The sequence below is a fragment of the Cetorhinus maximus genome, unplaced genomic scaffold (assembly GCF_964194155.1).
Source record: "Cetorhinus maximus unplaced genomic scaffold, sCetMax3.hap1.1 HAP1_SCAFFOLD_1569, whole genome shotgun sequence".
Lineage (NCBI taxonomy): Eukaryota > Metazoa > Chordata > Chondrichthyes > Lamniformes > Cetorhinidae > Cetorhinus > Cetorhinus maximus.
Window position 1 is genome coordinate 5,092 of NW_027597509.1, and position 68,889 is coordinate 73,980.

Genomic DNA, 68,889 nt, shown 5'->3' on the forward strand with positions numbered 1-68,889 from the left:
GAGGTGGCGGTTGAGGGATGAGGTGGTGTTGAGATATGGGGCGGGTGTTGAGGGATGAAGCGGTGTTGAGATATGGGGTGGGGTTTGAGGGGTGAGGTTGTGTTGAGATATGGGGCAAGGATTGAGCGATGAGGTGCTGTTGAGATATGGGGTGGGGGTTAAGGGATGAGACAGTGTTGAGATATGGGGTGGGGGTTGAGGGTGAGGTGGGGTTGAGATATGGGGTGGGGCTGAGGGATGAGACGCTGTTGAGATATGAGGTGGGTTTTGAGGGATTAGGCAGTGTTGTGATATGGGGTGGGGTTTGAGGCAGTGTTGAGATATGTCGTGGGAGTTGAGGGATGAGGTGGTGTTGAGATATGGGGTGGGGGGTTGAGTACTGAGGTTGTGTTGAGATATGGGGCGGGGGATGAGGTATTCTAGAGATATGGGGTGGGGGGTTGAGGGATGAGGTAGTGTTGAGATATGGGATGGGCGTTGAGGGATGAAGTGCTGTTGAGATATGGGGTGGCGTCTGAGGGATGAGGTGGGTTCGAGATATGGGTGGTAGGGGTTGAGGGATGAGGCGGTTTTGAGATATGTGGTGGGGTTTGAGGGATGTGTTGGGGTTGAGGTATGGGTGGGGATTGTGGGATGAGGTGGTGTTGACATACGGGGCAGGGATTGAGGGATGAGGTGCTGTTAAGATGTGGGGTGGGTGTTCAGGGATGAGGTGCTGTTGAGATATGGGATGGGTGGTTCAGGGATGAGGTGGAGTTGAGATACGGTGCGGGGGTTGAGGGATGAGGTTGTGTTGAGATATGGGGTGGGGGTTGAGTGATGAGATGGTTTTGAGATATGAGGTGGGGTTGAGTGATGAGATGGTTTTGAGATTTGGGGTGGGGGTTCAGGGATGAGGTAGTGTTGAGATATGGTGCGGGGGTTGAGGGATGAGGTTGTGTTGAGATATGGTGCGGGGGTTGAGGGATGAGCTGGTGTTGAGATATGGGGTGGGGGTTGAGGGATGAGATGGTGTTGAGTTATGGGATGGGTGTTTAGGCATGAGGTGGTGAGACATTGGGTGGGAGCTCAGGATTGAGGTGGTGTTGAGATATGAGGTAGGGTTGAGGGATGAGATGGTTTTGAGATTTGGGGTGGGGGTTCAGGGATGAGGTGGTGTTGAGATATGGGGTGGGGTTGAGGGATGAGGTGAAGTTGAGATATGGGATTGGTTTTCTTGGATGAGGTGGGGTTGAGTGATGAGCCAGTGCCGAGATATGGTGTGGGGTTTGAGGGAAGAGGTGCTGTTGAGATGTGGTTTGGGGTTTGAGATATGGCGTGTGGGATGAGAGATGAGGTAGTTTTGAGACATGGGGTGAGGGTTGATGGATGCGGTGGTGTTGGGATATGGGTTGGGGGTTGTGGGATGAGGTGTTGAGATATGGGGTGGGGGTTGTGGGATGAGGTGTTGAGATTTGGGGAGGGAGTTGACGGATGAGGTTGTGTTGAGATATGGGGTGGGGGGTTGAGGGATGAGGTTGTGTTGAGATATGGGGTGGGGGGTTGAGGGATGAGGTGGTGTTGAGATATAGGTATGGATTAAGGGGTGAGGCAGTGTTGAGTTATGGGGTCGGGGTTGAGCGATGAGATGGTGCTGAGATATTAGGTTTTGATGAAACGGGGTGGGGGTTGAGGGATGAGGTGGTTTTGAGATATGGGGCGGGGGTTGAGGAATGAGGCCATGTTGAAATATGGTGTGGGGGTTGAGGGATGAGGTGTTGAAATATGGGTTGGGGGTTGAGGAATGAGGCGGTGTTGAGATGTGGGGTGGAGGTTCAGGGATGAGGTGGTGTTGAGATATGGGCTGGGGATGAGGTGAGGTTGAGATATGGGGTGGGGGGTTGAGGGATGAGGTTGTTTTGAGATATAGGGTGTGGGTTAAGGGGTGAGGCGGTGTTGAGTTATGGGGTGGTGGTTGAGCGATGAGGTGGATCTGAGATATGGGGTGTTGCGAAATGGGGTGGGGGTTGAGGAATGAGATTGTGTTGAGATATGGGGCGGGGGTTGAGGGATGAGGTTGTGTTGAGATATGGGGCAGGGGTTGAGGGATGAGGTTGTGTTGAGATATGGGGCAGGGGTTGAGGAATGAGGCGGTGTTGAGATATGTGGCGGGGGTTGAGGGATGAGGTTGTGTTGAGATATGGGGTGGGATTTGAGGGATGAGGTGTTGTTGCGATATGGGTTGGCGGTTGAGGGATGAGACAGCATTGAGATGTGGGGTGGGGTTTGAGGGATGAGCCGGTGTTGAAATGTGGGGATTGAGGGACGAGGTGGTGTTGAGACATGTGATGGGGGTTGAGGAATGAGGCGGTGTTGAGATGTGGGGTGGAGGTTCAGGGATGAGGTGGTGTTGAGATATGGGCTGGGGATGAGGTGAGGTTGAGATATGGGGTGGGGGTTCAGGGATGAGGTGTTGAGATATGAGGTGGGGTTAAGGGATGAGGCGGTGTGGAGATATGGTCGGGTTTGAGGGATGAAATGGTGTTGAGATATGAGGCGGGGGTTGAGTGATGAAGCGGTGTTGAGATATGGGGTGGAGGGTTGAGGGATCAGGTTGTGTTGAGATATGGAGTGGGGGGTTGAGGAATGAGGTGGTGTTGAGATATTGGGTGTTGTGAAATGGGGTTGTGCTTGAGCGATGAGGTGGTGTTGAGATATGGGTAGGGGGTTGAGGAATGAGGCGGTGTTGAGATATGGGGCGGAGGTTGAGGGATGAGGAGGTGTTGAGATGTGGGGTGGGGGGTTGAGGGATGTGGTTGTGTTGAGATATGGAGCGGGGGTTGAGGGATGAGGTGGTGTTGAGATATGGGTTGGGGGTTAAGGGTGAGACGGTTTTAGAGATATGGGGCGGGGTTTGAGGGATGCGGCGGTGTTGAGATATGGGGAGGGGTTGAGGTATGAGGTGGGGTTAAGACCTGGGGTGGGGGTTGAGGGATGAGGCGGTGTTGACATATGGGGAGGGGTTTAATAGATGAGGTGGTATTGAGATATAGGTTGGAGGTGTGATATGGGACGGGGTTGAGGAATGAGACTGTGTTGAGATATGGGGTGGGGGTTGAGGTGGTGTTGAGATATGGGGTGGGTGTTGAGGGATGAGGTGCTGTTGTGATATGTGGCGGGAGTTGAGGGATGAAGTGTTGAGATATGGGGCGGGAATTGAGGGATGAGGTGGTGTTGAGATATATGGTGTGGGTTAAGGGGTGAGGCGGTGTTGAGTTATGGGTAGGGGGTTGAGTGATGAGGCGGTGTTGAGATATGGGGTGGGTGTTGTGGGTTGACACTGCATTGAGATATGGAGTAGGGGTTGAGGGATGAGCCGGTGTTGAAATAGGTGGGGGGGTTGAGGGATGAGGTGTTGTTGAGATGTGGGGGTTGAGGATTGAGGTGGTGTTGAGATATGGGGTGGGGGTTGAGGGATGATGTGGTGTTTAGTGATTAGGTGGGGTTGAGGAATGAGACAGGGCTGAGATATGGGATGGGGTTGAGGGATGGGGTGGGGTTGAGGGATGAGGTGGTTTTGAGACATGGGGTGGGCTTGAGGGATGAGGTGGGGTTGAGATATGGGGTATGGGTTGGGGGATGAGGTGGTGTTGCGGGATGAGACAGTGTTGAGATATGGGGTGGGTTTGAGGGTTGAGGAGATGTTGAGATATGGAGTGTGTGTTGAGGGATGAGGTGGTGTTGAGATATGGGGCGGGGGGGTTGAGGGATGAGGTGGCATTGGGGAATGAAGCGATATTGAGATATGGTGCAGGGTTTGAGGGATGAGGTGGTGTTTAAATATGGGGTGGGTATTTGAGTGTTGAGATATGTGGTGGGGGTTAAGGGATGTGTCAGTGTTGAGTTATGGGGTGGGGTTGAGGGATGAGGTGGTGTTGAGATATGGGGTGGGGGGGTTGAGGGATGAGGTGGCGTTGAGATATGGGGTGGGGTTTGAGGGATGAGGTGGGGTTGAGATATGGGGTGGTGTTGAGGGATGAGGTGGTGTTGAGGGACGAGGTGATGAGATATGTGGTGAGGGTTGAGGGATGAGGTTGCGTTGAGGGATGAGGAGGTGTTGAGATATGGGATGGGGGTTGAGGGATGAGGTGGGGTTGAGGGATGAGGCGATGTTGAGATATGGGGTGGGGTTTGAGGGATGAGGTGGTGTTGAGATATGAGGTGTGGGTTTGAGTGATGAGGCAGTGTTGAGATATGGGGTGGGGGGGTTGAGATATGGGGTGGGGGTGTTGAAATATGGGGTGGGGGTGTTGAGATATGGGGTGGGGGTGTTGAGATATGGGGTGGGGGGGTTGAGATATGGGGTGGGGGTGTTGAGATATGGGGTGTGGGTTTGAGTGATGAGGTGGTGTTGAGATATGGGTTGAGGGATGAAGGAAGCAGACAGGGTGGCCGGGTGAAGCAGGGTAGCCGGGTGAAGAGAGCTTCTTGTGAATGTGCCAAGTGAAATGGGGATCTTTCAACGATACAGCAGCAGACACGTCCCCTTCCACCCCAGTGCAGCCGTCGGAACAAGCTTTCTCCCCCTCTCTCTCTCTCTCTCCCCTCAAATCCTCGCCTGACCGCGCAGGCCGATTGCAGGAGGGCGGCCGAAGAGACACCGGCACGGCACTCAACACCAAGGAGGCCATTTGATTCCTGTGGACGTTGACACGTACCCCAACCCTGCCCTGGCGCCACGATTCCAGCAACTGCTCCCTCTTACAAGTCCTCACCCTTGTTTTCAGATCCCTCCGTGGCTTCACACGCCTGCCCCCTGCCCTTCCCTTCCCCTCCCTACCCCACCCTCCCTACCCCTGCAATCTCCCCACAGCCTTCCCGAGATCTCCGCGCTCCTCCGATCCCGGCGGTTTGAGCGTCCCTGCTCCCTCACTCCCCGGGCTCTGGAATTCTCTCCCTGAACCCCCTCCGCCACCCCCTCCCCTCCTATAAGACGCTCCTCAAAGCCACCGAGATTTTGGGTGCCTGCCCAAAGTTCAAGGCTACACATTGTTGATGTTTCAGCACTGGGAGGAGGCCATTCACCCATCGGTTCCCATGCCAGCTCTCTACCACAGCTACTGAACTAGTCCCGCTCACCCCTCGCCCCTTCATACAAACATGCGAGTTGGGAGCTGGGGTGAGGCCACTCAGCCCCTCTGGTCTGCTGTGCCGTTCAACAAAATGGCTGCCGATCTGATTTGTAACCTCGACCCCACGTTCCCGCTGACTGCCCCACTCCCGATAACCTTCCACCACCCCCCCATCGCTCATCAAGAAGCTCTGCCTTAAAAATATTCCAAGGCTCCGCTCCCAACGCCTTTCCAAGAAGAGATTTCCAAAGACTCGCCGCCCTCTGAGTGAAAAAATTTCTCCTCGTCTCCGTCCTAAATGGGCGACCCCCTTATTTTTAAACACTGACCCCCCCCGCTTCGTTTTAGATTCTCCCACAAGAGGAAACATCCTCTCCACATCCGCCCTGTCAAGATCCCTCAGGATCTTAAAGGTTTCAATTGAGTCGCCTCTCACTCTTCTAAACTCCAGTGGATACAAGCCCGGCCTGTCCAACCTTCCCTCATAAGACAGGCCGCCCATCCCTGGTGAGAGTCTGGTAAACCTTCTCTGTAGCCCTGCAACTACTTTACCCTTTGAAAGGCACGACTCAATCTGCCTCACCCGCCTGAATCTGCCTCGCCTGCCCCACACTCTGAGGCAGCGCGTTCCAGATCCTCACCACTCGCTGGGCGAATCAGGTTCCCCAAATTGATTTTTGGCCATTATTCGTTCACGGGGATGTGGGCGTCGCTGGCCAGGCCCAGCATTTGTTGCCCATCCCACGATTGCCCCTTAAGAAGGTGGCGGTGAGCCGCCTTCTTGAATCGCTGCAGTCCCTGCGGTGCAGGTACACCCACCGTGCTGTCAGGGAGGGAGTTGACCCGGCGACGGTGAAGGAACGGCTGATATATTCCCAAGTCGGGATGGCGAGTGTGGCTCGGAGGGGGAGCTCCCGGGCGGCCGTGTTCCCCGTGCCCTCGTCCTTCCAGATGGTAGCGGTCGTTGTTGGGGCTGGGACTGCTTTCTTCAGAGGAGGCGGGGAGGAGGTTCGATGGAGGTGTTCAAAGCCGCAAGGTAGCTGGACGGAGCAGAGAGGGAGAAACCTTCCCCGCTCGTGAAAGGGTTGAGAGCGGGGAGAGCAATTATGGGCGACAGGGACATGAGGAGAAACTCATCCCGGTGAATCTTTTCCGCAACCCTCCCCTTGCTGAAGTGCGGCGTCCGCTCCTTGGATCCTCGTGAGTGAGTGCAGCCGGCCCTCCTGAGACCCTTTGTGGTGGGGTCCCCCTCTTGAAACAGCAAAGGTGGCCCCTGAGGAATTCTCTTTTTTTAGGGTCAACCAAATAAACTAAATTGACAAAACGAGGGATAAAATAAACACAGCCCCTAAGTTAGGGTCACTCCAAAACCAAAGAGCTCCTGAGGAATTCAGCACACAAAGCGGAGAGGATGAATTAATTGGCTTTTATTCTTCAGAAAGCTTTACATGCAGTGCCTTGGCGTCTCGCTCGCTAAAGGCTAATGGTACCAGCCGGAGTGTAGAGCATCCCCGGTGACTGGGTGGACCCCTGGAGCTTCTCCTGACCCGGATGGCAAAAGTCCAAATCCACAGCCCGACCCACGAGAGAGAGCAAGAGGGGACGACCCTCCATCCCCTCCCTCTGGGGTGGACCCCAGAGGATAGAAGGACAGTTTCCGACCTCCTGCCCCACCCAGTCCTTCGTCTGAGAGAGGGAGCCTTCACCGCCTTCAATCTTCAGCCGCCTCTTCCCCTTGCCAGTTGGTTTGCATCCTCTGTCTTCTCCACGTCTGGGGTGACCCCTAGCCCAATGGCTGGTCAGAGGCTGGGGTGGGGGTTGGGGCAGTGTGGTGGGGGGGGGGGGGGGGGGGGTGGGGTGGGGGGAGGGGTTGGTATTTGGGGCATTTTCACCTTTGATTTGTCTTTGCCCCTTTCCATAACCACTTTCAGCCACAGGACGTTATGATCACTCTTACCTAAATGCTAGCCTATTACACCCCCCCCACCCCCCGCACAATATTACGCTCATTGAAGTATACCAATCGTCGGCCGGAGCGGAAGAGCAGGTACTCTTCGATTGAGGTCTCTACCGGTGGAGGGGGTGGTGCGAAGAAGATTTAGGGGGGTCTCGTCATCCAGGTGGCCCCGAAGTAGCAGCGAGGAACGACGCACCCCTCGGCGCCACCCATCACATTCACCTGCCCCACGCAGCGTGCTCTTGGTCCGGCACTGCTCACCTCCGGCTCCAGGCCCAGAGTCACCCTGTAACCCTGGCCGTGCACCTTTGCCAAGTATCGCAGAGGGTGCTGCACGCCGTCGAAGGCACATTGAACTTTAAGGCACGTCCCGCCATTCTGGAGAGGTAGAACTGAAAGGCCGAGCTAGAACCGAGACATGATGTTAGGCGTCCGCAGCACCGAGGGTTCGAACCACTGACTCCAGCCCCGCGGTTCCCAAACTTCTTTCCCGGTGTGACCCCATTGTAATGCCTCAGAATTTCTCTTACCCCCGCAGGGTGAAAATTTGGGTGGAGTTTGGGTTGAGCGAGGAGGAGGGGGAGGCTTCAGCTGTTGAGCGGGGTGAGGGGGGGGGGGGGGAGAGGAGAAAAGGAGTTGAGTGTCTGTCATTTTCGCCCCCCCCTCACCCCCTCCGCCCCCATCTCCCCCTCCTCTGCCCCCATCTCCCCCTCCTCCAGCCTCATCACACCCTCCTTCACCCCCATCTACCCCTCCCCCAACCCCCATCTCCCCCTCCTCCGCCCCATCTCCACTTCCTTCGCTCCATCTCACCGTCCTTCACCCCATCTCCTCCTTCCCCATCTCCCCCCTCCCCCAACCCCCATCTCCCCCTCCTCCACCCTCCATCTCCCCCTCCTCCACCCTCCATTTCCCCCTCCCCCACCCTCCATCTCCCCCTCCTCAACCCTCCATCTCTCCACCCTCCACCTCCCCCCCTCATTCACCCCCATCTACCCCTCCTTTGCCCCATCTCCCCCCACCCCACCGACCAGAGCCTAGCCCCCTTCTTCCAACGAAAAAGGGTGCGGGGAAACCCGCGAGAAAGGTGTGCGAGGAAGATCCCAGGACCGAGACGGCACAGGTACCGGGGGACGTGGCTCTCCCCTCTGGAGGAGAAGAGGAGGTGAAGGGTCTTTAGAACGGAGGGTCTCAATTGACCAGACACCACCACAGGCCACCCTCAGCGTAAGGCAAGCCGGGCCGGGACCCCAGGAGCAACCGCTTTACCCAGAGAACAGCGGGACTGTGGAACTTCACCGGTGGCGGGTTAAGGCCCAGGGGGTAGGTCCCTGGGGGTGGGGGGTGCGAAAGGGTTAAGGTGATGGGGGGGTGGCAGGAGAGGCCGGCGCATGGAAAACACACGCACGCACGGACCAGATGGGCCGAACTGCCTGCCCAATGGACATGGCCCCCCTCCCCCCCCCCACCAAGATCAGGGGGAGGGGTATTTCGGACGGACCGGCCTACCCCGTCAAGATGGAGGTGGCGGTGGGGTTCCGGGTCCCTCCTGCCTCGCGACCGGAAATCCCCGTGATTCCCGACCACGGGACAGGACCGGAAGATCCCGGCCGGAGTGTCGGCAGGGTCTGCCTTGCAGCCTCAGTTATCATTCTTGCACCCCGGGGGGGTGGGGTGTGGGCATCGCCGGACCGGGCCCAGCATTTATTGCCCCATCCCTCTAATTGCCCCCTCGAGGAGGTGGTGGTGGGTGAGCAACCATCTTGAGCTGCTGCAGTCCCTGTGGTGTAGGTACACCCACTATGCTGTTAGGGAGGGAGTTCCCCAGGATTTTGACCCGGCGACAGTGAAGGAACAGCCGATATGTTCCCAAGGCGGGATGGTGAGTGTGGCTCGGAGGGGAACTTCCAGGTGGTGGTGCCCTCGTCCTTCTAGACGGTAGCGGCCGTGGGTTTGGAAGGTGCTGTCGAAGGAGCCTCAGTGAGTTGCTGCAGTGCATCTTGTAGATGGTACACACACTGCTGCCGCTGTGCGTCGGTGGTGGAGGGAGTGAATGTTGGAAGGTTAATTCCTTGGACACACTGCTACAAGGAGGGCAGAAAAAAATCCTAGTAAATCGAACCTGAGAAAGAGTTACGGGCTGTCTTTCCCCCCACTCTCTCCCAACGTCTTTATTTATCTTTGATTTAGAAAAATAAAAGCATTGTTGTGAGACAGGGCCGGTTGACTGGGTGGGATTTCTGGAAGAGAGAGTAGGATTGCCAGCTCGGGCTGGAGGTCAACTCACGGAGGTTCCCTCACCTGGCCCCCTCCTGCCTCTGAGCAGCCAGAAGTCACCACGACCCCACCCCATCCCCCACCCCCACCCCACTGTCGGATGGCCCAACACATCCATCAAGGTGGCGGACTTCCTTCATGATGCTGGGGGCAAAGTGAATAGACTCCACATTACACCACCAGATGGCCTGTCAGCCATCTTCCCGCTGCCACCATGTGAGATCTTTGTTAGCCCTGAATTAAAAGCATGCCCCAATTTTGGGGGTGTTCTTTTTAAAAAAGAGTGGCGACTTTTCCTCCTGGGTTTCTGGGTACCCCGGTGATTAACCTGTAACTCTTCCAAAGGCATTGGCGGACCCCAGGTGGGCGACCGGGTGATTAAATCTCCAGGAATTAGGCCAATGAGAGTGGGTAACCTGAAGCATTCGGTGACTCAGATGTGTGCAGGAACAGTTCTGTTTGTTGGTTTCAAGCACCCGGCTTTGGACTTAAAAGGAGAAGGCTACTGTGCCCCGCGCCCGACATTCCATCACCGCTTCCTCCCTCCCAAACCAACCCACTCCCTACCCCATTATGTCTTAATTTGCAAGGCAGGAAATTCCCAAAAGTCCACCAAAAGGACAATGATATTTTCCAAGCAATAGAAATGGCACGGGTCAAAATGTCCTTGTCAGCAGTGTAGCAACGGATACAGCATGGGGTTAGATACAGAGTAAAGCTCCCTCTACACCGTCCCCATCAAACACTCCCAGGACAGGTACAGCACGGGGTTAGATACAGAGTAAAGCTCCCTCTACACCGTCCCCATCAAACACTCCCAGGGCAGGTACAGCACGGGGTTAGATACAGGGTAAAGCTCCCTCTACACTGTCCCCATCAAACACTCCCAGGACAGGTACAGCACGGGGTTAGATACAGAGTAAATCTCCCTCTACACTGTCCCCATCAAACACTCCCAGGACAGGTACAGCACGGGGTTAGATACAGAGTAAAGCTCCCTCTACAGAGTCCCCATCAAACACTCCCAGGACAGGTACAGCACGGGGTTAGATACAGAGTAAAGCTCCCTCTACACCATCCCCATCAAACACTCCCAGGGCAGGTACAGCACGGGGTTAGATACAGGGTAAAGCTCCCTCTACACTGTCCCCATCAAACACTCCCAGGACAGGTACAGCACGGGGTTAGATACAGAGTAAATCTCCCTCTACACTGTCCCCATCAAACACTCCCAGGACAGGTACAGCACGGGGTTAGATACAGAGTAAATCTCCCTCTACACCGTCCCCATCAAACACTCCCAGGACAGGTACAGCACGGGGTTAGATACAGAGTAAAGCTCCCTCTACACTGTCCCCATCAAACACTCCCAGGACAGGTACAGCACGGGGTTAGATACAGAGTAAAGCTCCCTCTACACTGTCCCCATCAAACACTCCCAGGACAGGTACAGCACGGGGTTAGATACAGAGTAAAGCTCCCTCTCCACTACCCCCGGATGGACATTTCTATTCCGCTCAACAACCGAGTGACCTGTCGGAGTGAGGGGACCGACCTCGGACACGGCTGAGTCCGGCAGGCGCTCGCCGAGCAAGAACCGACTGGACGCAGCTTGACCTCTTGTGCCGGGGTGGGGGAGGGGGGAGGGGGGGAGGGGGGGTGCGTGAGGGGATGGTGGGGGAAGGTGAGGTGCTGTCCCATCTCAGGTAAGTGCGACATACGGGGGCCTTGCTTAGTCAGGATGAAGACGGAGCGAGACGGAGGGGGTGGGGGGTGGTGGAGGGAGGGGTGAAGGGGCAGGGTTCTGGAACTGAGGAGGGGGGGGGCGACAGAGGGAGATGCTGGTGGGGGGGAGAAGGAGGGGGGGTGTGAAGCGGAGAAGGACGGCTGACGCGCCATCGGGTTTAATGCCGGGAAGCGGCTTCTGGCCCTTCAGAGCCGTAGCTAAGCCCGCAGCCCAGGAGGAGGGGACGCTCGGCCCGTCTCGCCCACGCCAGCCCGAGGAACGGCGAACGCGGTCGGACCAGAGACTTGACGTCAGCCCCGACTTCCCCGTCGCCTTGTTGACCGAGGAGCGTCGGCCGGTCTCTCAAGCGGACCCGGCGTTTACGGAGAGCGGACGGCGGACGCTTTGAGCGGTTAGTCTGGCGTCAGTGGCGGCAGGAGGGTGGGGCGGTGGTGGTGCCAGGAGGGTGGGGAGGTGGTGGTGCCAGGAGGGTGGGGAGGTGGTGGTGCCAGGAAGGTGGGGAGGTGGTGGTGCCAGGAAGGCGTTGGTGGGGGGTGGGGCGGTGGTGGTGCCAGGAAGATGGGGAGGTGGTGGTGCCAGGAGGGTGGGGAGGTGGTGGTGCCAGGAAGGTTGGGAGGTGGTGGTGCCAGGAAGGCGTTGGTGGGGGGTGGGGGGCGGTGGGGGGGGAGGTGGGGCGGTAGTGGTGCCGGGGAGGTGGGGCGGTGGTGGTGCCAGGAAGGTGGGGAGGTGGTGGTGCCAGGAAGGCGTTGGGGTTGGAGGGAGGGGTGGGGGTGAAGGGGAAGGCCCCGCCCGATCACTTGGAGCCTTTGACCTTCTGATCGTAGGTCCCCTTGCCCTTGTAGGCCGCCACGAAGCCCGTGTGCTCCACCAGGTTCTCCCGGCCCGCCTTGCCTCGGCCACGGCCGGTCTCGTCGAACCGCTCCTTGTGCGACCCGGTGAACTTGGAGGTGTCCGTCAGCCGGTCCACGGCCCCGGCCTTGGCCGCCTTCTGGAAGGTGGGGTTGGGGTGGGGGGGAGAAAAACACACGTTAGCCTCGGCCGAGCTGTCAGGGAGAGGGAGGGGTGAGGACCGGCTTCCTCGCCCCCCCCCGCCTTTGCCTGTCGAGCGAAGCAAACCCAGCCCATGAGCTAGGGGGCACCCTCCTCCTCCCCCTCCCTACTCCTGCAACCAACCCCCTACCCGCCCACCCCCACCCCACCCCACCCCACCCCGGGGAGGCGGTGGTGAGTTTGGGAGGGGGGCGGCAGGGGGGAATGGCCGAGAGGGTTGCTCCCACGCCAAGAACCCACCAGGGCTGAAGAATCAGGAGCTCCCTCTACCCTGCCCCCATCAAACGTGGCCATTCAGCCCATCGAGCCTGTTACACAGGAACAGGCGGAGGCCATTCAGCCCCCTCGAGCCTGTTACACTGGAACAGGAGGAGGCCATTCAGCCCCCTCGAGTCTGTTACACGAATAGGAAGAGGCCATTCAGCCCCCTCGGACCTGTTACACAGGAACAGGAGGAGGCCATTCAGCCCCCTCGAGCCTGTTACACAGGAAAAGGAGGAGGCCATTCAGCCCCTCTCGAGCCTGTTACACAGGAACAGGAGGAGGCCATTTAGCCCCTTGGGCCTGTTACACGAACAGGAAGAGGCCATTCAGCCCCTTGAACCTGTTACACAGGGACAGGAGGAGGCCATTTAGCCCCCTTGGGCCGTTACACGAACAGGAGGAGGCCATTCAGCCCCTCGGTCCTGTTACACAGGGAACAGGAGGAGGCCATTCAGCCTCTCGAGCCTTTCACCGTGATCATGGTCGATCTGTAGCTTAACTCCATCTACCTTCCTTCTATATCCCTTAATACCCTCACCCAGCAAAATTGTCTCAGTGTCTGCTTCGAAATCTGCAATTCACACACCCCTCACCCCGCCCCCTCGTCTCAACAACATGTTGAGGGAGAGAGTTCCAGATTTCCACAACCCTTTGTTTCCAGAGTTGCTTCCTCGTTCAAATTTTAATGTTCAGCTGTCTTCACCTGCACTTTCACAGACCAGAGGAAATAGTTCCTCTCTCTCTCTCCACCTTATCGAGTCCTTCAATCACCTTAAACCCCTAAGTTAGGTCACCCCTCAGCTCTCCAGTTTTGAGGAAATGGAAGTTCAAACTATGCACCTTGTCCACATCCAGGGTCACCATTGGCCAGAAACTGAACTGGACCAGCCCTATAAATACTGTGGCTACAAGAACAGGTCAGAAGCTGCGGAGAGCAACTCACCTCCTGACTACCCCCCCAAAGCCTGTCCACCATCTACAAGGCACAAGTCAGGAGTGTGATGGGATACTCCCCGCCACTTGCCTGGATGAGTGCGGCTCCCACAACACTCGAGACGCTCGACACCGTCCAGGACAAAGCAGCCCCCCGCTCGATCAGCGCCCCATCCACCAACATTCACTCCCTCCACCACCGACGCACAGCGGCAGCAGTGTGTGTACCATCTACAAGATGCACTGCAGCAACTCACCGAGGCTCCTTCGACAGCACCTTCCAAACCCACGACCGCTACCGTCTAGAAGGACGAGGGCAGCAGACACACGGGGAACACCACCACCTGGAAGTTCCCCTCCGAGCCACACTCGCCATCCCGACTTGGAAACATATCGGCCGTTCCTTCACTGTCGCCAGGTCAAAATCCTGGGTACTCTCTCCCTAACAGCACGGTGGGTGTACCTACACCACAGGGGACTGCAGCGGCTCAAGATGGCAGCTCACCCACCACCAGGGGGCAATTAGGGATGGGCAATAAATGTTGGGCCTTGACAGAGAGGCCCACTTCCTCTCAACCCAAGAACAAATAAAAAAATATGTATGTTTTTATTTTAACCCTCTCAGCCTGGTATATTCCAGCCAGTCCGGGGCCTGAGGCCCTCAGCGGGCGGGCGATGGGCTGCCCGGGGCTGGAGGGAGAAGGTGGCCATCTACAGGGCATTCTCTCTCTCTCTCTCTCTCTCTCCCGTTCCCACAATCTGGGGGCACTTGGCAGGTGGTCCCTTTGGCCCAAGGAAAGGATGGCGAGTAAGGCGGGGCAGGGTTTGGGGGGGTGGGTGGGGCATAATCCCAGGGCCATCCTCCCCATTCCACCCCACCCCCGGCCTTTGACTTCCTGCCGTCGTTCATACCCGCCTGGCGGGGTAAAGCAGCACTCCCAGGGCTGGCCGCCGGGAGGCCGAACCAGCGTTGAATCTCCCGCTCATTCGGGGGCTTGAGCATCGCGGAGGAACAAAAGGAGAGGCAGGCTGGCGAAGCCTTTCGTCTTGCACTCATCGGGACAGCTGCAAGAATGCCCAATTTCAAAGGGAGTGCATGTACCTACGTGGGGACCTATCCTCTGCAGGCAGCAGGAGCGCGGCCAGGCGTGGCGCCATTTTTTGTTTTGTTTTGTTTTAAGAGATCAAACAAAGAGCAAAAGTGGGGTGGGGGGCAACAGTTCCCTGGTGCGTTCTCCCACGGCAACACCTCGGCCAATCAGGTTCGACTTGCCAACCGATCGGCGCCTCTTTTCTCACGCGGGACAGAGCGTCGCTCCCTCTGAAATTAGACGTTCCTGCGTCCGTCCCGCCGCGCGCGGGACTCGGAAGAGCAAGGGGCGACTTGATCGAAGCCTTTAAGATCCCCGAGGGGCCGTGACCGGGTGGGTGCGGAGAGGACCTTTACCTCTTGTTGGAACTAAATGGAGAGGGGGGGTGGGGGTGCGGGGTCGCCCATTTTTGGGACGGAGACGAGGGGGAAAATCTTTTCGCTCGGAGGGTCGGGTGAGCCTTTTGGGGCTCTCTCTCCTCCTCGAAAGGCAGCGGAGGCGGAGCCTTTGAATATTTTCCAGGCGGAGCGAGATAAGCGAGGGGGTGGGGTGGGGGGTGAAAGGTCATCGGGGTTCGGCGGGAACGTGGAGCCGAGGTCACGTTCAGCTCGGCCGCCATCTTTTTGAAGGGCGGAGCGGGCCAGAGGGGCCGAGTGGCCTCTACTCCTGCCCTCCTGAGTCGTATGTACTTTCCACAGCTTGCCTCTCTTTTCAGCGAGGCTGCAGCTCTGCCCCGCCAGGCATCTAACACTTCATTCAGGTCCGTTCGCGACGGAGCATCCGAGGGCTTTGCGACCCCTGTCGCCTCTCGCCGGGCTGGACTTGGGCCACTCTTCGGCAGGCGAAAGGAGGTTTCGAAAGCCCCCTAATTCTCGCCCCCCCCACCACCCCGGGCACCCAGCCCTCGGACGTGGCGGCGCACTGGCTGACCTGCGACGACCCCCCCCTCCCTCGGCCGACACCCAAGATGGGTCAACCAAGGCAGCAGCCTTGCCTCGGAGTTGGAAGGCCAAGGGGGTGGGGGGTGGGGGGATTCGAGTCCCCCTCCCCCAAAGCCTTGAGCTCCCGGGCGCCAGTGCCGAGGGAGTGCCGGCGCGGCAGGAGAGACTGTCTTTCGGCGGGACGAGGCGCGGCAAATGGGGCCCTCTCGGGTTGAGGTAAAAGGTCACCCGGGGCGGTCCTTTGGAAAGGGAGCAAGGTGGTGGGGCCGACGGGGTGGGGCGGGGGCTGGCGGCCAGTGGTGGTTGGGGGGGGTGCCCTGTCCCCCAGCCCCTGTCCTTGGCACCAACGCTGAAGCCCCCGACCCGATTCCCCGAAAGAAAGCGATGACCTGGGCAGTTCTGTAGCTGCTTTGCGGGGAACTCGCTGCCCACAAATTTGGTTTGGCGGTGATGCCGCTGGACTAGTAACCCAGAGGCCCCCCCGGTTGATGCTCTTGAAAAGGGGTGGGGTGGTGGGGGTCATGGGTTCAAATCCCACCAGCAGTGGGGCAGCCGGTGGGAGTTAAATTCGATCGGCAATGTCCGGAATTGTGAAGCGAATCTCGGCCGCGGTGACTAAATTCGTCGTGTAAGAGAAAAAAGAAACCCTATCAGGTGCACTAACTCCCCTCCTTTTAGGGAAGGGGAAAATCTGCCGCCCTTACCCCAGGTCTGGGTTTGGTCCAGGTCTGGCCTACACATGACTCCAGACACCCACCTCCCCGCACCACCCTTCCCCCCCCCCGCTCCCTTCCCCACACCCCCCCCCACTCCCAACGAACTGCGACACGGTTGGCTCTGAACTGCACGCCCCACCCCTCCAAAATTAACCGAGAGAGACGCTTCAGTTCAAGGGGCAATTAGGGATGGGTTGGGGGGGTGGGGGTGGGGGCAACAAAGGTAGGCCTTTGCCAGCCACGTCCCATGAAAGGATGAGCAGAAACGCAGCCCTCGGCAGGGCTGAGCAGGGGGTTTGGGGGATGGTCCGGGAGGCACTGAATGGGGGGCACGGGGAGAGGCAGGGCCTCCTCTCCTTCCGGGAAACGCCCCACCCCGTGCCCTTCCCTCTGGAGAAGGTGCCGCCCCCTCCCCCTCCCTCCCCTCACCACCACCACCGCCCCCCCCCCCCCAACGCCGCCGGACGGCCCTCCATACCCACCGTGATTCCCACCAGCGTCGGTTCCTTCCCAGCCACGAGCGCGTAGACAGCCTCCTGGGCCTCGCCCTCCGGCAGCTCCTTGAACCTCTTCTTAGACAGTTCCTTCAGCGCCTGCTGGAACTCCTCGAAGGTGATGACCCGAGCTGCCTTGGCCCTGCGGAGAAAGAGAGGAGATGCCCGCTGAATTTTGTGTCCAGGGGGGCGAAGAAGGGGCCTCTGCTCCCAGTCAGTGTACAGATATCTCCCTGAGAGAGAGGGGGACTGAGAGACACCAGTCAGTGTACAGATATCTCCCTGAGGGAGAGGGGACTGAGAGACACCAGTCAGTGTACAGATATCTCCTGAGGGAGAGGGGACTGAGAGACACCAGTCAGTGTACAGATATCTCCCTGAGAGAGAGGGAGGACTGAGAGACACCAGTCAGTGTACAGATATCTCCCTGAGGGAGAGGGGACTGAGAGACACCAGTCAGTGTACAGATATCTCCCTGAGGGAGAGAGGGGCTGAGAGACACCAGTCAGTGTACAGATATCTCCCTGAGAGAGAGGGGACTGAGAGACACCAGTCAGTGTACAGATATCTCCCTGAGGGAGGGGACTGAGAGACACCAGTCAGTGTACAGATATCTCCCTGAGGGAGAGAGGGGACTGAGGGACACCAGTCAGTGTACAGATATCTCCCTGAGAGAGAGGGGGGACTGAGAGACACCAGTCAGTGTACAGATATCTCCCTGAGGGAGAGGGGAGGACAGGAGCCCATTCAACATAGTGGTATCTTCCTCGTTCGCTGATGTCCTTTTGGGGTGTGAACCTGCCCTCCTTCCTTGGCCCGGGTTGATGTGACGCCAGGCTTAGTTCTACACTGTTGCTTCTGAACTGCCCCCTGAAGGGCCCTGGCCGGAGATTGACTTGTATCAAACCCACCATCGTTGAGTAACAAGGGCTTACCACTCAACCGTGGGTGGGGCGTAACTAGGCCTCACGGCTGGCTTCCTGGGAAGGCAGCACACCCCCCAACCCCCAACCCTGCTGTTTTCTCCAAGGGTCCCAGTATTGGAAGGCCAGCAGTGTGGCGTGGGAAATGGGGTGGCGTGGGTGGGTGGGTGGGTACGTCGGGGGAGGTGGAGGTTGGCGAGCGGTGCGGGTGGTGGTATTCTTCCCCTCCCCCCGACCCCACACCCCCACCGGGTGTCCTGGGCCAGCTAAGCAACCCTCAGCCAATGTCGCCAAGGAACAGAAGGGGCGACGCGGCCGTCAGCGGGCTGTGGGATCTTGCTGTGCACGCCTACCCGCGCGGCGACGGTGGCGCCGCTTCTGAAGCTCGCCTCGGCGGATGCCTCCCAAGCCGCGACAAGCTTGCCAAAGAGACGCGCCAGGGCTTTCACGCCCAAAGGCAGTTTGATCGTAAGTTCTCCAGGCGTGTTCGCGAGGTGCGGATTGGGGAGGCTATGGGGGGTGGTGGGCAGTGCCCACAGTCACCGATGAAGGATAGTCTTGTACCCCTGTGAGGGGGGTGGAATTTAAAAGTCGGGAAGTCTTGCTACAACTGGACAGGGCGTTGGCGAGTCTGCAGCCGAAGTACTGCGCAGAGTTCTGGTCTCCTTACTTAAGGAGGGACGTAATCACGCTGAGCCATTCAGAGAAGGTTCACTCGGCCGATTCCCGGGATGAAGGGGGGGGTTTGTCTCATGGGGAAAGGTTGAGCAGGTTGGGGCCGGTACCCATTGGAGTTTAGAAGAACGAGAGGGGATCTTATTGAGACAGATAAGATCCTGAGGGTGGGCGAGAGGGAGTTTGACAGGGTGGATGCTGAGAGGATGTTTCCCCCCTCGTGGGGAGGGGGGGAATCTAGAACGAGGGGGGGGCACAGTTTAAAAATAAGGTGTGGGGGGGGGTCTCCCATTGAAGAGGGAGACGAGGAGGAATTTCTTCTCTCAGAGGGGGGGGGGTCAGTCTGTGGGATTCTCTCCCCCCCCTCAAGAGAGCGGCGGAGGCCGGGTCACTGAATATATCCGAGACCGAGTTAGACAGAGTTTCGATCGACGAGGGGAGTCGAGGGTTACGGGGGAGGGGAGGGGGGGAGGGAAGGGGAGGGAGGGGATGGTGGGGAGAGGGAGGGGAGGGGAGGGAGAGGGAGGGGAGGGGGGGAGGGCAGGGGAGGGAGGTGGAGGGGAGGGGAGTGGTGTGGGGCAGGGAGAGGGGAGGGGACGGGTAGGAAAGTGGAGTCGAGGCCACAATCGGATCAGCCTCGGTCCTATCGAATGGGGGTGGGGGGGGGTGGGGAGGAACAGCACGCTCGAGAGGCCAAATGGCCTCCTCATGCCCCTATTTCTGAGGCCCTGATGTGATTTTGAGCTCGAGCGACCTTGCGCCGTGGTGGCGGTGGGGGTGGTGGAGGTTGGGGGGAGGGGAGGAGGACACTCACTTGACTTTGGTGAAGACGATGTCCACGTCGGTGCCCGTCACGGCCTTGCCGTCGATCACCTTGCAGTCCTTGCAGAGCTTGGCGAAGTTCTTGCCCGTCATGTCCTGGCCGGTGGCCTTGGTGTCTCCGTGGATGGCGAACTTGCGGAAGGAATCTTCCAGCTCCGACAGGCTGCCCGCTCCCTCCGCCATCTTTCGCTTCCCCTCCTCCTCCTCCTCCTCCTCCTTCGTAGGACCCTGGGCGGGCTGGATATCGAGGTCGCAGGCGCGTCGCGGGCAGGGCGTGGTGGGGAACCGCCGGTGTTGCTCCTCGGCACACACGGCCCTGCTAGCCCGCTCGAGCTCTCCGGCGCTCTGGAACAGCAGGCGAGAAAAGATCAAATTAACACGTCGCCCGGCCTCCACGCCGTCCGTCAGTCTCCCCACTCCCCTCGCTGAGTCAGAACGGGCTGTGTCACAGGCTCCAGGGTGGAGCTGGATGGGCCTCCTCCTGTTCCCATGTGTCACAGGCTCGAGAGGGGCTGAATGGCCTCCTCCTGTTCCCTGTGTCACAGGTTCGAGAGGGGCTGAATGGCCTCCTCCTGTTCCCATGTGTCACAGGCTCGAGAGGGGCTGAATGGCCTCCTCCTGTTCCCATGTGTCACAGGCTCGAGAGGGGCTGAATGGCCTGTTGTTATGGTAACAGGCCAAAGGTCTCGAATGGCCTCTTCCTGAGCCGCAGCCCCTATCGCCCTCCTGGTGCCCGCTGCTCAGACTGGCCCTGAACGCCGACCCCTGACCAGGCACCCCCCCCCCCCCCACCCCCCCACCCCTCCACCCCCTCTCCCCCTGGGATTGTCATGACCAAAATGGCCTTAAAATGGCTGGAGTCTTAAAGGAAGATGGGAGATGAGGGGCCTACCCCTGTTTCGACGCCACACAGGCCCCACCTCCTACTCCAGCTGAACTGTAACGTGGGCGGCTTCGAGGCTGTTGGGCCGGGAGCCGAAATGAAGGCCTTGACAGGAGGGGCATTCAAGACTCGGAGGGCTCTTGAGAGAGTCCTTAAGAGGGAAACTCTGTTGACTTGCCCAGCAACGAGTTGATAACAAGGCGCAGATTGAAGAGAGTCACAGGGTGAGCTGCAAAGCCTCTATTGTTACGACGAGGAGAGAGAGAGAGAGAGAGAGAGACGTCTGAAAGGGTCGGGGGAGAGCTGATTCAATGGCTGCATTCAAAAGGCTAACGGGAGAAGGATTGCAGGGGCTGTGGGGAAGGAGCGGGGATGGTTTGGGACCATCTGGACATTTCTTTGAAAGAGCCGGCGCTGGGGAGATGGGCCGAATGGCCTTCTCCGACCTTTGTCCAGGCAAACCCGGGCTCTCGACATCCATTGCCCTCAGCGACCCCCTGCGCCCAACGACCCCCGGGACCGACCTCATCATCTCTGCTCGTCTCCTGAAGCTATTCGATGTCCTACACAGCGTGACTCGGAGAATAGTCCCGGCCATGCCACGGGCTTACATGGGAAAAAAACATAGGAACGTGGCCCCCTCGGCCCCTCCATCCTGCTCCGCTATTCAATAAGATCGTGGCTGATCCGATTGTGACCCGGACCCCACACTCCCACCGACCCCACCCCTCCGATAACCTTTCACCTCCACCTCGCTTATCAAGAACCTATCTCGCCCCACCTGAAAATTATTCCAAGACTCCGCTCCCACCGCCTTTCGAGGAAGAGATTTCCAAAGACTCGCCGCCCTCTGAGAGAAAAAATTTCTCCTCGTCTCCGTCCTAAATGGGCAACCCCCTTATTTTTAAACAGTGACCCCCACCCCCTAGTTCTAGATTCTCCCACAAGAGGAAACATCCTCTCCACATCCACCCTATCAAGACCCCCCTCAGGATCTGAAAGGTTTCAATCGAGTCGTCTCTCACTCTTCTAAACTCCAGCGGATACAAGCCTGGCCTGTCCAACCTTCCCACATAAGACAGGCTGCCCATCCCTGGTATTAGTCTGGTCAACCTTCCCTGAACTGTTTCCAACACATTTACATCCTTCCTTACATAAAGAGACCAGTAATGTACTCAGTGCTCCAGATGTGCTCTCACCAATGCCCTGTATAACTGAAGCATAACCTCCCCACTTTTGTATTCAATTCCCCCTCACAATAAATTATTCTGTTCGCTTTGCTAATTACCTGCTGTCCCTGCATACTAACCTTTTGTGATTCATGCACTAGGACACCCAGATCCCTCTGCACCTCAGAGCACTGCAATCTCTCACCATTTGGATCATAGGCTTCTTTTTTATTCTTCCTGCCAAAATGGACAATTTCACATTTTACCACATTCTACTCCATTTGCCAGATCTTTGCTCACTCACCTAACCTATCTATATCCCTTTGCAGTCTCGTTATGTCCTCTTCACAACTTACTTTCCTACCTATCTTTGTGTCATCATCAAATTTAGCAACCATACCTTACAGTCCCTTCATCCAAGCCATTTATACGAATTGTAAAAAAATGAGGTCCTAGAACTGATCCCTGTGGCACACCACTCATCACATCCTGCCAACCAGAAAATGACCCATTTATGCCTACTCCCTGTTTCCTGTTAGCGAGCCAACCTTCTATCCTTCGCCAATAAGGTTACCACCGACACCATGAGCTTTTATTTTCCACAATAACCTTTTTTTATGGCAACTTATCAAATGCCTTCTGGAAATCTAAGTACAGTACATCAACTGGTTCCCCTTTATCCACATGTGACTGCTTCAAAGAACCCCAAAAAATTGGTTAAACATGATTTCCCTTTCACAAAACCATGGTGACTCTGCCTGATTGCCTTGATTTTTTTCTAAGTGCCCTGCTATAACATCCTCAATAATAGCTTCTAACATTTTCCCTATGACAGATGTTAAGCCAACTGGCCTATAATTTCCTGCTTTCTGTCTCCCTCCCTTTTTGAATAAAGGAGTTACATTGACTATTTTCCAATCTAATGGAGCCTTCTCCAAACCTAGGGAATTTTGGAAAATTAAAACCAATGTGTCAGCTATCTCACTAGCCACTTCTTTTAAGACCCTAGGATGAAGTCCATCAGGACCTGGGCACTTGTCAGCCCTCAGCTCCAACAATTTGCTCAGTACCACTTCCCTGGTGATTTGTAATTTTCCTGAGTTCCTCCCTCCCTTCCATTTCCTGATTTACAGTTATTTCTGGGATGTTACTTGCTCAATTCACCTCCCATCCACTTAATTTTCCTCATTAACTTCCCAGACTCACTTTCTATAGGACCAACGCTCACTTTGTTAATTTATCTTTCTTTAAGTATCTATAGAAACTCTTACTATCCGTTTTTATAATTCTAGCTAGTTTTCTCTTGTACTCTGATTTTTCCCTCATCAACCTTTCAGTCACTCTTTGCTCATTTTTATATCCTATTCAATCTTCTGACCAGCCACCTGTCTTTTTGCACAATTATATGCTTTTTCTTGAAGTTTGATACTGTCCTTAACCTTTTTAGTTAACCACGGATGGTGGGCCCTCCCCTTGGAATATTTCTTTCTTGTTGGAATCTATCTATCCTGTGAATTCTGAAAGATCCCCTTAAAATGTCCGCCACTGCGTCTCAATTGACCGATCCCTTAACCTCAGTTCACTTTAGCTAGCTCTGCTTTCATGCCCTCATAATTGCCCATAATTTAAGTTTGAAATACTAGTCTTGGACCCACTCTTCTCTGCCTCAAACTCAATGTAAAGTTCAACCATATTATAATGACTGTTACCTAGGGGCGCATTCACTAGGAGGTCATCAATTAATCCTATCTCATTGCACAATACCAGGTCTTGTATAGCCTGCTCTCTGGGTCCAAAAACTATCCCGAAAACATTCTATGAACTCCGCAGCTACCTTTGCCCATCAGATTTTCCCGGTCGATATATAGATTAAATTCCCCCATGATTATCACTGTACCCTTCTGACAAGATCCTATTATTTCTTCCTTTATGCACTGCCCTGCCACGTGGTTACTGTTAGGGGAGCTGTACACCACCCCCACAAGTGATTTCTTCCCTTTATCATTTCTCATCTCTACCCTGGAGGGGATGCAGAGGAGACTCACCAGGACGTTGCCTGGGATGAAACATTTAAGTTATGAAGAGAGGGTTGGATAGACTTGGGTTGTTTTCGTTGGAGCAGGGAAGACTGAGGGGCGACCTGATCGAGGTGGACAAGATTATGAGGGGCATAGACAGGGCGGATAGGGAGCAGCTGTTCCCCTTAGTTGAAGGGTCAGTCACAAGGGGGCATAAGTTGAAGGTGAGGGGCAGGAGGTTTAGGGGGGGGATGTGAGGAAAAGCTTTTTTACCCAGAGGGTGGTGAAGGTCTGGAATGCGCTGCCTAGGAGGGTGGTGGAGGCGGGTTGCCTCACATCCTTTAAAAAGTACCTGGATGAGCACTCGGCACGTCCTAACATTCAAGGCTATGGGGCCGAGCGCTGGTCAATGGGATTAGGTGGGTAGGTCAGGTGTTTCTCACGTGTCGGTGCAGACTCAATGGGCCAAAGGGCCTCTTCTGCACTCTGTGATACCCAAACCACTTCAACATCCTGGTTCCCTGAACTTAGACCATCCCCCCTCTTAGTTATTGTGCTAATAACATCATTCATTAACAGATCCACCCCACCACCTTTCCCTCGCTTGCTGTCCTCCCTAAATACCCTGCACCCTCCAATACCCAGGAGCCAACCTATGGTCATCCTGCAGCCATGCCCCTGTAATGGCTGTAATAATAACAGCAGGTCTTTTATCTCAGATTTCCAGCATCCGCGGTAATTTGCCTTTATCTCTGTGAAGGCTGTTGGGTCGTATTTATTTTATTCCTGTTTGCGCTTTCAGTTCACGGCCAGAATCTTCAGGTCGGCGTTAAGGCTGTTTAAATATCAATCAAAATAATTAACGGAGCTGCCTGTCCAGCCTTAAGGTTGGCGGGGGGCGGTGGGGGGGAGGGTGTGGGGCAGGCGAAGAGCCCGGGCGGCCTTCGCACTTATCATGAGACCTCATCCACGGGCGGGATGAGGTTTGACGAAGGCTTTTAAACTGGAACGGAACTCTTCGATAAAACCCATCGACGTGCCCCAGCTCGCGCGACACCGTCACCTGAGGGGACGCGACTTCAAAGCTCCTCTCTTCTCTATTTACATTTTTCAAAATCAAACTAAATCCCCCCCACACCGAGGCCCAGGGGGGATTTCTGCGCCCTTAAACGCACGTGCCCGTGAAAAAGCACAGGCACCCTCCCCCCTCCCCCACCACCAACTCAAGCCTCCTCCTCCTACCCCCCACCCTCTCCACCACCCCCTCGCCCGCACAGGGAGAGCCCAGCGCTTCTGGGTGCGCGTCACACCGGGCGGGCCTTAATTTACCCGCCCACTTAAAATGGCGGCGCCCAAGAGGGGGAAATTCTCCCCCCCTCCCCCCGCCGTGTGTTTTGTTTCGATACCGACACAGAGCCTTTTGTTATTTTCGTGGCCTCCAGCCTTACCTGCTAATTTACTCTTAGATTTTTACCCTCTGTCCCTTTCTGTTTACCGTTCCCCATATTAGCACCTTCCTCTCTTGCCATTGTCTCTTTGATTTACCACATCCGCCCAAGTTTGACCCCCCTTGACCCCGCTGCTTCGTTCAAAACCCTCTCTACCCCACCCGAGTTATCGCGCTCGCTGGAACACCAGCCCCAGCGCAGCCCACGACGGTACAGACCCCAATTTCCCCAGCGCTGGTGCCAGCGCCCCCCCACCCCCCCATCAACCGGAGCCCACACCAGTCTCTGAGCCACCATTCAGCTCTCTAACCTTACCAGGGAGGTAAGCGGTATTGTCACTGACTAGTAGTCCAGAGTTAAAGCCTCTGGGCGGACCCAGGTTCAAATCCCACCCGCGGCAGAGGGCGAGGTCCGAATTCAATAAAAATCTGGAGGTGGGAACGATGAAACCATTGCCGATTGTTGTAAAAGCCCATCTGGTTCACTAAGGAGATCTGCTATCCTCGCCTGGTCTGGCCTACATGGGACTCCAGACATTGCCGATTGTTGTAAAAGCCCATCTGGTTCACTAAGGAGATCTGCTATCCTCACCTGGCCTACATGGGACTCCAGACATTGCCGATTGTTGTAAAAGCCCATCTGGTTCACTAAGGAGACCTGCTATCCTCGCCTGGCCTGGCCTACATGGGACTCCAGACATTGCCGATTGTTGTAAAAACCCATCTGGTTCACTAAGGAGACCTGCTATCCTCACCTGGCCTGGCCTACATGTGACTCCAGACATTGCCCATTGTTGTAAAAACCCATCTGGTTCACTAAGGAGACCTGCTATCCTCACCTGGCCTGGCCTACATGTGACTCCAGACATTGCCGATTGTTGTAAAAACCCATCTGGTTCACTAAGGAGACCTGCTATCCTCACCTGGTCTGGCCTACATGTGACTCCAGACCCACAGCAATGAACAAGGGCAATTAGGGACGGGCAATAGGTGCTTCCCATGAATCAATACTTTTTTAAAAAAATTGTCCCGGTTCAGATAATAATGGAGAGACCTTCGAGATACGAAGCAAAAATACTGCTGATTGCTGGAAACCTGAAATATAAACAAAAACACTGGAAAAACTCTAGCAGCGGCGTCGGGGGAGAGAGAAACAGAGTTAACGTTTCGAGTCCGTGTGACTCTTCGGATCTAAAGAGTAGAAATGTGAGGGGTTTTATACTGTTTGAGAGGGGGTGGAGCAAGACAGAAGGGTCAGGGATAGTTGGGAGCGAAGGAGAAATTTGACAAAGTTGTGTACACAGGACAGAGGGAGTGTTAATAGTAATGTTAAAGACTAAAGAAGGTGCTAATAGCAGCGTAAAGGTAAGATAGCAGAACAAGGGTCAGCGCTGTATGAAAGTACAACATAGAAACCAGTGTCAGATGGCCCTGTGGGGGGAGGGGGAGTTTGGGGAAAAATAAAAAAAGTGAATAAATAAAAAGTAAAATGAAAAAAATCAATTGGATTACAAGAGGAGCCAAGATAGAGGAGCGAGATCACGGTGTGAAGTTGTTGAACTCAATGTTAAGTCCGGAAGGCTGTAAAGTGCCTAGTCGGAAGATGAGGTGCTGTTCCTCCAGTTTGCGTTGAGCTTCAGTGGAACATTGCAGCAAGCCAAGGACGGACATGTGGGCATGAGAGCAGGGCGGTGTGTTGAAATGGCAAGCGACAGGGAGGTCTGGGTCATGCTTGCGGACAGACCGAAGGTGTTCCGCAAAGCGGTCACCCCAATGCAGCATTGGGAGCAGTGAATACAGGAGATCATATTGAGGGAGGTGCAAGTGAAAAGCTGCTTCACCTGAGAAGAGCGTTTGGGCCCTTGGATGGTGAGGAGGGAAGAGGTAAAGGGGCAGGTGTTGCACCTTCTGCGGTTGCATGGGAAGGTGCGGTGGGAGGGAGGTGAGGCATTGGGGGTGATGGAGGAGTGGACCAGGGTGTCCTGGAGGGAACGATCCCTGCGGAAAGCTGACAGGGGATAAGGGGAAGATGTGTTTGACGGTGGCATCGTGATGGAGTTGGCGGAAATGGCGGAGGATGATCCTTTGAATGTGGAGGCCGGTGAGGTGAAAAGTGAGGACAAGGGGGACCCTATCGTGGTTCTGGGAGGGAGAGGAAGGTGTGAGGGCAGAGGCGCGGGAGATGGGCTGGACACGTCTGAAGGCCCTGTCAACCATAGTGTGGGGGGGGATCCTCGGTTAAGGAAGAAGGAAGAAATGCCAGAAGTGCCGTTTTGGAAAGTGGCATCATCGGAGCAGATGTGACGGCGGTGAAGGAACTGAGAGAATGGGATGGAGTCCTTACAGGAAGCGGGGTGTGAGGAGCTGTAGTCGAGGTAGCTGTGGGAGTCGGTAGGCTTGTAATGGATATTGGTGGACAGTCTATCACCAGAAATTGAGACAGAGAGGTCAAGGAAGGGAAGGGAAGTGTCAGAGATGGACCACATGAAAATGATGGAGGGGTGGAGATTGGAAGCAAAATCGATCATTTTTTCCAGGTCCAGACGAGAGCATGAAGCAGCACCGAAGTAATCATCGATGTACCGGAGAAAGAGTTGTGGGAGGGGTCCGGAGTAGGACTGGAACAAGGAATGTTCCACATACCCCATAAAGAGACAGGCATAGCTGGGGCCCATGCGGGTACCCATAGCCACACCTTTTATTTGGAGGAAGTGAGACAAGTTTAAGGAGAAATTGTTCAGTGAGAGAACAAGTTCAGCCAGACGGAGGAGAGTGGTGGTGGATGGGGATTGTTCTTTTGTTTTTTATTTTAATTTAAATTTTTTATTTCCCCCCTCCCCCCAATAGGGCCGTCTGTCACTGGTTGCTATGGTAACGCTGTTGACCCATTCCTGCTATCTTACCTTTGTGCCACTATGCAACGAAGCTATGAATGTATATAAAATTATTGGAAAGTGTTTTTCTTTTAAAATTATGGTTTAGCCTGCGCGTGTGTTTTAATTGGATCAAAGCCAGCTCGTCTGGGTGCTTTGATGTGCACTAGGTTTAAGATGTAAGAGAGATAGGCGCGCATTTGCATTTTTTGACTAGAGCATTCAAGAAGTGGGGTGAAATCTGGCACCTCGCTAGCAGAGACCAAGCAATATGTTTATGTTACTCATAAAATTGGTGCTATGAAAGGGGTTTTATTGCTGGAAGAGGTGGAGTTCAAATGGGGCTGGTGATACAATGAGAATTTACATTCAATGGGCAGTGGTAGGTTTAACTTCAGCCGTGTTGTGTGTGTGTGTGTGTGTGCAGGGCAGAGGCAATGTGAGGTCAAAAGGCAGCTTGTAAGCCTCCAACTGGCTCCACTGGAACCAAAGTGGAAAGAACCTCATTTTGAATTCGTAAGGTGAAAAACGCTTTGCCTGGTGTCTGGTTAAGTCTGTGGGTTGCTGTTGCCTTAATGGAGATTAGTTTGGGAATTTGTTCAAAGTGATGATGGTAGTAATTTGTAGCCATGTGTATATATTTTTTAACCTGTGGAAATTATGTTTCATTTAGTTTAATGTAAAACCTCTTGAGAACTGGTGGTCTGATTCCGGAATTTAGAGCTGCCATCTCAAATGTAACGCTTAAAATTCTAGGTTATGACAGTTGTTTAAAGTTTCCCTCTGGGATTTTTAAGTAACTCTGCTTTACCAACTGCATCGGTCATAACACACTATCAGCACCTTCTTTAGTCTTTAACACTACCGTTAACACTCCCTTTGTCCCGTGTCCATGGCATCTTTGTCAATCTCTACTTAGCCCCCACCTACCCCTGACCTTCTATCTTGCTCCATCCCCTCTTAAACAGTACAAAACCCATCACATTTCCACACCTCTTTAGCTCTGAAGAATAGTCACACGGTTTCGAAACGTTAACTCTGTCTCTCTCTCCACAGATGCTGCCAGACCTGCTGAGTTTTTCCAGCATTTTCTGTTTTTATTATCATTACCGTTGAGGTTCTGCTTCTTAACTTGGTGCCTACCTCCTCATACTGACTATGCAGAACCCTCCTTCCTCGTCGTTGGTACCTACGTGGACCGCGACAAGTGGATCCTTCCCCTGCCCATCCCACCCACCTCCCCCCAACCCCTGTAAGTTCCTCTCCAGCCCTGAGCAGATGTCCTGAACCCTGGCACCAGGCAGGCAACACAGCCATCTGGACCTTCGCTCTTTGCTGCAGAGAACAGTGTCAATCCCCCCTCACTATACTGCCCCTTACCCGTGCGCCTGTATTTATATGTTCTGAAACTAAAGAGACCAGCTACCCCTCAGAGACAGAAAAAAAAAACGGTTCAAGCTAGTTTCTGAAATTAACTATCTACAGCTGCCCTCCTGTAGCTTCTGTCTCCCTGCTTAGGCCCCCTGGATGAGATTTAGAATTGAAACAGCACTTTCAGCTAATCGCTAACTACAAAGAATGTTAGGTTTTCAGGATGAGCTCTCAAGTTCCCTCTGCTCAACAAACTCCCAGCATTTCGTTCAGGCTGCACTCCAGGGCACAACTCGCCCTCGAACAGCATCGCAAGCACCGGTGTGATACCGAGCCCAACAGGGAGGGTCCCGGGTTCCACCCCCACCCCTCCCTTCCCCTCCCCCACCCTGTCTGTCCGGAATGAGCTGATACCAGCCTGACCCAGGCGGTAGTGGGGTGGGGGGGGACCAGGCTGTTGTGGGAGTGGCGGGAGGTGGGGTGCTTTGATTGGCACTGAGTTCCACACGCACACATGCACACACATGCATACACGACAGCTGGGAGAGCCCAGAAGCCAATCCCCAGATACAAGACAACAAGAATTAGGAGCAAGTGTAGGCCATTCGCCCCCCCCTCCCCCCGCACCGAGCCTGCTCACCCCATTCTATAAGACCGTGGCTGATCTGATTGTGGCCTCGACTCCACTTTGCTACCTGTCCCTCCCCCCATTACCCTCGACTCCCCTCGTCGATCGAAACTCTGTCTAACTCGGCCTCGGATATATTCAGTGACCCGGCCTCCGCCGCTCTCTGGGGGGTGGGTGGGGGAGAGAATCCCACAGACTGACCCCCTCCCCTCTGAGAGAAGAAATTCCTCCTCGTCTCCCTCTTCAATGGGAGACCCTCCCCACCTTATTTTTAAACTGTGCGCCCCCCCTCGTTCTAGATTCCCCCCCAACCCCAATGAGGGGGAAACATCCTCTCAGCATCCACCCTGTCAAACCCCCTCTCCCCCTCTCAGGATCTTATCTCTCAAAAAGATCCCCTCTCATTCTTCTAAACTCCAATGGGTACCAGCCCAACCTGCTCAACCTTTCCCCATGAGACAAACCCCCCCCTTCATCCCGGGAATCGGCCGAGCGAACCTTCTCCCAATGGCTTCCAACACGAGTACATCCCCCCCTTAAGTAAGGAGGCCAGAACTGTCCAGTGATACACTTGGGCCACTGACCCCTGTACCCTCACCCCCATTACCCCAGGTTACGGAGGGGGGTCGCCATCAGCCTGACCTCTTCCTCTTACTCAGGGCCCAGCCCTCACCCCCCCGGCCCCAGGCCCCAGGCCGCAGTGAGGTGTATGTGGAGGTGATGGGGAGGCGGGCTGGGACAGGGCCATGGATCAGCTTTGGCAACCTACCCATGGCCGAACAGCCTCTACCCCACTCCCCAGTTGAACGCCCCACCAACATTCTTGCCGGGGCTTGTGTGTGAGGGGCACCCTGGGCCCGTGGAGGCCCCTACTCTCGCGAGGTGGGGGGTGGGTCAAGGCATCCCACGTTCCCCTCTCCCTCCTACCCCGCACCCCCCTCACCCTCCCCCCACCCCCCCTCCCTGCCTGGACAATACCCCATCCCCACCATCCATCCATCCATCTCTCTCTGGGAAAGGAGGCCCCTGCCGCGCGGTTCGACCTCGCTGCCTGTCGGTAGGCGTTCCTCTCACTCACTTGCTCGCTCACTCGGGTCTCAGTGGGTGAGGCGCGGCTCAGCGCACAGGACGAGGTGACGCCTCCCTGGCCGAACGGCGGAGTTCCATCGCGCCCACGCTCCTGCACGCGGGGGATGAAAACAGAAACGCGCGAGCTGGGCTGGGAGCTAACCGTTCCGATATACCCGCCGTGTACGCGTGCGTGTACAGGAGCCGCTGAACGCCGAGGCATTTATCGCGAGGGGAGGGGGGGGTCGGAGCGCGGGAATAAGGAAGTCTGCTGAGGTTGTCACAGGGTTTTGGTGAGACCGTGTCTGGAGCGGAGAGAGCGCGCTGTGCGGCTTTGGGTCTCCGCGTTTGAAGGAAGGACAGACTCGCCTCGGAGGCGGAGCGGGGGGGAAGGTTCACTCAATGGATCCCCGGGATGAGGGGGGAAGTAGGGTTAGGGAGGGGGTTGTCCTGCGACAAGAGGCTGAGTAAAACCGGGCTGGGATTCTCCGGGAACCGAGGAGAACGAGAGGCGACCTCGTTGGGACCTACGCGGTTCTGAAGGGGGGAGGGGGTCGACAGGGCGGACGCCCAGAGATCGTTCCCCGGCTGGTCCCGGGAAATCTAAAACACCCGGGATGGGGGGAGGGAGGGAGGGAGGTGAGGGGCAGAGTCTCGGGATGAGGGGAGCCGGACAATTTGGGAACCGAGACGAGGAGGAATTTCTTCACTCGGAGAGTTTGTGAATCTTTGGGATTCTCCACCCCAGGGGGTTCGCGGACGCTACATCATCGAAGACATTCGAGGCCGGGATGGAGAGATTTCCAGACTCTCTCGGTGGGGGGGTCGAGGGATACGGGGAGCGGGTGGGAACATGGAGTTGAAGCCCACCCCCCCAAGATCGGCCACAATCGTATTGAATGGCGGAGCAGGCTCGATGGGCCGAATGGCCCGGTGTTCTTGTGTCTCTCACACACACACACACACACACAGAGGCCAGACCGTACCAGATGAGAGGGACTCATTCCCTTTTAGCCACTGACACCAAGATGGACAGTATCCACACGCCTCCCTTTTACTTAGCAAGCTCGGTGTTCCGTGCAATGTGGGTCACACTAGGCACCATGTACACTCCAATTTGCCGGCCAGGCAGTAAGCACCCGCAACCAGGCTGACAAGTGGCAAGTGACAGTCACGCCACACAAGTGCCAGGCGATGACCATCTCCAACCAGAGAGAATCTAACCATCGCCCCTTGATATTCAATGGGCATTGCCGTCACTGAATCCCCAACTACCAACATCCTGGGGGTTACCATTGACCAGAAACTGAACTGGACCAGCCATATAAACACTGAGGCTACAAGAGCAGGTCCGAGGGTGGGAATCCTGCAGAGAGTCACTCACCTCCTGACCCCCCCCCCGCCAAAGCCTGTCCACCATCTACAAGGCACAAGTCAGGAGTGTGATGGGACACTCCCCCCACTTGCCTGGATGAGGGCGGCTCCCACACCACTCGAGAAGCTCGACACCATCCAGGACAAAGCAGCCCCCGCTCGATCGGCGCCCCATCCACCAACATTCACTCTCTCCACCACCGACGCACAGTGGCAGCAGTGTGTGTACCATCTACAAGATGCACTGCAGCAACTCACCGAGGCTCCTTCGACAGCACCTTCCAAACCCACGGCCGCTACCATCTAGAAGGATGAGGGCAGCAGACGCACGGGGAACACCACCACCTGGAATTTCCCCCTCCGAGCCACACTCGCCATCCCGACTTGGAAATATATCGGCCGTTCCTTCACTGTCGCCGTGTCAAAATCCCGGGAACTCCCTCCCTAACAACACAGTGGGTGTACCTACACCACAGGGACTGCAGCGGTTCAAGGAGGCGGCTCACCCACCACCTTCTCAAGGGGATGGGCAATAAATGCCAGCCCACCCAGTGGAGCCCACATTCAATGAATGAATTTAAAAATATTGTAGTAGCCTCCCCTGCCTTCAAATATGCTCCAGTGGTGGGCGGGGATTGGGTGCAGTGGGGAAGTAATGTCTGCGTGTAAGAGAGGCAGAGAGAAGCAGAGAGAGAGAACGCAATAGAGAGAATAGGGAGGGGAGCAATGGTGGCTGCGCTATCCCAGAATTCACTGCAGTACAGAAAGCCCTCTATTAAACCTGCCCTTGCCTGCCATCGGCAGCCTGGCCCATTGACAGTCCAGCCTAAGGCACCGGGAATCGTGCCAGATTCAAACAGGTTAACTTATACGATATATCACCTCCCACATCCCCAGGGCTCTCCACAGACAACGGGAAACCTTCGAAACGCGGCCCTTGGCGTAGGACGAGCGAATGGTGCGGCCAATTTACGCACAGCAAGATCCCACCGTCGGCGCTGAGGGAGCGGCCAGGTGGTTCTGCCTTTCGCGGGGCTGGTCGAGGGATTCGATGTGGGCCCCGGGGGAGCGGGAGTAGGCGGATAGGGTTGGGGGTTTTGGGGGTGGGGTAGCATAGGCAGTGTGGGGGGGAGGAGATCCTTCCCCAAAGGTCCTCTCCCAAAAGCGGAGCCGTGGGATCTTTTCCGTCCATCCATAAGGGCAGGCGGGGCCCCTGGGTTTGACGGCTCGTCCGCCGGGGCGTCACGGCACCTCCGACCGTGCAGCGCTCCCTCGGTACCGGCACAGCGAGCGTCGGCCCTGGGTTAGGGGGCTCGAGTCTCTGGACTGAAGGACTCGAACCCTCGACCTTCTGGTAAAAGGGGAGCGTGAGACGCCCAGTGCCAAAAGTGGCACTTAAGCTTAGTGCCAATCGTCGACCGATAGTGCCGCCACCGGCTGGGATCAGCTCAACCTTGTATTAACGAATAGGCATTTGGTAAGCACAGGACTTGCGTATTGCTGAAAAAAGACTTCTTTTTGTTGAAGCTTTTCGTCTTGCACTCATCAGGACAATTCTCAAGAATGCCAAACGTAAAGGGAACAACAATTTATACTTCGTGGGAAGAGAGTGCCGATTGCTCGGCAAGTGGACTCTGATTGGCGGTGGCGTTGCCATGCAGAATGCACCAGCTTTAGCTAAACGTCTTTTTTCCTTAATGACTGTACTGTAGCCAAATAGCGCTGACGATACAAAGGTAGGCAGGAAAGTAAGATGTGAGGAGGACACAAAGAGTCTGCAAAAGGGTTACAGATAGTGAATGGGCCACATTTTGGCAGATGGGATGTAATGCGGGAAAACGTGATGCTGTCCGCATCGGCAGGAAGAATTGAAACGCAGAACGTTATTGAAATGGAGAGAAACTGCAGAACTCTGAGGTACCGAGGGATCTGGGCGTCCTGGTACATGAATCACAAGAAGTCAGAATGCAGGTACAGCAAGTAATGTGGAAGGCACGTGGAGTGTCGACCTTTATTGCAAGGGAGGGAGGTGGAGTATAAAAGTAGGGAAGTCTTGCTACAATTGGACAGGGCGTTGGTGAGTCTGCAGCCGAAGTACTGCGTAGAGTTCTGGCCTCCTTACTTAAGGAGGGACTTACTTGCACTGGAAGCCATTCAGAGAAGGTTCACTCGGCCGATTCCCGGGATGAAGTGGGGGGGTTTGTCTTATGGGGAAAGGTTGAGCAGGTTGGGGCCGGTATCCATTGGAGTTTAGAAGAATGAGAGGTGATCTTATTGAGACAGATAAGATCCTGAAGGGGGAGGGGGCTTGACAGGGTGGATGCTGAGAGGATGTTGCCCCCTCATTGGATGGGGCGGGGGGGGGTGGAATCTAGAATGAGGGTGGGGGGCACAGTTTATAAATAAGGGGGGTGGGGTCTCCCATTGAAGAGGGAGACGAGGAGGAATTTCTTCTCTCGTGGTGGGGGGGGTCAGTCTGTGGGATTCTCTCCCCCCAGAGAGCGGCGGAGGCCGGGTCGCTGAATATATCCGAGGCCGAGTTAGACAGAGTTTCGATCGACGAGGGAGTTGAGGGTTATGGGGGGGAGGGGAGGGGAGGGGAGGGGAGGGAAGTGGAGTCGAGGCCCCAATCGGATCAGCCACAATCTTATCGAATGGGGGGGAGCGGGCTCGAGGGGCTGAATGGCCTACTGCTGCTCCTCATTCTTTTGGTCTTATCGACCTTTGTTGCATGACATTCCATGGCTGAAACTGGTCAAGGCTGCATGACCACACATAATCGTCAAGTCTGTTGCTGTTGGCTTGCCCAGTATTTGTGGCCCGTCCCTAATTGCCCCCTCGAGAAGTTGGTGGGTGAGCCGCCATCTTGAGCCGCTGCAGTCCCCGGTGGTGTAGGTACACCCACCGCGCTGTTAGGGAGGGAGTTCCCAGGATTTTGGCCCGGCTGAGGAGTTACAAGGGGAACTGACCATTGTGCAGTCGCCCTTGTGGGAGGGAAGGTCATTGGTGAAGCTGCTGAAGATGGTTGGGCTGAGGACACTACCCTGAGGAACTCCTGCACTGATGTCCTGGAGCTGAGATGACTGACCTCCAACAACCACGACCATCTTCCTTTGTGCCGGGTATGGCTCCAACCAGCGGAGAGTTTTCCCCCTGATTCCCATTGACTCCAGTTTTGCTAGGGCTCCTTGATGCCACACTCGGTCAAATGCGGCCTTGATGTCAAGGGCAGTCACTCTCACCTCACCTCAGGAGTTCAGCTCTTCTGTCCATGTTTGAACCAAGGCTGTAATGAGGTCAGGAGCTGAGTGGCCCTGGCGGAACCCAAACTGGGCATCAGTGAGCAGGTTATTGCTAAGCGAGTGCTGCTTGATAGCACTGTTGATGACCCCTTCCATTACTTTACTGATGATGGAGAGTAGACTGATGGGGCGGTAATTGGCTGGGTTGGATTTATCCTGCTTTTTGTGTACAGGATATATCTGGGCAATTTTCCACATAGCCCGGTAGATGCCAGCATTGTAGCTGTACAGGAGCAGCTTAGCTAGGAGCGCAGAAAGTTCTGGAGCACAAGTCTTCAGTACTATTGCCAGAATATTGTCAGGGCCCGTAGCCTTTGCAGTATCCAGTGCCTTCAGCCATTTCTTGATATCACGTGGAGTGAATCGAATTGGCTGAAGACTGGCATCTGTGATGCTGGGGACCTCCGGAGGAGGCCGAGATGGATCATCCACTCGGCACTTCTCGCTGAAGATTGTAGCAAATGCTTCAGCCTTATCTTTTGCACTGCTGTGCTGGGCTCCTCCATCATTGAGGATGGGGATATTTGTGGAGACTCCTCCTCCAGTGAGTTGTTTAACTGTCCACCACCATTCACGACTGGATGTGGCAGGATTGCAGAGCTTAGATCTGATCCCTTGGTTGTGGGATCGCTTAGCTCTGTCTATCACTTGCTGCTTATGCTGTTTGGCACGCGAGTAGTCCTGTTTTATAGCTTCACCGGGTTGACACCTCATTTTTAGGTATGTCTGGTGCTGCTCCTGGCATGCCCTCCTGCACTCTTCATTGAACCAGGGTTGATCCCCTGGCTTGATGGTAATGGTAGAGTGGGGGATATGCTGGGCCATGAGGTTACAGATTGTGTTCGAGTACAATTCTGCTGCTGCTGATGGCCCACAGCGCCTCATGGATGCCCAGTCTTGAGCTGCTAGATCTGTTCGAAATCTATCCCATTTAGCACGGTGGTAGTGCCACACAACACGATGGAGGGTGTCCTCAATGTGAAGACAGGACTTCGTCTCCACACCGACTGTGCGGTGGTCACTCCTACCGATACTGTCATGGACAGATGCATCTGCGGCAGGCAGGTTGGTGAGGACGAGGTCAAGTATGTTTTTCCCTCTTGTGGTTCCCTCACCACCTGCCGCAGACCCAGTCTAGCAGCTATGTCCCTTAGGGGAATGTGCTACCGAGCCACTCTTGGTGCTGGACATTGAAGTCTCCCTCCCAGAGTACACTCTGTACCCTTTCCACCTTCAGTGCTCCCTCCAAGTGGTGTTCAACATGGAGGACACTGGTTCACCAGCTGAGGAGGGTGGTGTGTGGTAACCAGCAGGAGGTTTCCTTGCCCGTGTTTGACCTGATGCCACGAGACTTCATGGGGTCCTGAGTCGATGTTGAAGACTCCCAGAGCAACTCCCTCCCGACTGGAAACCAGGAATAGTTATTTTTCTCTTGTGTCTAGGGGAACTGGCATCCTGGTGTTGTGCTGTGTTTTACTTGTAGCCATGGCAACGACAACAACAAAATTTGCTTGTCAGCAACTCACTATAAGCATCTTGCCTGAGGCAGGGCAGGACAGGGCATGGTTAGACTAAAAATTCAACCTTATCTCATTGTGGGGCCATTGGGGACAGCAGAGGGGGGAGAGAAAGAGAGAGAGAGAGAGAGAGAGAAAGGACAAGACGAGAGAGAGAGAAAGTACGAGGCAGAGAGAGAAAGTACAAGACAGAGAGAGAGAGAGAAAGCACGAGACAGAGAGAGAGAGAGAGAAAGTACAAGACAGAGAGATGGAGAGAAAACACAAGACAGGGAGAGAGAGAGACAGAGGGAGAGGGAGAGAGAGAGAGAAAGCACAAGACAGAGAGATGGAGAGAAAACACAAGACAGGGAGAGAGAGAGACAGAGGGAGAGGGAGAGAGAGAGAGAAAGCACAAGACAGAGAGATGGAGAGAAAACACAAGACAGGGAGAGAGAGAGACAGAGGGAGAGGGAGAGAGAGAGAGAAAGCACAAGACAGAGAGATGGAGAGAAAGCACGAGACAGAAATAGAGAGAGACGGAGAGAGAGAGAGAAAGCACAAGACAGAGAGATGGAGAGAAAGCACGAGACAGAAAGAGAGAGAGACGGAGAGAGAGAGAGAAAGCACAAGACGGAGAGATGGAGAGAAAGCATGAGACAGAAGGAGAAAGAGACGGAGAGAGAGAGAAAGCACAAGATGGAGAGATGGAGAGAAAGCACGAGACAGAAAGAGAGAGAGAGAAAACACAAGACAGGGAGAGAAAGAGAGAGCGAGAGAGAGAGAGAGAAAGTACAAGACAGGGAGAGAGAGAGAGAGGGCGAGAGAAAGCACGAGACAGAAAAAGAGAGAGAGAAAGCATAAGACAGGGAGTGAGAGAGAGAGAGGGCGAGAAAGAAAGCGGAGGCGATGGTGTAGTGGTACTGAATGAATAAAAAAAGAGAAGAAGAACAAGTGAGAGATAGGGAGAGTGAGAGAGAAAGAAAGCAGATGACAGGGAGATGGAAAGTGCAAGGTGGAGAGAACGAGAGCGAGAACGAGAGAAAGAAAGGAGGAGATGAAATGAGAGAGCGAGAGAGAGAAAGGAAATATAAAGAGAGAGAGAGAAAGAAGGTAACACAAAGTGAGCAGAAGACAGAAAGAGATAGGCACAGAGACAAATCATGCAAGACAGAGAGAGGGGGAGAAGGCGAGGCAAAGAGAGTGATAAAGAGCGAGGCAGGGAAATAGGAAATGAATGTGAGGTGAAGGGAAAGGAAGGGACGGCAGGAGAGAGAGAGGGTGTGAGAGTGAGCGAGGGAGAGAGAGGGTGTGAGAGTGAGCGAGAGAGAGAGGGTGTGAGAGTGAGCGAGAGAGAGAGGGTGTGAGAGTGAGCGAGAGAGAGAGGGTGTGAGAGTGAGCGAGAGAGAGAGGGTGTGAGAGTGAGCGAGAGAGAGAGGGTGTGAGAGTGAGCGAGAGAGAGAGGGTTCGGGAGTGAGCGAGAGAGAGAGGGTGTGAGAGTGAGCGAGAGAGAGAGGGTGTGAGAGTGAGCGAGAGAGAAAGGGTTCGGGAGTGAGCGAGAGAGAGAGGGTGTGAGAGTGAGCGAGAGAGAGAGAGGGTGTGAGAGTGAGCGAGAGAGAGAGGGTGTGAGAGTGAGCGAGAGAGAGAGAGGGTGTGAGAGTGAGCGAGAGAGAGAGGGTGTGAGAGTGAGCGAGAGAGAGAGAGGGTGTGAGAGTGAGCGAGAGAGAGAGGGTTCGGGAGTGAGCGAGAGAGAGAGGGTGTGAGAGTGAGCGAGAGAGAGAGGGTTCGGGAGTGAGCGAGAGAGAGAGAGGGTGTGAGAGTGAGCGAGAGAGAGAGGGTTCGAGAGTGAGCGAGAGAGAGAGGGTGCAAGAGACAGTGAGGCTGCATGGGAAAGCCAGTGCAAGATAGAGGCAGACATTCAGGGAGCAAAACTGTCTAAATTATCCTCCACAGTTTCCCATCAAATACTCCCAAGACAGGTACAGCACGGGGTTAGATACAGAGTAAAGCTCCCTCTACACTGTCCCCATCAAACACTCCCAAGACAGGTACAGCACGGGGTTAGATACAGAGTAAAGCTCCCTCTACACTGTCCCCATCCAACACTCCCAGGACAGGTACAGCACGGGGTTAGATACAGAGTAAAGCTCCCTCTACACTGTCCCCATCAAACACTCCCAGGACAGGTAAAGCACGGGGTTAGATACAGAGTAAAGCTCCCTCTACACCGTCCCCATCCAACACTCCCAGGACAGGTACAGCACGCGGTTAGATACAGAGTAAATCTCCCTCTACACCGTCCCCATCAAACATTCCCAGGACAGGACAGCACAGGGTTAGATACAGAGTAAATCTCCCTCTACACTGTCGCCATCAAACACTCCCAGGAAGGTACAGCACGGGGTAAGATACAGAGTAAAGCTCCCTCTACACTGTCGCCATTAAACACTCCCAGGACAGGTACAGCACGGGGTTAGATACAGAGCAAAGCTCCCTCTACACTGTCGCCATCAAACACTCCCAGGGCAGGTACAGTATGGGGTTAGATACAGAGTAAATCTCCCTCTACACCGTCCCCATCAAACACTCCCAGGACAGGTACAGCACGGGGTTAGATACAGAGTAAAGCTCCCTCTACACGTGGTCACTCAGTAGACTAACCGATGCTGCAATGGGATGGGTGACGTCTCTGTTGTATCGGGCTGCGCGCTCTGCTGGTCGGACATCGGCCCTCTTCCGCCCCACCCCCCCACCGGGTGCCCCCTGCTGACACCCCGAACACGTCCGTGGCCCAACGGGCGACGAAACGCCGTCGGGAGGCAGCGTACAGCAAGATCCCGCAAGCAGCGCTGAGGTGAACGACCCAGCTAATTGCTCGGTGTGGCGTTGGTTGGACGCAATGAGCACAATAGGCTGGGGCGGGGTGAGGGGGGGGTGGGGGGGGGTGGAGGGGGTGTGGTGGGGGGTGGTGGTGGTGGTAAGAGTAGACCCTTCAGCCCATCGAGCCAACACCAACCTTTCCGAGTGAAGAAATTCCTCCTCGTCTCGGTCCTCAAAATGTCCGGCCCCCCTCATCCCGAGACTCTGCCCCTCACCTCCCTCCCTCCCTCCCCCCACCATCCCGGGTGTTTTTGATTTCCCGGGACCAGCCGGGGAACGATCTCTGGGCGTCCGCCCTGTCGAACCCCCACCCCCCTTCAGAACCGCGTAGGTCCCAACCAGGTCGCCCCTCGTTCTCCTCGATTCCCGGAGAATCCCATGCCGGTTTAACTCAGCCTCTCGTCGCAGGACAACCCACCCCCTCCTCCTCCCCACCTCCTCCACTCCCCCCTCCCCTCCTCATCCCGGGGACCCATTGAGTGAACCTTCCCCCCCCCCGCTCCACCTCCTCCCTTCAAACGCGGAGGCCAAATCCGCTCGGGCGCTCGCTCCGCTCCGGAATGCTGTCTGGGGTGGGGGGGGCCCTCGAATTGTGGGCAGGCGGGAGATTGGGGCCAACCAGGTGCCTCAGGCTTACAGCCTCGTCCGACTGACCCCCCCCATCCCCTACGACGCCGCCTGCCCACACTGGTGGCGGTGCCACGGTCCCTCAGGGCGAAACCCGGTAGGGGGGTGGGGGTGGTGGTGTCGGCCTGGGAGGTCAAGAGCCCCTAGCCGGGCATTGAAGCCCGCGGCCCCCACCTTGGCACAGAGCCAAGAGCGGGACCCCCCCCCCCACCCCCAAATCGAGGCAATTGAGCCAACCCCAATGGGTCAACCTTGCGGCCAAAGTGCAGGGCAGGCCTTACTGTCCTCTTCCACCGGGGGTGTGCTCATGTCGGCGCACGGTTTACGGACTGCGGGCACTGGTGGGGAGGAGTGGGGAGGGGGGGGTGGGTACATCGCGCCCAGCGCCAGCCCAGAGTCACCGTGATCGGCGGCGACAGGGAGCGTGACAGGCCAAGGAGAGGAGGCGAGAGAGTGCAAGAGACTGAGTGACAATTAGAGAATGACACACACACAGAACAACACAGGCGGGTAGGTGGAGAGAGAATGGAGGCGACGGGCAAAGAAATGGCAACACAGGCAGGAGAAGGTGATCAGGGTCAGCCGTCCGGGTACAGATATCTCCCTGAGAGAGAGAGAGGACTGAGAGACACCAGTCAGTGTACAGATATCTCCCTGAGAGAGAGAGAGGACTGAGAGACACCAGTCAGTGTACAGATATCTCCCTGAGAGAGAGAGAGGACTGAGAGACACCAGTCAGTGTACAGATATCTCCCTGAGAGAGAGGGGACTGAGAGACACCAGTCAGTGTACAGATATCTCCCTGAGGAAGAGGGGACTGAGAGACACCAGTCAGTGTACAGATATCTCTCTGAGGGAGAGGGGACTGAGAGACATCAGTCAGTGTACAGATATCTCCCTGAGGGAGAGAGAGTGGACTGAGAGACACCAGTCAGTGTACAGATATCTCCCTGAGGGAGAGAGAGTGGACTGAGAGACACCAGTCAGTGTACAGATATCTCCCTGAGGGAGAGGGGGGACTGAGAGACACCAGTCAGTGTACAGATATCTCCCTGAGGGAGAGAGAGTGGACTGAGAGACACCAGTCAGTGTACAGATATCTCCCTGAGGGAGAGGGGGGACTGAGAGACACCAGTCAGTGTACAGATATCTCCCTGAGAGAGAGGGGACTGAGATACCAGTGTACAGATATCTCCCTGAGAGAGAGTGGACTGAGAGACACCAGTCAGTGTACAGATATCTCCCTGAGAGAGAGGGGACTGAGATACCAGTGTACAGATATCTCCCTGAGAGAGAGTGGACTGAGAGACACCAGTCAGTGTACAGATATCTCCCTGAGAGAGAGGGGACTTAGAGACACCAGTCAGTGTATAGATATCTCCCTGAGAAATTGGAACACACACACACGCATAATGCACACAAACATGCATAACACACACATGCAGTACAGACATATGTCCATAAAGCACACACACACATGTGAATAACATGCACACACATGCATAACATACACGTATATAACACACACATGGGCATAATGCATACAGATGCATTACACACATGTACATAAAGAACACATATATGCATAACACATTAATTGCATGATAACACACGTGCATGACATACACACACACACAAACGTGCACAACACACATATATTACACGTGAACTACATACACGTGCACCACACACACACATGATTGTGCTACGCACACATGCGCGCACTACACACATGCACAGACTTGTACTGCACACACATGCATGTGCACTCCCACACAATGCACACATGTGCACTGCTGCACACAACACACATGTCCACACCAACACACGTGCACACAATACAGACACGTGCATAACACACACACACACACACATGCATAACACACAGGCGCGTGCATAACACACACACAGGCACGTGCATAACACACAAACACACACAGACACGTGCATAACACATAAACACACACAGACACTTGCATAACACACACACACACGTGCATAACACACACAGGTGTGTGCATAACACACACACAGATGCCTGCATAACACACAAACACACACAGACACGTGCATAACACACAAACATACACAGACACTTGCATAACACACAAACACACACAGACGCGTGCATAACACACAAACACACACAGACGCGTGCATAACACACACAGACACACACACAGACGCGTGCATAACACACACATACAAGTTCATAACACACACACGTGCATAACACACACACTCGAATGTAACATATACACATGTACATAACACACACACGCACAAAAACACACATGTACAGTACAGACATGTGTACAACATACATACATGCATAACTCACACACGTGCATAGCTCACACACACTTACATAACACGTGCATAACACATGCGCACAGGACACGTGCATCACACACACACACGTGCATCACACACACGTGCATCACACACACACACATGCATCACACACACATGCATCACACACGCATGCATCACACACACACACACACGCATCACACACACGTGCATCACACACACACATGCATCACAGACACACATGCATCACACACACACACATGCATCACACACACACGTGCATGCACACACACACATGCATACACACACATACATGTCTATAATATAGATGGGTCACACAGACACAGCCAGACTCAGTGTGAGAGGGCTGAGTGACTGCATTAGGCAAGAGGCTGGCAGTAAGACAGAGAGGGCAGAGGTGAAGGAAAAAAACAAGGAGAGAAGCAGGGAGATAAATCATTTGAGTGACGGAGAGAGAGAGAGAGACATACACATAATGATAGAGGCAGAGAAATGGCATGAGACACAGAGACAGAATGAGACAGAGAGAGAGAGAGGCAGAGAGGCAGGGAGCGACTTAGAGAGACAGAGTGAGACAGAGAGAGACAGGGAGTGACTTAGGGAGACAGACAGAGGCACAGAGAGAGACAGGGTGAGGTACAGAGAGAGAGAGAGAGGGAGAGAATGAAACACAGAGAGAGACAGAAAGACAGGGAGAGACAGAGACACAGAGAAAGACAGGGAGAGACAGAGACACAGAGAGAGACAGAAAGACAGGGAGAGACAGAGACACAGAGAGAGACAGAAAGACAGGGAGAGACAGAGACACAGAGAGAGACAGAATGAGGCAGGAGGACAGGGAGAGACAGAATGAGACAGAGATACAAATATTAAAAAAGGAGGGAGAGGAATGAATGAAAGCTAAGGAGAGTCAGCATTCGCTGTTGCCTCCACATCATGTTTCATGGCTCTGTACCTACTTGCACAGCTCTGGCAAATCCCAGTCCTCTCAGTCAGCCTCTCTCGCCTGGCACCCGGTGCTGTGGATTTGGAGCTGGTTTAAAGTGATCCCTTGTTGACTGAGGAGGAGGGGAACGAGGCTGATAGTGTCAAGCACTGAGCTCATACTGAGGCAGGGAGCAGCTGGCTGGGAGGGACCGTGAGGGAGGGGTCCTGGTCTCTCATCATGTCACACATAACAGAGGCAGTGCCTGGCCTGATGGCATTATCAATTCAACAGACGGGAATATTCCCGACTGATGCTATTGAACAGGAGTCTCCCTCTCCGCCCTCACCACCCAACCATCCCCCGCCCCCCAACACCACCTCACCCCCCCCTCCCCCCGTCCCCACCCACTGGGTCCCGCGAGGCGGTGTTTATTTGACGAGACAAGCGAAGAGGTCTGATTCCCTTTCTGGAAGGTTCTTGCATTTTCGCCAGGGCACCAGAGAGGTGGAGAGAGACATAGAGAGAGACAGAGCACAGCAGGGAGACAGAGACAGAGGTAGAGAGAGATGGAGACGGAGAGGGAGACAGAGACAGAGACAGAGAGAGACAGAGATGGAGAGGGAGACAGAGACAGAGACAGAGACAGAGACAGAGATAGAGACGGAGATGGAGAGGGAGACAGAGACAGAGACAGAGCATAACAGGGAGAAAGAGACAGAGATAGAGAGAGACGGAGATGGAGAGGGAGACAGAGACAGAGATAGAGAGAATCGGAGATGGAGAGGGAGACAGAGACGGAGCATAACAGGGAGACAGAGACAGAGACAGATAGAGAGAGACGGAGATGGAGAGGGAGACAGAGACAGAGCATAACAGGGAGAAAGAGACAGAGATAGAGAGAGACGGAGATGGAGAGGGAGACAGAGACGGAGCATAACAGGGAGAAAGAAACAGAGATAGAGACGGAGATGGAGAGGGAGACAGAGACGGAGCATAACAAGGAGAAAGAAACAGAGATAGAGACGGAGATGGAGAGGGAGACAGAGACAGAGATAGAGAGAGACGGAGATGGAGAGGGAGACAGAGACAGAGATAGAGAGAGATGGAGATGGAGAGGGAGAGTGAGAAAGACAGAGAGAGACAGAGAGGGAGAGAGATAGATAGAAAGAGACAGGAAGGGTAAGACAGAGACAGAGTGAAACAGAGAGCCAGAGACAGCAACAGAGAGATGGAGGGGGAACGAGAGAAACAGAGTGAGAAAGACAGAGGGAGAGACAGAGAGGGAGAGAGATAGATAGAAAGAGAGGGTGGGATTGAGGCAGAGTGAAACAGAGAGCGAGAGACAGAGAGAGACAGAGTGAAACAGAGAGCGAGAGACAGAGTGAGAGAGACAGAGTGAAACAGAGAGCAAGAGACAGAGAGAGAGACAGAGTGAAACAGAGAGCGAGAGACAGAGTGAGAGAGACAGAGTGAAACAGAGAGCAAGAGACAGAGAGAGAGACAGAGTGAAACAGAGAGCGAGAGACAGGGTGAGAGAGACAGAGTGAAACAGAGAGCAAGAGACAGAGAGAGACAGAGTGAAACAGAGAGCGAGAGACAGAGAGAGACAGAGTGAAACAGAGAGCAAGGGACAGAGAGAGAGAGACAGGCAGAGAGAGAGAGAGACAGAAAGAAACAGAGAGCGAGACAGGGAGAGAGAGAGATGGAGAGGGAACGAGAGAAAGGGAGCGAGAAAGTCAGAGAGGGAGAGACAGACAGAGAACTGAAAGATAGAGAAAGCGAGACAGAGAGGGTGACAGAGCGGGAGAGAGAAAGAGAGATAGAGAGAAAGAAAGGGAGAGAGATATAGTTAGACAGCGAGAGAGGGGAGAGGCAGACAAAAAACAGAGAGGCTGAGAAAGAGGGAGGCAGAGGGGATAAGAGAGAGAGAGACTGAGAGACTGAGAGAGAAAGACAGAGATAGAGATAGAGTCAGACATTGAGGGAGAGCCAGGGATGGAGGCAGTCAGGGGTTAAGGCGGAGGGAGGGTTCTTGCCCAGGCTGGGAGTGCCCTGCGATACCTCCCCCCCCACCGATGGACTGCCCCCACCCCTGTCATAGTGGGGAGAGGGCTATGAGGTCCCACCGCTCCCCGGACCCTCCCTCAAAATGGAAGCAGCCCCCCCGAACCCACCTCACGCCGGTCATAAAAAAAAAACCCCCTCGCAACTCCGAAGCGCCTCTTGTCAGGCCTCCCCCCATTATGAGCTCACCTACAGCCCCTCCTCCATCCATCTTCCCTCCACTCCTTGTAACTGTCGGGGGGGGGGTCTCTGACACTGTGGGGGTAGTCTGCTCTCACCCCCCCACTCCTCCCCCCACCCACCACCTCCAACGCTGTAGACTGGGCCATGTTTGAGAAATAGCGTCAAGGGCGGAGGGGAGACTTCACTTCCAGGCCTCGGTTAAGTGACGGCAGCCAATTCCGTTGGGAGTGCAACCACTCGGAGGCATTGGGGAAGCGCTCAGCAACAGCCACGCGCAGCGTCTTAATGGGATTAACCTCGTCTCCCTGCTCGACGAGAGAGAGAGAGAGAGAGAGGGACGGACTGGCTGATTTTATTTCACTGTTGAAAGTCTGCTGCAGTAGGTGGGAACGCCCGAGTTAGGAGGCAGGATTAGGCCCCTCAGGCCTGCTCCGCCATTCAATAAGATGGCGGCCGATCTGACTGTCACCTCCACCCCACATTCCCGCCGACCCCCCCCGATGACCTTTCACCCCACCCCCCATCGCTTATCGAGAATCTGTCTCGCTCCGCCTTAAAAATATTCCAAGGCTCCGCTCCCAATGCCTTTCGAGGAAGAGATTTCCAAAGACTCATCGCCCTCTGAGAGAACAAGTTTCTCCTCGTCCCCGTCCTAAATGGGTGACCCCCTTATTTTTAAACTGTGAACCCCCTCCCCGCCTAGTTCTAGATTCTCTCACAAGAGGAAACATCCTCTCCACATCCACCCTGTCAAGACCCCCTCAGGATCTTAAAGGTTTCAATCGAGTCGCCTCTCACTCTCCTAAAACTCCAGCGAATACAAGCCCGACCTGTCCAACCTTCCCTCATAAGACAGGATGCCCATCCCTGGTCTGAGTCTGGTAAACCTTCTCTGAACAGCTTCCAACGCATTGACATCCTTCCTTAAATAAGGAGACCTGTGCTGTACACAGCGCTCCAGATGTGGTCTCACCAGCGCCCGGTGCAACTGAAGCATAACCTCCCTCCTTTTACATTCCATTCCCCTCGCCATAAACACCAACATTTCATTTGCCTTCCTAATCACGAGTTGTACCTGCAGACTAACCTTACCTGATTCTTGTATGGAGAGATGGTGGTGTGGTTGTAACATGGCTGGGCTAGTAATCCAGAGGCCCCAGGCTAATGGACAAGGGTTCAAATCCCACCTAGGGCAGCCGGTGGAATCTAAACTCAATTCAGACCCATTGATAGTGACCGTAAAACCCCATCGGGTCCGCTCATGTTCCTCTTTAGGGAAGGGGGAAATCTGCTGTCCTTACCTTACCCGGTCTGGCCTACATGTGACTCCAGACCCACCCCCGCAACCCCTCCTCCCCCCACCCCCCAACACAGCGATATGGTTGACTCTTAACTGCCCCCTTCTGAAATGGCTGAGCGAGCCACTCAGGTCTCAGGGGGCAATTAGGGATGGGCAACAAACGCTGGCCTTGTCGATTTCGCCAGCGTCGCATGAAGAGGAACGCCCAGATCCCTCCGCACCTCCGAGTTCTGCAGCCTCTCTCTCTCTCTATTTGGACGATACTCTGCTCTTCTACTCTTTCTGTCAAAGTGAACGACAGTTGCCCGCATTATACTCCAAGCGCCAACATTTTGCCCACTCGCTTAAGCTGCCTTCGCAGGCTCCTTATGCCCCCTTCGCCGCTTACTTCCTCCCCTATCTTGGCGTGTCGCGTGAATGCCGCTGCCACGGTGGGTGCGCACCGGTGGCGGAGGGAGCGGACGGTCAAAGCGTTGGGTGGGGTGTCGGCCCAGCGGGGCTGCTTTGGTCCAGTTTGGCGTCGAGCTCCTCGAGTGCTGGCGGAGCTGCACTCACCCCTGGCGTCCCGTCACACCCACTGTCGTATTCCAGAAAGCGAGGCCGGGATTTTCCGGCCCTGCCTTGGCGGGATTCTCCACGGGGTTGAGGTGGGGGAGGGATGTGGCGGGCCAGCCTGAAATCCGTTGTCTTTCGGCGGGAGCGGACAATCCCAAGGGTGGGCGGGCGGGTGGGGCCGGAAAATCTCACCCCCCCCCCCACAAGCTGGTGAAGGAGAGAACTAGAGCCAACCTTTACCCGCTTTTTTGAGCATTTATTCACAGAGTTAGACACTACAAGCATGCGCCTCCTAACCCAACAGCCATAGTTTTAGTCTCTGCTTATTTGTAACTCTTTCGAGTTATCAACAGTCACAGATTGTAACTCTTTCGAGTACAATCACAGTTCTTGGTTTTCCGGGAGTGGGACATGAACCCACAGCCCTCTGATTCAAAGGCGAGGGTGCTATGAACTGAGCCACAGCTAACACCTCTCTGCTTATTTGTAACTCTTTCGAGTTATCAACAGTCACAGATTGTAACTCTTTCGAGTACAATCACAGTTCTTGGTTTTCCGGGAGTGGGACATGAACCCACAACCCTCTGATTCAAAGGCGAGGGTTCTATGAACTGAGCCACAGCTGACACCTCACTGCTTATTTATAACTCTTTCGAGTTATCAACAGTCACAGATTGTAACTCTTTCGAGTACAATCACAGTTCTTGGTTTCCGGGAGTGGGACATGAACCCACAACCCTCTGATTCAAAGGCGAGGGTTCTATGAACTGAGCCACAGCTGACACCTCACTGCTTATTTATAACTCTTTCGAGTTATCAACAGTCACAGATTGTAACTCTTTCGAGTACAATCACAGTTCTTGGTTTTCCGGGAGTGGGACATGAACCCACAGCCCTCTGATTCAAAGGCGAGGGTGCTATGAACTGAGCCACAGCTAACACCTCTCTGCTTATTTGTAACTCTTTCGAGTTATCAACAGTCACAGATTGTAACTCTTTCGAGTACAATCACAGTTCTTGGTTTTCCGGGAGTGGGACATGAACCCACAACCCTCTGATTCAAAGGCGAGGGTGCTATGAACTGAGCCACAGCTGACACCTCACTGCTTATTTATAACTCTTTCGAGTTATCAACAGTCACAGATTGTAACTCTTTCGAGTACAATCACAGTTCTTGGTTTTCCGGGAGTGGGACATGAACCCACAACCCTCTGATTCAAAGGCGAGGGTGCTATGAACTGAGCCACAGCTGACACCTCTCTGCTTATTTGTAACTCTTTCGAGTTATCAACAGTCACAGAATGTAACTCTTTCGAGTACATTCACAGTTCTTGATTTCCGGGAGTGGGACATGAACCCACAACCCTCTGATTCAAAGGCGAGGGTGCTATGAACTGAGCCACAGCTGATACCTCTCTGCTTATTCGTAGGGGCACGTGTGAGTTCCCAGTTAATGCTTACCACTGACGCATAATTAAATACAATTAATACACAACTAGCAAATCCCCTTCTCCCTCTTTAAATAAAAATAGAGTTTATGTATAGAACCAAAATTTCAAAACAAATTAAATCAAAAACTTGCATATTCTGCACGTATTCTGGAACCCCTAACAATTTCTTTGTACGTGTGATCTGTGTTTTTATTTAAACAACCGGGCGATTGATGACTCGCCATTCCCCTATTTAAGAGAGTTCCTTTCTTTCCAGCGTTCGCTGCAATGCAGCCAACATCTCTCCATAATCTGCTCTCCCTCGCGGTTTTCATCACCTGTAAATTATCCCACAATGAATGATTGCCTGCGTCACGATGAATGGATGTACTCCCTCCAGTAGGCCGATGGTGCAGAACCTTACGTAAAGTTTTTTGACAAATGGGTACCCATTTTCACCCTCTCCACAAGAGCCGGCGTTTCAGCAGCCAAAGTACTTTGAAGAACCCTTTTCATTTCCTTAGCTCCCAGAGCTGGAGGAAAAGGTTTCCCGATATCATCTGTACAAAATATTATGAACCCAACGGCACTAGAATACCCATCTGGAATATCAGCATGTGAAGAATTGCAACAATCAAAAACTAGTTTCATGTTCGTACTGACGCTTAAGGATGGGAATTTAAGTACGAATTTCTTCAGATGTCCTATTCGTATGGCGGAAAAGAGAGACTTGTTGCTGAAACTTTTCGTCTTGCACTCATCAGGACAAATGCAAGAATGCCAAATATCAAACGATCACAACAATTTATACTTCAGGAGGAAAATGCCCTATTTGCCCAGAAAACATTCACGAGCTTTGGGTACTTGCAGGCGAATTCTCTCCCCCACTAGATGTTGATAGGCTCACTCATGAGGGGGAAAGATTGTCTGTGAGAGTTGTCGGGGAATGAGAGAGTGTGACTGTGAGAGTGAGGGAGTGAGAGAGTGTGTCTGTGAGTGTGTGGGGGAGTGAGAGAGTGTGTCTGTGAGTGTGTGGGGGAGTGAGAGAGTGTGTCTGTGAGTGTGTGGGGGAGTGAGGGAGTGTGTCTGTGAGTGTGTGGGGGAGTGAGAGAGTGTGTCTGTGAGTGTGTGGGGGAGTGATAGAGTGTGTCTGTGAGTGTGTGTGGGGGAGTGAGAGAGTGTTTCTGTGAGTGTGTGGGGTAGTGAGAGAGTGTGTCCGTGAGTGTGTGTGGGGGAGTGAGAGAGTGTGTCTGTGAGTGGGTGAGGGAGTGAGAGAGTGTGTCTGTGAGTGTGTGGGGGTGTGAGAGAGTGTGTCTGTGAGTGTGTGAGGGGGAGTGAGAGAGTGTGTCTGTGAGTGTGTGTGGGGGAGTGAGGGAGTGTGTCTGTGAGTGTGTGGGGGAGTGAGAGAGTGTGTCTGTGAGTGTGTGAGGTATTGAGAGAGTGTGTCTGCGAGTGTGTGGGGGAGTGAGAGAGTGTGTCTGTGAGTGTGTGTGGGGGAGTGAGAGAGTGTGTCCGTGAGTGTGAGAGGGAGTGAGAGAGTGTGTCTGTGAGTGTGCGGGGGAGTGAGATTGTGTGTCTGTGAGTGTGTGGGGGAGTGAGAGAGTGTGTCTGTGAGTGTGTGGGGGAGTGATAGAGTGTGTCTGTGAGTGTGTGTGGGGGAGTGAGAGAGTGTTTCTGTGAGTGTGTGGGGTAGTGAGAGAGTGTGTCCGTGAGTGTGTGTGGGGGAGTGAGGGAGTGTGTCTGTGAGTGTGTGTGGGGGAGTGAGAGAGAGTGTCTGTGAGTGTGTGAGGGAGTGAGAGAGTGTGTCTGTGAGTGTGTGTGGGGGAGTGAGAGAGTGTGTCTGTGAGTGTGAGAGGGAGTGAGAGAGTGTGTCTGTGAGTGTGCAGGGGAGTGAGATTGTGTGTCTGTGAGTGTGTGGGGGAGTGAGAGAGTGTGTCTGTGAGTGTGTGGGGGAGTGAGAGAGTGTGTCTGTGAGTGTGTGGGGGTGTGAGAGAGTGTGTCTGTGAGTGTTTGGGGGAGTGAGAGAATTTGTCTGTGAGTGTGTGGGGGAGTGAGAGAGTGTGTCTGTGAGTGTGTGGGGGTGTGAGAGAGTGTGTCTGTGAGTGTGTGGGGGAGTGAGAGAATTTGTCTGTGAGTGTGTGGGGGAGTGAGAGAGTGTGTCTGTGAGTGTGTGGGGGTGTGAGAGAGTGTGTCTGTGAGTGTGTGAGGGGGAGTGAGAGAGTGTGTCTGTGAGTGTGTGTGGGGGAGTGAGGGAGTGTGTCTGTGAGTGTGTGGGGGAGTGAGAGAGTGTGTCTGTGAGTGTGTGAGGTATTGAGAGAGTGTGTCTGCGAGTGTGTGGGGGAGTGAGAGAGTGTGTCTGTGAGTGTGTGTAAGGGAGTGAGAGAGTGTGTCTGTGAGTGTGAGAGGGAGTTAGAGAGTGTGTCTGTGAGTGGGTGTGGGGGAGTGAGGGAGTGTGTCTGTGAGTATGTGGGGGAGTGAGAGAGTGTGTCTGTGAGTGTGTGAGGTATTGAGAGAGTGTGTCTGCGAGTGTGTGGGGGAGTGAGAGAGTGTGTCTGTGAGTGTGTGTGGGGGAGTGAGAGAGTGTGTCTGTGAGTGTGAGAGGGAGTGAGAGAGTGTGTCTGTGAGTGTGCTGGGGAGTGAGATTGTGTGTCTGTGAGTGTGTGGGGGAGTGAGAGAGTGTGTCTGTGAGTGTGTGGGGGAGTGATAGAGTGTGTCTGTGAGTGTGTGTGGGGGAGTGAGAGAGTGTTTCTGTGAGTGTGTGGGGTAGTGAGAGAGTGTGTCCGTGACTGTGTGTGGGGGAGTGAGGGAGTGTGTCTGTGAGTGTGAGAGGGAGTGAGAGAGTGTTTCTGTGAGTGTGTGGGGTAGTGAGAGAGTGTGTCCGTGAGTGTGTGTGGGGGAGTGAGGGAGTGTGTCTGTGAGTGTGTGGGGGAGTGAGAGAGTGTGTCTGTGAGTGTGTGAGGTATTGAGAGAGTGTGTCTGCGAGTGTGTGTGGGGGAGTGAGAGAGTGTGTCTGTGAGTGTGAGAGGGAGTGAGAGAGTGTGTCTGTGAGTGTGCAGGGGAGTGATATTGTGTGTCTGTGAGTGTGTGGGGGAGTGAGAGAGTGTGTCTGTGAGTGTGTGGGGGTGTGAGTGAGTGTGTCTGTAAGTGTGTGGGGGTGTGAGAGAGTGTGTCTGTGAGTGTGTGAGGGGAATTGAGAGTGTGTGTCTGTGAATGTGTGTTTGGGAGTGAGAGAGTGATTCTGTGAGTGTGTGTGGGGGAGTGAGAGATTGTGTCTGTGAGTGTGTGTGGGAGTTAGAGAGTGTGTCTGTGAGTGTGTGGGGGATTGAGCGAGTGTGTCTGTGAGTGTGATGGGGAAGGAGAGATTGTGTCTGTGAGTATGTGTGGCGGTGTGAGAGAGTGTGTCTGTGAGTGTGTGGGGGAGTGGGAAACTTTGTCTGTTAGTGTGTGGGGGAGTGAGAAAGTGTGTCTGTGGGTGCTTGGGGAAGTGAGTGAGTGTGTCTGTGCGAGTGCGGGGGAGTGAGAGAGTGTGTCTGTGAGTGTGTGGGGGAGTAAGAGAGTGTGTCTTTGAGTGTGTGGGGGAGTGAGAGAGTGTGTCTGTGAGTGTGTGGGGGAGTGAGAGAGTGTGTCTGTGAGTGTGAGAGGGTGAGAGAGAGTGTGTCTGTGAGTGTGTGGGGGAGTGAGAGAGTGTGTCTGTGATTGTGTGGGGGAGTGAGAGAGTGTGTCTGTGAGTGTGTGAGGGGGAGTGAGAGAGTGTGTCTGTGAGTGTGTGTGGGGGAGTGAGAGAGTGTTTCTGTGAGTGTGTGTGGGAGTGAGAGAGTGTGTCTGTGAGTGTGTGGGGGAGTAGAGAGTGTGTCTGTGAGTGTGTGGATGAGTGAGAGAGTGTGTCTGTGAGTGTGTGGGGGAGTGAGAGAGTGTGTCTAAGAGTGTGTGAGAGTGAGAGAGTGTGTCTATGAGTGTGTGGGGGAGTGAGAGAGTGTGTCTGTGAGTGTGGGTGGGGAGTGAGAGAGTATGTCTGTGAATGCGAGGGGGATTGAGAGAGTGTGTCTGTGAGGGTGTGGGGGAGTGAGAGAGTGGTTCTGTGAGTGTGTGGGGGAGTGAGAGAGTGTGTCTGTGAGTATGTGTGGGGAGTGAGAGAGTGTGTCTATGAGTGTGTGGGAGTGAGAGAGTGTGTCTATGAGTGTGTGGGGAATGAGAGAGTGTGTCTGTGAGTGTGTGGGGGAGTGAGAGAGTGTGTCTGTGGGTTTGTGGGGGAGTGAGAGAGTGTGTCTGTGAGTGTGTGAGGGGGAGTGAGAGAGTGTGTCTGTGAGTGTGTGGGGGAGTGAGAGAGTGTGTCAGTGAGTGTGTGAGGGGGAGTGAGAGAGTGTGTCTGTGAGTGTGTGCGGGAGTGAGAGAGTGTGTCTGTGAGTGTGTGGGGGAGTGAGAGAGTGTGTCTGTGAGTGTGTGAGTGGGAGTGAAAGAGTGTGTCTGTGAGTGTGTGAGTGGGAGTGAGAGAGGGTGTCTGTGTGTGTGTGGGGGAGTGAGAGAGTGTGTCTGTGATTGTGTGAGTTGGAGTGAGAGAGTGTGTCTGTGAGTGTGTGGGGAAGTGAGAGAGTGTGTCTGTGAGTGTGTTGGGGAGTGAGAGAGTGTGTCTGTGAGTGTGTTGGAGAGTGAGAGAGTGTGTCTGTGAGTGTGTGTGGGAGTGGGAGAGTCTGTCCGTGAGTGTGTGAGGGAGTGAGAGAGTGTGTCTGTGAATGTGTGGGGGAGTGAGAGAATGTGTCTGTGAGTTTGTGGCGGAGTGAGAGAGTGTGTATGTGAGTGTGTGGGGGAGTGAGAGAGTGTGTGTGTGAGTGTGTGAGGGTGAGTGAGAGAGTGTGTGTGTGAGTGTGTGGTGGAGTGAGAGAATGTGTCTGTGAGTGTGTGAGGGGGAGTGTGTGAGTGTATCTGTGAGTTTGCGGGAGAGTGAGAGAGTGTGTCTGTGAGTGTGTGGGGGAGTGAGAGAGTTTGTCTGTGAGTGTGTGGGGTAGTGAGAGAGTGTGTCTGTGAGTGTGTGAGGGGGAGTGAGAGAGTGTGTCTGTGAGTGTGTGTGGGGGAGTGAGGGAGTGTGTCTGTGAGTGTGTGGGGGAGTGAGAGAGTGTGTCTGTGAGTGTGTGAGGTATTGAGAGAGTGTGTCTGCGAGTGTGTGGGGGAGTGAGAGAGTGTGTCTGTGAGTGTGTGTGGGGGAGTGAGAGAGTGTGTCCGTGAGTGTGAGAGGGAGTGAGAGAGTGTGTCTGTGAGTGTGCGGGGGAGTGAGATTGTGTGTCTGTGAGTGTGTGGGGGAGTGAGAGAGTTTGTCTGTGAATGTGTGGGGGTGTGAGAGAGTGTGTCTGTGAGTGTGTGTGGGGGAGTGAGAGAGTGTGTCTGTGAGTGTGAGAGGGAGTGAAAGAGTTTGTTTGTGAGTGTGTGGGGGAGTGAGAGAGTTTGTCTGTGAGTGTGTGTGTGATTGTGAAAATGTGTCTGTGAGTGTGCGACAGAGAGAGAGAGTGTGTCTGTGAGTGTGCGGGTGTGTTTCAAAGTGTGTCTATTAGTGTGCGGGGGAGTGAGAGAGTGTGTCTGTGAGTCTGTGGGGGAGAGAGAGAGTGTGTCTGCGAGTGTGTGAGGGGAAGTGAGAGATTGCGTCTGTGAGTGTGTGGGAGAGTGAGAGAGTGTGTCGGTGAGTGTGTGGGGGAGTGAGAGAGTGTTTCTGTGATTGTGTGTGGCGTAGTGAGAGAGTGTGTTTGTGAGTGTGCGGGGGAGTGAGAGAGTGTGTCCGTGAGTGTGTGAGGGAGTGAGAGAGTGTGTCTGTGAGTGTGTGGGGGAGTGAGAGAGTCTGTCTGTGAGTGTGTGTGGGGTGGGGTAAGAGAGTGTGTCTGTGAGTGTGTGTGGGAGTGAGAGAGTGTGTCTGTGAGTGTGTGGGGGAGTGAGAGAGTGTGTCTGTGAGTGTGTGGGGGAGTGAGAGAGTGTGTCCGTGAGAGTGTGAGGGGAATTAAGAGAGTGTGTCTGTGAGAGTGTGTGGGGGAGTGAGAGAGTGTTTCTGTGAGTGTGTGGGGGAGTGAGAGAGTGTGTCTGTGAGTGTGTGAGGGATGAGAGAGTGTGTCTGTGAGTGTGTGAGGGGGAGTGAGAGAGTGTGTCTGTGAGTGTGTGGGGGAGTGAGAGAGTGTGTCTGTGAGTGTGTGGGGGAGTGAAAGAGTGTGTCTCTGAGTGTGTGAGGGGGAGTGAGAGAGAGTGTCTGTGAGCGTGTGGGGGAGTGAGAGAGTGTGTTTGTGAGTGTGTGGGGGAGTGAGAGAGTGTTTCTGTGAGTGTGTGGGGGAGTGAGAGAGTGTTTCTGTGAGTGTGTGGGGGAGTGAGAGAGTGTTACTGTGAGTGTGTGGGGTCGTGAGAGAGTCTGTCTGTGAGTGTGTGGGGGAGTGAGTGAGTGTGCCTGTGAGTGTGTTGGGGGGAGTGTGAGAGAGTGTCTGTGAGTGTGTGGGGGAGTGTGAGAGTATGTCTGTGAGTGTGTGGGGGGGAGTGAGAGAGTGTGTCTGTGAGTGTGTGAGGGAGTGAGAGATTGTGTCTGTGATTGTGTGTGGGGTGTGAGAGAGTGTGGCTGTCAGTGTGTGGGGGAGTGAAGGAGTGTGTCTGTGAGTGTGAGGGGGAGTGAGGGAGTGTGTCTGTGAGTGTGTGGGGGAGTGAGAGAGTGTGTCTGTGACTGTGTGAGGGAGTGAGAGAATCTGACCGTGAGTGTGTGGGGGAGTGAGAGAGTGTGTCACTGAATGTGTGGGGCAGTGAGAGAGTGTGTCTGAGTGTGTGTGAGGGGGCGTGAGAGAGTGTGTCTGTGAGTGTGTGAGGGAGTGAGAGAGTGTGTCTGTGAGTGTGTGGGGGAGTGAGAGAGTGTGTCAGTGAGTGTGTGAGGGGGAGTGAGAGAGTGAGTCTGTGAGTGTGTGGGGGAGTGAGAGAGTGTGTCTGTGAGTGTGTGGGGGAGTGAGAGAGTTTGCCTGTGAGTGTGTGAGTGGGAGTGAAAGAGTGTGTGTGTGAGTGCGTGAGGGGGAGTGAGAGAGTGTGTCTGTGAGTGTGTGGTGGAGTGAGAGAATGTGTCTGTGATTGTGTGAGGGGGATTGTGAGAGTGTATCTGTGAGTGTGCGGGAGACTGCGAGAGTGTGTCTGTGAGTGTGTGGGGGAGTGAGAGAGTTTGTCTGTGAATGTGTGGGGGTGTGGGAGAGTGTGTCTGTGATTGTGTGCGGGAGTGAGAGAGTGTGTCTGTGAGCGTGTGGGTGTGCGCAAGAGTGTGTCTGTGAGTGTCTGTGGGGGAATGAGAGAGTGTGTCTGTGAGTGTGAGAGGGAGTGAGTTTGTCTGGGAGTGTGTGGGGGAGTGAGAGAGTGTGTGTGTGAGTGTGTGTGGGATTGAGAGAGTGTGTCTGTGAGTGTGCGACGGAGTGAGATAGTGTGTCTGTGAGTGTGCGGGTGTGTTTGAGAGTGTGTCCGTGAGTGTGCGGGGGAGTGAGAGATTGTGTCTGTGAGTGTGAGTGTGAGTGAGAGAGTGTGTCTGTGAGTGTGTGGGGGAGTGAGAGAGTGTGTCTGTAAGTGTGTAAGGGGGCGTGAGACAGTGTGTCTGTCACTGTCTGCGGGAGTGCGAGGGTGTGTCAGTGAGTGTGTGGGGGAGTGAGAGAGTGTGTCTGTGAGTGTGCGGGGTAGTGAGAGAGTGTGTCTGTGAGTGTGTGAGGGAGTGAGAGAGTGTGTCTGTGAGTGTGTGAGGGAGTGAGAGAGTGTGTCTGTGAGTGTGTGGGGGAGTGAGAGAGTGTGTCTGTGAGAGTGTGGGGGAGTGAGAGTGTGTGTCTGTGAGTGTGTGGGGGAGTGAGAGAGTGTGTCTGTGAGTGTGTGGGGGAGTGAGAGAGTCTGTCCGTGAGTGTGTAAGGGAGTGAGAGAGTGTGTCTGTGACTGTGTGGGGAGTGAGTGAGTGTGTCAGTGAGTGTATGAGGGGGAGTTAGAGAGAGTGTCTGTGAGTGTGTGAGGGAGTGAGAGATTGTGACTGTGAGTGTTTGGGGGAGTGAGAGAGTGTGTCTCTGAGTGTGGGGGCAGTGAGAGAGTGTGTCTGTGAGTGTGTGTGGCGTAGTGAGAGAGTGTGTCTGTGAGTGTGTAGGATAGTGAGAAACTGTGTCTTTGAGTGTGTGAGGGAGTAAGAGAGTGTGTCTGTGAGTGTGTGCGGGAGTGAGAGAGTGTGTCTGTGAGTGTGTGTGTGGGGCGTTGAGAGCGTGTGTCCGTGAGTCTGTGTGGGAGTGAGAGAGTGTGTCTGTGAGTGTGTGGGGGAGTAAGAGAGTGTGACTGTGAGTGTGTGAGGGGGAGTGAGAGAGTGTGTCTGTGAGAGTGTGTGGCGGAGTGAGAGAGTGTGTCTGTGAGTGTGTGGGGGAGTGAGTGAGTGTGTCTGTGAGTGTGCAGGGGAGAGAGAGAGTGTGTCTGTGAGTGTGGGAGGGAGTGAGAGAGTGTTTCTGTGAGCGTGTGGGGGAGTGAGAGAGTGTGTCTGTGAGTGTGTGGGGGAGTGAGAGAATGTGTCTGTGAGTGTGTGAGGGAGTGAGAGAGTGTGTCATTGAGTGTGTGAGGGAGTGAGAGAGTGTGTCTGTGAGTGTGTAGGGGAGTGAGAGAGTGTGTCTGTGAGTGTGTGAGTGGGAGTGAGAGATTGTGTCTGTGAGTGTGTGGGGAGTGAGAGAGTTTGTCTCTGAGTGTGTGAGTGGGAGTGAGCGAGTGTGTCTGTGAGTGTGTGGGGAGTGAGAGAGTTTGTCTGTGAGTGTGTGTGGCAGTGAGAGAGTGTGTCTGTGAGTGTGTGGGGGAGTGAGAGAGTGTGTCTGTGAGTGTGTGTGGCAGTGAGAGAGTGTGTCTGTTAGGGAGAGAGGGAGTGGAGGTTGTGTCTGCGAATGTGTGTGGGTGTGAGAGAATGTGTCTTTGAGTGTGTGAGAGGGAGTGAGAGAGTGTATCTGTGAGTGTGCGGGAGAGTGAGAGAGTGTGTCTGTGAGTGTGAGAAGGAGTGCAAGAGTGTCTCTGTGAGTGTGTGTGGGGGAGTGAGAGAGTGTGTCTGTAAGTGTGTAAGGGGGCGTGAGACAGTGTGTCTGTCACTGTCTGCGGGAGTGCGAGGGTGTGTCAGTGAGTGTGTGGGGGAGTGAGAGAGTGTGTCTGTGAGTGTGCGGGGTAGTGAGAGAGTGTGTCTGTGAGTGTGTGAGGGAGTGAGAGAGTGTGTCTGTGAGTGTGTGAGGGAGTGAGAGAGTGTGTCTGTGAGTGTGTGGGGGAGTGAGAGAGTGTGTCTGTGAGAGTGTGGGGGAGTGAGAGTGTGTGTCTGTGAGTGTGTGGGGGAGTGAGAGAGTGTGTCTGTGAGTGTGTGGGGGAGTGAGAGAGTCTGTCCGTGAGTGTGTAAGGGAGTGAGAGAGTGTGTCTGTGACTGTGTGGGGAGTGAGTGCGTGAGTCAGTGAGTGTATGAGGGGGAGTTAGAGAGAGTGTCTGTGAGTGTGTGAGGGAGTGAGAGATTGTGACTGTGAGTGTTTGGGGGAGTGAGAGAGTGTGTCTCTGAGTGTGGGGGCAGTGAGAGAGTGTGTCTGTGAGTGTGTGTGGCGTAGTGAGAGAGTGTGTCTGTGAGTGTGTAGGATAGTGAGAAACTGTGTCTTTGAGTGTGTGAGGGAGTAAGAGAGTGTGTCTGTGAGTGTGTGCGGGAGTGAGAGAGTGTGTCTGTGAGTGTGTGTGTGGGGCGTTGAGAGCGTGTGTCCGTGAGTCTGTGTGGGAGTGAGAGAGTGTGTCTGTGAGTGTGTGGGGGAGTAAGAGAGTGTGACTGTGAGTGTGTGAGGGGGAGTGAGAGAGTGTGTCTGTGAGAGTGTGTGGCGGAGTGAGAGAGTGTGTCTGTGAGTGTGTGGGGGAGTGAGTGAGTGTGTCTGTGAGTGTGCAGGGGAGAGAGAGAGTGTGTCTGTGAGTGTGGGAGGGAGTGAGAGAGTGTTTCTGTGAGCGTGTGGGGGAGTGAGAGAGTGTGTCTGTGAGTGTGTGGGGGAGTGAGAGAATGTGTCTGTGAGTGTGTGAGGGAGTGAGAGAGTGTGTCATTGAGTGTGTGCGGGAGTGAGAGAGTGTGTCTGTGAGTGTGTAGGGGAGTGAGAGAGTGTGTCTGTGAGTGTGTGAGTGGGAGTGAGAGATTGTGTCTGTGAGTGTGTGGGGGAGTGAGAGAGTGTGTCTGTGAGTGTGTGGGGGATGAGAGAGTTTGTCTCTGAGTGTGTGAGTGGGAGTGAGCGAGTGTGTCTGTGAGTGTGTGGGGAGTGAGAGAGTTTGTCTGTGAGTATGTGGGGGAGTGAGAGAGTGTGTCTTTGAGTGTGTGAGGGAGTGAGAGAGTGTGTCTGTGAGTGTGTGCGGGTATGAGAGAGTGTGTCTGTGAGTGTGTGGAGGATGAGAGATTGTGTCTGTGAGTGTGTGAGGGAGTGAGAGAGTGTGTCTGTGAGTGTGTGGGGGAGTGAGAGAGTGTGTCTGTGAGAGTGTGTGGGAGTGAGAGAGTGTGTCTGTGAGTGTGTGAGGGAGTGAGAGAGTGTGTCTGTGATTGTGTGTGGGTATGAGAGAGTGTGTCTGTGAGTGTGTGGGGGATGAGAGAGTGTGTCTGTGAGTGTGTGAGGGAGTGAGAGAGTGTGTCTGTGAGTGTGTGGGGGAGTGAGAGAGTGTGTCTGTGAGTGTGTGTGGGAGTGAGAGAGTCTGTCTTTGAGTGTGTGAGGGTGTGAGAGAGTGTGTCTGTGAGTGTGTGCGGTTATGAGAGAGTGTGTCTGTGAGTATGTGGGGGATGAGAGAGTTTGTCTCTGAGTGTGAGAGGGGGAGTGAGAGAGTGTGTCTGTGAGTGTGTGGGGGAGTGAGAGTGTGTCTGTGAACGTGTGGGGGAGTGAGTGAGTGTGTCTGTGAGTGTGTGAGGGGGAGTGAGAGAGTGTGTATGTGATTGTGTGGGGGAGTGAGAGTGTGTGTCTGTGAGTGTGTGGGGGAGTGAGTGAGTGTGTCTGTGAGTGTGTGGGGTAGTGAGAGAGTGTGTCTGCCATTGTGTGGGGGAGTGAGTGTGTGTCTGGGAGTGTGAGAGTGAGTGAGAGAGTGTGTCTGAGTGTGTGTGAGGTGGCATGAGACATTGTGTCTGTCATGTGTGTGAGGGGGAGTGAGACAGTGTGTCTGTGAGTGTGTGGGGGAGTGTGAGAGTGTGTCTGTGAGTGTGTAGGGGAGTGAGAGAGTGTGTCTGTGAGTGTCTGGGGGAGTGAGAGAGTGTGTCTGTGAGTGTGTGGGGGAGTGAGAGTGTGTCTGTGAGTGTGTGAGGGGGAGTGAGAGAATGTGTCTGTGAGTGTGTGGGGGAGTGAGAGAGTGTTTCTGTGAGTGTGTGGAGGAATGAGAGAGTGTGTCTGTGAGTGTGTGTGGGAGTAAGAGAGTGTGTCTGTGTGTGTGTGGGGGAGTGAGAGAGTGTGTCTGTGAGTGTGCGGGGGAGTGACAGAGTGTGTCTGTGAGTTTGCGAGGGAGTGAGAAAGTGTGTCTGTGAGTGTGTGCGGTGGAGCGAGAGAGTGTTTCTGTGAGTGTGTGGGGGAGTGAGAGATTGTGTCTGTGAGTGTGTGGGGGAGTGAGAGAGTGTTTCTGTGATTGTGGGAGGGGGAGTGAGAGAGTGTGTCTATGAGTGTGTGGTGGAGTGGGAGAGTGTGTCTGAGAGTGTGTGGGTGAGTGAGAGAGTGAGTCTGTGAGTGTGTGGGGGAGTGAGAGAGTGTGTCTGTGAGTGTGTGTGGGGGAGTGAGAGAGTGAGTCTGTGAGTCTGTGAGGGGAGTGAGAGAGTGTGTCTGTGAGTGTGTGGGGGAGTGAGAGAGTGTGTCTGTGAGTGTGTGGGGGGGAGTGGGAGAGTATGTCTGTGAGTGTGTGAGGGAGTGAGATAGTGTGTCTGTGAGTGTGTGGGGGAGTGAGAGAGTGTGTCTGTGAGTGTGTGAGGGAGTGAAAGAGTGTGTGTGTGAGTGTGTAAGGGGGAGTGATAGAGTGTGTCTGTGAGTGCATGGGCGAGTGATAGAGTGTGTCTGTGAGTGTGTGAGGGAGTGAGAGAGTGTGTGTGTGAGTGTGTGTGGGGGAGTGAGAGAGTGTGTCTGTGAGTGTGTGGGGGAGTGAGAGAGTGTGTCTGTGATTGTGCGAGGGAGTGAGAGAGTGTGTCTGTGAGTGTGTGCGTGGGAGCGAGAGAGTGTGTCTGTGAGTGTGAGGGGGAGTGAGATATTGTGTCTGTGAGTGTGTGGGGGAGTGAGAGAGTGTGTCTGTGAGTTTGTGAGGGGGAGTGAGAGAGTGTGTCTGTGAGTGTGTGGGGGAGTGAGAGAGTGTGTCTGTGAGTTTGTGAGGGGGAGTGAGATATTGTGTCTGTGAGTGTGTGGGTGAGTGAGAGAGTGTGTCTGTGAGTGTGTGTGGGGGAGTGAGAGAGTGTATCTGTGAATGTCTGATGGGGAGTGAGAGAGTGTGTCTGTGAGTTTGCGGGGGAGTCAGAGAGTGTGTCTGTGAGTGTGTGGGGGAGTGAGAGAGTGTGTCTGTGAGTGTGTGGGGGAGTGAGAGAGTGTGTCTGTGAGTGTGTGGGGGAGTGAGAGAGTGTGTCTGTGAGTGTGTGGGGGAGTGAGAGAGTGTGTCTGTGAGTGTGCGAGGGAGTGAGAGAGTGTGTCTGTGAGTGTGTGCGGGGGTACGAGAGAGTGTGTCTGTGAGTGTGTGGGGGAGTGAGAGATTGTGTCTGTGAGTGTGTGGGGAAGTGAGAGAGTGTGTCTGTTAGTATGTGAGGGGGAGTGAGAGAGTGTGTCTGTGAGTGTGTGGGGGTGTGAGAGAGTGTGTCTGTGTGTGTGTGTGGGGAAGTGAGAGAGTCTGTCTGTGAGTCTGTGAGGGGAGTGAGAGAGTGTGTCTGTGAGTGTGTGGGGAGTGAGGGAGTGTGTCTGTGAGTGTGTGTGGGGGAGTGAGAGAGTGTGTCTGTGAGTGTGTCGGGGAGTGAGAGAGTGTGTCTGTGAGTTTGGGAGGGAGTGAGAGAGTGTGTCTGTGAGTGTGGGAGGGATTGAGAGATTGTGTCTGTGAGTGTGTGGGGGAGAGAGACAGTGTCTCTGTGAGTGTGTGAGGGGGAGTGAGAGGGTGAGACTGTGAGTGTGTGGGGGAGTGAGAGAGTGTGTCTGTGAGTGTGTGAGGGTGTGATAGAGTGTGTCTGTGAATGTGTGAGAGAGTGAATTGAGTGTGTCTGTGAGTGTGTGAGAGAGTGAGTGAGTGTTTCTGTGAGTGTGTGGGGGAGTGAGAGAGTGTGTCTGTGAATGTGTGAGGGAGTGAGAGAGTGTGTCTGTGAGTGTGTGAGAGAGTGAGTGAGTTTGTCTGTGAGTGTGTGGGGGAGTGAGAGAGTGTGTCTGTGAGTGTGTGAGGGAGTGAGAGAGTGAGTCTGTGAGTGTGTGAGAGAGTGAGTGAGTTTGACTGTGAGTGTGGGTGGGAGTGAGAGAGTGTGTCTGTGAGTGTGTGGGGATGTTGGAGAGTGAGTCTGTGAGAATGTGAGGGGCAGTGAGAGAATATGTCTGTGAGTGTGTGGGGATGTGAGAGAGTGTGTCCGTGAGTGTGTGGAGGAGTGAGAGAGTTTGTCTGTGAGTGTGTGAGGGAGTGAGAGAGTGTGTCTGTGAGTGTGTGGGGGAGTGAGAGAGTGTGTCTGTGAGTGTGTGAGGGAGTGATAGAGTCTGTCCGTGAGTGTGTGGGGGAGTGAGAGAGTGTGTCTGTGAGTGTGTGGGGGAGTGAGAGAGTGTGTCTGTGAGTGTGCGGGGGAGTGAGAGAGTGTGTCTGTGAGTGTGTGGGGGAGTGAGAGAGTGTATCTTTGAGTGTGTGAGGGGGAGAGAGAGAGTGTGTCTGTGAGTGTGTGGGGTATTGAGAGAGTGTGTCTGGGAGTGTGTGGGGGAGTGAGAGAGTGTGGCTTTGAGTGTGAAGGGGAGTGAGAGAGTGTGTCTGTGAGTGTGTGGGGGAGTGAGAGAGTGTGTCTGTGAGTTTGTGAGGGGGAGTGAGAGAGTGAGTCTGTGAGTGTGAGAGGGAGAGAGAGATTGTGTTTGTGAGTATTTGAGGGATTGAGAGAATGTGTCTTTGAGTGTGTGAGGGAGTGAGAGAGTGTGTCTGTGAGTGTGTGGGGGAGTGAATGAGTGCGTCTGTGAGTGTGTGGGGGAGTGAGAGAGTGTGTCTGTGAGTGTGTGGGGGAGTGAGAGAGTGTGTCTGTGAGTGTGTGGGGGAGTGAGAGAGTGTGTCTGTGAGTGTGCGAGGGAGTGAGAGAGTGTGTCTGTGAGTGTGTGGGGATGTGAGAGAGTGTGTCCGTGAGTGTGTGGAGGAGTGAGAGAGTTTGTCTGTGAGTGTGTGAGGGAGTGAGAGAATGTGTCTGTGAGTGTGTGAGGGAGTGAGAGAGTGTGTCTGTGAGTGTGTGGGGGAGTGAGAGAGTGTGTCTGTGAGTGTGTGGGGGAGTGAGAGAGTGTGTCTGTGAGTGTGCGGGGGAGTGAGAGAGTGTGTCTGTGAGTGTGTGGGGGAGTGAGAGAGTGTGTCTTTGAGTGTGTGAGGGGGAGAGAGAGAGTGTGTCTGTGAGTGTGTGGGGGATTGAGAGAGTGTGTCTGGGAGTGTGTGGGGGAGTGAGAGAGTGTGGCTTTGAGTGTGAAGGGGAGTGAGAGAGTGTGTCTGTGAGTGTGTGGGGGAGTGAGAGAGTGTGTCTGTGAGTTTGTGAGGGGGAGTGAGAGAGTGAGTCTGTGAGTGTGAGGGGGAGAGAGAGATTGTGTTTGTGAGTGTTTGAGGGATTGAGAGAATGTGTCTTTGAGTGTGTGAGGGAGTGAGAGAGTGTGTCTGTGAGTGTGTGGGGGAGTGAATGAGTGCGTCTGTGAGTGTGTGGGGGAGTGAGAGAGTGTGTCTGTGAGTGTGTGGGGGAGTGAGAGAGTGTGTCGGTGAGTGTGTGGGGGAGTGAGAGAGTGTGTCTGTGAGTGTGCGAGGGAGTGAGAGAGTGTGTCTGTGAGTGTGTGCGGGGGAGCGAGAGATTGTGTCTGTGAGTGTGTGGGGAAGTGAGAGAGTGTGTCTGTGACTATGTGAGGGGGAGTGAGAGAGTGTGTCTGTGAGTGTGTGGGGGTGTGAGAGAGTGTGTCTGTGTGTGTGTGTGGGGGAGTGAGAGAGTGTGTCTTTGAGTCTGTGAGGGGAGTGAGAGAGTGTGTCTGTGAGTGTGTGGGGAGTGAGGGAGTTTGTCTGTGAGTGTGTGGTGGAGTGAGAGAGTGTGTCTGTGAGTGTGTGTGGGGGAGTGAGAGAGTGTGTCTGTGAATGTGTGTGGGGGAGTGAGAGAGTGTGTCTGTGAGTGTGTCGGGGAGTGAGAGAGTGTTTCTGTGAGTTTGGGAGGGAGTGAGAGAGTGTGTCTGTGAGTGTGGGAGGGAGTGAGAGAGTGTGTCTGTGAGTGTGCGAGGGATTGAGAGATTGTGTCTGTGAGTGTGTGGGGGAGTGAGACAGTGTCTATGTGAGTGTGTGAGGGGGAGTGAGAGAGTGTGTCTGTGAGTGTGTGCGGGGGAGCGAGAGAGTGTGTCTGTGAGTATGTGGGGGAGTGAGAGATTGTGTCTGTGAGTGTTTGGGGGAGTGAGAGATTGTGTCTGTGAGTGTGTGTGTAGGAGTGAGAGAGTGAGACTGTGAGTGTGTGGTGGAGTGAGAGAGTGTGTCTGTGAGTGTGTGAGGTTGTGATAGAGTGTGTCTGTGAATGTGTGAGAGAGTGAGTGAGTGTGTCTGTGAGTGTGTGTGAGAGTGAGTGAGTGTGTCTGTGAGTGTGTGTGGGGGAGTGAGAGAGTGAGTCTGTGAGTCTGTGAGGGTAGTGAGAGAGTGTGTCTGTGAGTGTGTGGGGGAGTGAGAGAGTGTGTCTGTGAGTGTGTGGGGGGGAGTGGGAGAGTATGTCTGTGAGTGTGTGAGGGAGTGAGATAGTGTGTCTGTGAGTGTGTGAGGGTAGTGAGAGAGTGTGTCTGTGAGTGTGTGGGGGAGTGAGAGAGTGTGTCTGTGAGTGTGTGGGGGAGTGAGAGAGTGTGTCTGTGATTGTGCGAGGGTAGTGAGAGAGTGTGTCTGTGAGTGTGTGGGGGAGTGAGAGAGTGTGTCTGTGAGTGTGTGGGGGAGTGAGAGAGTGTGTCTGTGATTGTGCGAGGGAGTGAGAGAGTGCGTCTGTGAGTGTGTGCGTGGGAGCGAGAGAGTGTGTCTGTGAGTGTGAGGGGGAGAGAGATATTGTGTCTGTGAGTGTGTGGGGGAGTGAGAGAGTGTGTCTGTGAGTTTGTGAGGGGGAGTGAGAGAGTGTGTCTGTGAGTGTGTGGGGGATTGAGAGAGTGTGTCTGTGATTATGTGGGTGAGTGAGAGAGTGTGTCTGTGAGAGTGTGTGGGGGAGTGAGAGAGTGTTTCTGTGAATGTCTGATGGGGAGTGAGAGAGTGTGTCTGTGAGTGAGTGGGGGAGTGAGAGAGTGTGTCTGTGAGTGTGTGGGGGAGTGAGAGAGTGTTTCTGTGAGTGTGCGAGGGAGTGAGAGAGTGTGTCTGTGAGTGTGTGCGGGGGTACGAGAGAGTGTGTCTGTGAGTGTGTGGGGGAGTGAGAGATTGCGTCTGTGAGTGTGTGGGGAAGTGAGAGAGTGTGTCTGTTAGTATGTGAGGGGGAGTGAGAGAGTGTGTCTGTGAGTGTGTGGGGGTGTGAGAGAGTGTGTCTGTGTGTGTGTGTGGGGAAGTGAGAGAGTCTGTCTGTGAGTCTGTGAGGGGAGTGAGAGAGTGTGTCTGTGAGTGTGTGGGGAGTGAGGGAGTGTGTCTGTGAGTGTGTGTGGGGGAGTGAGAGAGTGTGTCTGTGAGTGTGTCGGGGAGTGAGAGAGTGTGTCTGTGAGTTTGGGAGGGAGTGAGAGAGTGTGTCTGTGAGTGTGGGAGGGATTGAGAGATTGTGTCTGTGAGTGTGTGGGGGAGTGAGACAGTGTCTCTGTGAGTGTGTGAGGGGGAGTGAGAGAGTGAGACTCTGAGTGTGTGGGGGAGTGAGAGAGTGTGTCTGTGAGTGTGTGAGGGTGTGATAGAGTGTGTCTGTGAATGTGTGAGAGAGTGAATTGAGTGTGTCTGTGAGTGTGTGAGAGAGTGAGTGAGTGTTTCTGTGAGTGTGTGGGAGAGTGAGAGAGTGTGTCTGTGAATGTGTGAGGGAGTGAGAGAGTGTGTCTGTGAGTGTGTGAGAGAGTGAGTGAGTTTGTCTGTGAGTGTGTGGGGGAGTGAGAGAGTGTGTCTGTGAGTGTGTGAGGGAGTGAGAGAGTGAGTCTGTGAGTGTGTGAGAGAGTGAGTGAGATTGACTGTGAGTGTGGGTGGGAGTGAGAGAGTGTGTCTGTGAGTGTGTGGGGATGTTGGAGAGTGAGTCTGTGAGAATGTGAGGGGCAGTGAAAGAATATGTCTGTGAGTGTGTGGGGATGTGAGAGAGTGTGTCCGTGAGTGTGTGGAGGAGTGAGAGAGTTTGTCTGTGAGTGTGTGAGGGAGTGAGAGAGTGTGTCTGTGAGTGTGTGGGGAGTGAGAGAGTGTGTCTGTGAGTGTGTGAGGGAGTGATAGAGTCTGTCCGTGAGTGTGTGGGGGAGTGAGAGAGTGTGTCTGTGAGTGTGTGGGGGAGTGAGAGAGTGTGTCTGTGAGTGTGCGGGGGAGTGAGAGAGTGTGTCTGTGAGTGTGTGGGGGAGTGAGAGAGTGTGTCTTTGAGTGTGTGAGGGGGAGAGAGAGAGTGTGTCTGTGAGTGTGTGGGGGATTGAGAGAGTGTGTCTGGGAGTGTGTGGGGGAGTGAGAGAGTGTGGCTTTGAGTGTGAAGGGGAGTGAGAGAGTGTGTCTGTGAGTGTGTGGGGGAGTGAGAGAGTGTGTCTGTGAGTTTGTGAGGGGGAGTGAGAGAGTGAGTCTGTGAGTGTGAGAGGGAGAGAGAGATTGTGTTTGTGAGTGTTTGAGGGATTGAGAGAATGTGTCTTTGAGTGTGTGAGGGAGTGAGAGAGTGTGTCTGTGAGTGTGTGGGGGAGTGAATGAGTGCGTCTGTGAGTGTGTGGGGGAGTGAGAGAGTGTGTCTGTGAGTGTGTGGGGGAGTGAGAGAGTGTGTCTGTGAGTGTGTGGGGGAGTGAGAGAGTGTGTCTGTGAGTGTGCGAGGGAATGAGAGAGTGTGTCTGTGAGTGTGTGCGGTTATGAGAGAGTGTGTCTGTGAGTATGTGGGGGATGAGAGAGTTTGTCTCTGAGTGTGTGAGGGGGAGTGAGAGAGTGTGTCTGTGAGTGTGTGGGGGAGTGAGAGTGTGTCTGTGAACGTGTGGGGGAGTGAGTGAGTGTGTCTGTGAGTGTGTGAGGGGGAGTGAGAGAGTGTGTATGTGATTGTGTGGGGGAGTGAGAGTGTGTGTCTGTGAGTGTGTGGGGGAGTGAGTGAGTGTGTCTGTGAGTGTGTGGGGGAGTGAGAGAGTGTGTCTGCCATTGTGTGGGGGAGTGAGTGTGTGTCTGGGAGTGTGTGAGTGAGTGAGAGAGTGTGTCTGAGTGTGTGTGAGGTGGCATGAGACATTGTGTCTGTCATGTGTGTGAGGGGGAGTGAGACAGTGTGTCTGTGAGTGTGTGGGGGAGTGTGAGAATGTGTCTGTGAGTGTGTAGGGGAGTGAGAGAGTGTGTCTGTGAGTGTGTGGGGGAGTGAGAGAGTGTGTCTGTGAGTGTGTGGGGGAGTGAGAGTGTGTCTGTGAGTGTGTGAGGGGGAGTGAGAGAATGTGTCTGTGAGTGTGTGGGGGAGTGAGAGAGTGTATCTGTGAGTGTGTGGAGGAATGAGAGAGTGTGTCTGTGAGTGTGTGTGGGAGTAAGAGAGTGTGTCTGTGTGTGTGTGGGGGAGTGAGAGAGTGTGTCTGTGAGTGTGCGGGGGAGTGAGAGAGTGTGTCTGTGAGTTTGCGAGGGAGTGATAGAGTGTGTCTGTGAGTGTGTGCGGTGGAGCGAGAGAGTGTTTCTGTGAGTGTGTGGGGGAGTGAGAGATTGTGTCTGTGAGTGTGTGGGGGAGTGAGAGAGTGTTTCTGTGATTGTGGGAGGGGGAGTGAGAGAGTGTGTCTATGAGTGTGTGGTGGAGTGAGAGAGTGTGTCTGAGAGTGTGTGGGTGAGTGAGAGAGTGAGTCTGTGAGTGTGTGGGGGAGTGAGAGAGTGTGTCTGTGAGTGTGTGTGGGGGAGTGAGAGAGTGAGTCTGTGAGTCTGTGAGGGGAGTGAGAGAGTGTGTCTGTGAGTGTGTGGGGGAGTGAGAGAGTGTGTCTGTGAGTGTGTGGGGGGGAGTGGGAGAGTATATCTGTGAGTGTGTGAGGGAGTGAGATAGTGTGTCTGTGAGTGTGTGGGGGAGTGAGAGAGTGTGTCTGTGAGTGTGTGAGGGAGTGAAAGAGTGTGTGTGTGAGTGTGTAAGGGGGAGTGATAGAGTGTGTCTGTGAGTGCATGGGCGAGTGAGAGAGTGTGTCTGTGAGTGTGTGAGGGAGTGAGAGAGTGTGTGTGTGAGTGTGTGTGGGGGAGTGAGAGAGTGTGTCTGTGAGTGTGTGGGGGAGTGAGAGAGTGTGTCTGTGATTGTGCGAGGGAGTGAGAGAGTGTGTCTGTGAGTGTGTGCGTGGGAGCGAGAGAGTGTGTCTGTGAGTGTGAGGGGGAGTGAGATATTGTGTCTGTGAGTGTGTGTGGGGGTGTGAGAGAGTGTGCCTGTGAGTGTGTGGGGGAGTGAGAGAGTGTGTCTGTGAGTTTGTGAGGGGGAGTGAGAGAGTGTGTCTGTGAGTGTGTGGGGGATTGAGAGAGTGTGTCTGTGATTATGTGGGTGAGTGAGAGAGTGTGTCTGTGAGTGTGTGTGGGGGAGTGAGAGAGTGTTTCTGTGAATGTCTGATGGGGAGTGAGAGAGTGTGTCTGTGAGTTTGCGGGGGAGTCAGAGAGTGTGTCTGTGAGTGTGTGGGGGAGTGAGAGAGTGTGTCTGTGAGTGTGTGGGGGAGTGAGAGAGTGTGTCTGTGAGTGTGTGGGGGAGTGAGAGAGTGTGTCTG

At 54.5% G+C, this 68,889-nt stretch overlaps 1 protein-coding gene across 1 annotated transcript; it reads right to left on the reverse strand.

Moving 5' to 3' along the window:
* Positions 1-11,859: 11,859 nt before the first annotated feature.
* Positions 11,860-43,466, reverse strand: LOC144676403 (tubulin polymerization-promoting protein family member 3-like). The gene is made up of 4 exons (XM_078536822.1): positions 43,431-43,466; positions 18,994-19,346; positions 16,570-16,723; positions 11,860-12,080 (listed from the first exon to the last, which is right to left on the reverse strand). Exons 2-4 carry the CDS (start codon positions 19,182-19,184, stop codon positions 11,886-11,888), a joined length of 540 nt encoding a protein of 179 aa, XP_078392948.1. The 5' UTR covers positions 19,185-19,346; positions 43,431-43,466; the 3' UTR covers positions 11,860-11,885.
* Positions 43,467-68,889: the final 25,423 nt, after the last annotated feature.

Bases quoted from the DNA above. Each gene is read 5' to 3' on its own strand.
- LOC144676403 (XM_078536822.1), bottom strand. From the start codon at position 19,184: ATGGCGGAGGGAGCGGGCAGCCTGTCGGAGCTGGAAGATTCCTTCCGC. The intron at 16,724-18,993 runs GTGAGTGTCCTC...CTTTCTCCGCAG, and splicing joins ATCGTCTTCACCAAAGTCAA to GGCCAAGGCAGCTCGGGTCA. The intron at 12,081-16,569 runs GTGGGTATGGAG...CCCACCTTCCAG, and splicing joins CGACGCTGGTGGGAATCACG to AAGGCGGCCAAGGCCGGGGC.